Below are 72,089 nucleotides of genomic sequence, written 5' to 3'. Positions count from 1 at the left end.
AGCCTGCGGAGGCTGCTTCTTGGACCCTGCTAATATCAGAGCAAACACGAAACACCAAGAAGCCGAATTCCAGCTCCCGGAGCTGAGCCCGCGGGGACTGCTTCTTGGAGCTTACACTTATAGGAGCTTACACCGAGCACAGAGCGGCCGAGTTCCGGCTCCCGGAACCGTCCCGGAACCGCCCTGGCTCAGGGCTGCGGAGCCCGCGGAGGCTGCTTCTTGGACCCTGCTACTATCAGAGCATACACCAAACACTAAGCGGCCGAATTCCGGCTCCCGGAACTGAGCCCGCGGGGGCTGCTTCTTGGAGCCTACACTTATAGGAGCTTACACCGAGCACGGAGCGGCCGAGTTCCGGCTCCCGGAACTTCCCTGGACCGGGGCTAGGAGCCCGCGGAAACTGTGTCTCGGTCCGGATCCTGCTGAGGGCTGGTCAGGTCTCACCCATTGCTTGGGTTGCCTGGCAAGGGGAACGAAATGCTGCCATTCGCATAGGATACCAACATGGCAGAGATCTGATGTCAGCAGAAAGCGGTGGAGGAGAGATCTTCATCAATACCAGCGGTGACATAAGCAGTTGGTCTCCTGGTAAGGGGGGTGAGGCTCAGTCACCCGAGTCTCCTCAATTTGTCCTCGAGCCAGAGGGAAGGAGCCGGGCCGCCGCCAGCCCCCGGAGCAGGCCCAGCGGCTCGCCAGCGTGGTGACCGCGTGACCCCAATTGGAGAGGGGGCGGAGCGGAGCCGCCACCCACACCAGCCAGGTGGGCAGACCCACGACCCAGTAGTACATGGGCGTGGTAGGAGGGGCAGGGCAGAGCCGCCCTTCGCGCTTGCAAGGTAAACAGACCTGTGACAGCCTGGCGGGTCAGGCCCAGTGGCCTGCCAGTGTGGTACACACGTCACCCCAACTCGAGTAGGGGCAGAGCAGATCCTTATCCCACGCCCGGATCAGGCCCTGCCGGTGTGGTGGTCACGTGACCCCAATTGGAGTGGGGGTGGAGCGGAACCGCCACCCGTGCCCGCAGGGTGAGCAGACCAGTGATCAACCTGCAGATCAGGCCCAGGGGTCCGCAGGCGTGGTAGGAGGGGCAGGGCAGATCCGCCGCCCGCGCCTTCAAGGTAGGCAGACCTACAACAGACCGGCGGATCAGGCCCAGGAGCCTGCCGGCGGGGTACAAACACCACCCTAATTGGAGTAGTGACAGAGCAGAGTCGCCTCCCTTGCCAGGAACAGACCCAGCATCCTGCAGGCGGGGTAGTCACGACACCCCAATTGGAGTAGGGGCAAAGCAGAGCCTCCACTCGTGCCCGAAAGGTGGGCAGATCTGCGACCGACCAGCAGGACAGGCCCAGTGGCCTGCTGGTACGACAGACACGTCACCCCAATTGGAGTAGGGGCAGAACAGAGCCGCCACCAGCTCCCAGAACAGGCCCAGTGACCTGCCGGCGTGGTAGCCACGACACCCCAATTGGAATAAGGAGAGAGCAGAGCCGCCGCCCGCACCTGCAGGAAAGATACGCAAGCAGTATGAAAAGACAAGGAAAGAAAGGACCACAAGCAATGCAGGTCAACGCAACTTTAGAAGAGGTAACAGCTGCAGCAGATGGAATGTCAGATAAAGAATTCAGGATATACATGCTTCAGATGATCTGGAGTATCAAGGAAGACATTAAACAGCAAAATCAGACAATGAAAGATCACTTCGACAACGAATTACGCAAACAAATCCAGGAAGCAAAGGATCAACTATACAGGGAGATAGAGGTTATAAAAAACAAGCAATCAGAAATCCTAGAAATGCAGGAAGCAATAAACCAACTTAAAAACTCAATGGAGAATACTACCAACAGAGTAGAACACTTAGAAGATAGAACATCAGACAATGAAGACAAAGTATTTCAACTGGAAAAGAACATAGACAGCTCAGCAAGACTGTTAAGAAACCATGAGCAGAACATCCAAGAAATATGGGATAACATTAAGAGACCAAACTTAAGAGTCATTGGGATACAGGAAGGTACAGAGCTCCAAACCAAAGGAATGAGCAGTCTATTCAATGAAATAATACAAGAAAACTTCCCAGACTTGAAGAATGAGACAGAATCCCAAATCCTAGAAGCCTACAGGACGCCGAATGTGCAAAATCATAAGAGATCCACACCTAGACACATTATAATGAAGATGCCCAACATACAGAATAAGGAGAGAATTTTAAAAGCTACAAGAGAAAGGAAGCAGATTACATTTAGGGGCAAGCCAATCAGGATAACAGCTGATCTTTCAACACAGACTCTGAAAGCTAGAAGATCCTGGAATAACATATTTCAAACACTGAAAGATAATGGGTTCCAACCAAGAATTGTGTATCCAGCGAAATTAAGCTTCAGGATGGAGAATGAAATTAAAACCTTCCACGATAAACAAAAGTTTAAAGAATTCGCAGCTAGAAAACCATCTCTTCAAAACATCCTAGCCAAAGTATTACAGGAAGAGGAAATGGAAAATAACAATGAAAACCAACAGTGGGAGGTAGGACAGTAAAGGGGGGGGGGAAACAATCAAAGAGGAAAACAAACAATGTTTAGTAACAGAAATAAACAAATATGGCTGGAAGAACAACCCATATCTCAATAATAACCCTAAATGTTAATGGCTTAAACTCACCAATTAAGAGACACAGGCTAGTAGAATGGATCACAAAACAAGACCCAACAATATGCTGCCTACAGGAGACGCATTTGATAGGAAAAGACATACATAGGCTGAAGGTGAAAGGTTGGGAAAAATCATATCACTCATATGGACTTCGGAAACAAGCAGGCGTGTCCATACTCATATCAAATAAAATAGATTTCAAGCCAAAGTTAATCAAAAGAGATAAAGAGGGACACTACATACTGCTTAAGGGAACCATACACCAACAAGACATAACAATCATAAATATTTATGCCCCAAACAATGGTGCAGCTATGTTCGTCAAACAAACTCTTCTCAAGTTCAAGAGTCTAATAGACCACCACACCATAATCATGGGAGACTTCAACACACCTCTCTCGCCACTGGACAGATCTTCCAAACAAAAGTTGAATAAGGAAACTATAGAACTCAATAACACTATTAATAACCTAGACCTAATTGACATATATAGAGTATACCACCCAACATCAAGCAGTTACACTTTTTTCTCAGCAGCACATGGATCCTTCTCAAAAATAGATCATATATTATGTCACAGGGCAACTCTTAGACAATATAAAGGAGTAGAGATATTACCATGCATCTTATCTGATCATAATGGAATGAAACTGAAAATCAACGATAAAAGAAGGAAGGAAAAAGCATACATCAATTGGAGAATGAACAATAGGTTACTGAATGATCAATGGGTTATAGAAGACATCAAGGAGGAAATTAAAAAATTCTTAGAGATAAATGAAAACACAGACACAACATATCGGAATCTATGGGACACATTGAAAGCAGTTCTAAGAGGAAAATTCATTGCTTGGAGTTCATTCCTTAAAAAAAGAAAAAACCAACAAATAAATGATCTCATACTTCATCTCAAAATCCTTGAAAAAGAAGAGCAAAACAACAGCAAAAGAAGTAGAAGGCAAGAAATAATTAAAATCAGAGCTGAAATTAATGAAATCGAAACAAAAGAAACAATTGAAAAAATTGACAAAACTAAAAGTTGGTTCTTTGAAAAAATAAACAAAATCGACAGACCCTTAGCGATGCTAGTGAAGAGAAGAAGAGAGAGAACTCAAATTACTAGCATACGGGATGAAAAAGGCAATATCACAACAGACACTTCAGAAATACAGAAGATAATCAAAAACTATTTTGAATCCTTATACTCCAATAAATTAGAAGATAGTGAAGGCATAGATAAATTTCTTAAGTCATATGATCTGCCCAGATTGAGTCAGGAGGATATAGAAAACCTAAACAGACCAATATCAATTGAGGAGATAGAAGAAACCATCAAAAGACTACCAACTAAGAAAAGCCCAGGTCCCGATGGGTATACAGCAGAATTTTACAAAACCTTTAAAGAAGAACTAATACCAATACTTTTCAAGCTACTTCAGGAAATAGAAAAGGAGGGAGAACTTCCAAATTCATTCTATGAGGCCAACATCACCCTGATACCTAAACCAGACAAAGACACTTCAAAGAAAGAAAACTACAGACCAATATCTCTAATGAACCTAGATGCAAAAATCCTCAATAAAATTCTGGCGAATCGGATACAAAAACATATCAAAAAAATTGTACACCATGATCAAGTAGGATTCATCCCTGGGATGCAAGGCTGGTTCAATATACGGAAATCAATAAATGTTATTCACCACATCAATAGACTTAAAAATAAGAACCATATGATCATCTCGATAGATGCGGAAAAAGCATTTGACAAAGTACAGCATCCCTTTATGTTCAAAACTCTAGAAAAACTAGGGATAACAGGAACATACCTCAATATTGTAAAAGCAATCTATGCTAAGCCTCAGGCTAGCATTATTCTGAATGGAGAAAAACTGAAGGCATTCCCTCTAAAATCTGGAACAAGACAGGGATGCCCTCTCTCTCCACTTCTCTTCAACATAGTTCTCGAAACACTGGCCAGAGCAATTAGACAGACGAAAGAAATTAAAGGCATAAAAATAGGAAAAGAAGAAATTAAATTATCACTATTTGCAGATGATATGATTCTATATCTAGCAGACCCAAAAGGCTCTACAAAGAAACTATTAGAGCTAATAAATGAATTCAGCAAAGTGGCAGGATTTAAAATCAACACGCATAAATCAAAGGCATTCCTGTATATCAGCGACAAATCCTCTGAAATGGAAATGAGGACAACCACTCCATTCAAAATATCTTCAAAAAAAATAAAATACTTGGGAATCAACCTAACAAAAGAGGTGAAAGACTTATACAATGAAAACTACAGAACCCTAAAGAGAGAAATAGAAGAAGATCTTAGAAGATGGAAAAATATACCCTGTTCATGGATAGGCAGAACTAACATCATCAAAATGGCGATATTACCAAAAGTTCTCTATAGGTTTAATGCAATGCCAATCAAAATCCCAATGGCATTTCTTGTAGAAATAGAGAAAGCAATCATGAAATTCATATGGAAAAATAAACGACCCAGAATAGCAAAAACAATGCTAAGCAAGAAGTGTGAATCAGGCGGTATAGCGATACCAGACTTCAAACTATACTACAGAGCAATAGTAACAAAAACAGCATGGTACTGGTACCAAAACAGGCGTGTGGACCAATGGTACAGAATAGAGGACACAGAAACCAATCCACAAAACTACAACTATCTTATATTTGATAAAGGGGCTAAAAGCATGCAATGGAGGAAGGATAGCATCTTCAACAAATGGTGCTGGGAAAACTGGAAATCCATATGCAACAAAATGAAACTGAATCCCTTTCTCTCGCCATGCACAAAAGTGAATTCAAAATGGATCAAGGAACTTGATATCAAATCAGAGACGCGCCGTCTGATAGAAGAAAAAGTTGGCTACGATCTACAGTCGGTGGGGTCGGGCTCCAAATTCCTCAATAGGACACCCATAGCACAAAAGTTAATAACTAGAATCAACAAATGGGACTTACTCAAACTAAGAAGTTTTTTCTCAGCAAAAGAAACAATAAGAGAGGTAAATAGGGAGCCTACATCCTGGGAACAAATCTTTACTCCTCACACTTCAGATAGAGCCCTAATATCCAGAGTATACAAAGAACTCAAAAAATTAGACAATAAGAGAACAAACAACCCAATCAACAAATGGGCCAAGGACCTGAACAGACACTTCACAGAGGAGGACATACAGTCAATCAACAAGTACATGAAAAAATGCTCAACATCTCTAGCTGTCAGAGAAATGCAAATCAAAACCACCCTAAGATACCATCTCACTCCAGTAAGATTGGCAGCCATTAGGAAGTCAAACAACAACAAGTGCTGGCGAGGATGTGGGGAAAAGGGTACACTTGTACATTGCTGGTGGGACTGCAGATTGGTGCAGCCAATTTGGAAAGCAGTATGGAGATTTCTTGGAAAGCTGGGAATGGAGCCACCATTTGACCCAGCTATTCCCCTTCTTGGTCTATTCCCTAAAGACCTAAAAAGAGCATGCTACAGGGACACTGCTACATCGATGTTCATAGCAGCACAGTTCACAATAGCAAGACTGTGGAACCAACCTAGATGCCCTTCAATAGACGAATGGATAAAAAAAATGTGGCATTTATACACAATGGAGTATTACTCTGCATTAAAAAATGACAAAATCATAGAATTTACAGGGAAATGGATGGCATTAGAGCAGATTATGCTAAGTGAAGCTAGCCAATCCCTAAAAAACAAATGCCAAATGTCTTCTTTGATATAAGGAAAGTAACTAAGAACAGAGTAGGGACGAAGAACAGGAGAAGAAGATTAACATTTAACAGGGATGAGAGGTGGGAGGGAAAGGGAGAGAGAAGGTAAATTGCACGGTAATGGAAGGAGACCCTCAGGGTTATACAGTGGAGGGGGTAGAGAGAGAGGAGGGGAGGGGAGGGGAGAGGTGGGGAGGGGGGAGGGTGGATGATGGGAAAGGCAGCGGAGCACAACAGACACTAGTATGGCAATTTGTAAATCAATGGATGTGTAACTGATGTGAATCTGCAATCTGTGTATGGGGTGAAGGTGGGAGTTCATAACCCACTAGAATCAAAGTGTGGAATATGATATATCAAGAAATTTGTAATGTTTTGAACAACCCACAATAAAAAATTAAAAAAAAAAAAAAAAAAGACTATTCCCAGTCCTTCCAGTTTAAAAGAACATCCTTCCAGAAATCCTTTCATGCCACTAGAGGTAGTGCAGGGATAGATTTAATTACTAGTGAAGATGCCCAACTACAGATTCCTGAGAGGTGCGTAAAATTGCCACTCAAATTCAGGGACTTTAACCCCCAAAACGTGTAGATTAATTTTACCTTATCCTTATAGTGATAAAGAAGGAAAAATTTTTATTTTGGGGGTAAATGCTTCTGAATATGCCATTAAAGTATATGATCCCTCCACTGCAGCCAGGGTTGAGGACACTCCGCCCTCCAGGGACCAGACCACTCTACCACGGGTGCCTGAAGAGATCTGCATGCTGCTACATCCCTGGTCTGGGGGACTCCTCTGTCCAGGGGCGGGAACCCTCCACCCTAGTTGCTGGGGGATCTAAATAAGCTGCTGGAGCTAGACTCCCTGGGAATCCTTCACCAGGGGCGCGAACCCTCCACCCTGGGGGCCAGAAGGAGCTCCTCACCACGCTGCCTCAGCCAGGATCTAGGATGCATTCCCCTGTCCAGGAGGGCGACCTCTCCAGCCTGGGTGCCAGGGCGAGCTCCGCACGCCACGCCACTGCAGGTAGGGTTGAGGGCACTTTCCCCTCCAGGGGCAGTCACCCCCACCGTGGGTGTAGGGGTGAGCTCGCATCTAGCTGCAGCGTGTGTCCAGTGGACTCCAGCCTGCAGGAGGGAGGCCCCTCAACCCAGGTTGCCTGGGTTCCCTCCTGAAGCCTCTGCAGCCAAGGTCGAGGGGACTCCCCACTCCAGAGGGGAGAACCCTCCACCCTGGCTGGTGGGGGAGCCCTGCACGCCACTGCAGCCAGGGTCCAGGGCACTCCCCGCCCCAGGGTGGAAACCACTTCACCCTGACTTCCAAGGGGAGCTCTGCACGCCTTTGTACACAGGCTTGAGCAGATTCTTCCCTCCATGGGCGAAACATCTTAATGCTGGGCTCTGGGGGAGCTCAGCAGCCTTTGACACACAGGCTGTGGAACAGCAGGATGTGGGCGGCTCTGCATACTGCTGCAGCCAGACTCCAGGGGACGCCCTTCTCCAGGTCCAGGACTCCTGTACCCTGGGTTCCAGGTGGAGCACAGCAAGATACTCAAGGCAGGGTCCAGGGCACTCCCTTATCCAGAGGCCAGATCCCTTTCACCTGGGTCCCAGTGGGAGGTCCACAAGCTGCAGAAGGCAGGGTCCAGGGAACTCCTCCTCCAGGGGCGAGCCCCCTCCACCCACGGTGTAGAAAGGAGCTCCACCATCTGCAGCAGCCAGGGTCAAGGGGACTTTCATCTCCAGGTGAGATAACCCTCCAAGCTGGGTGCCAGGGAGAGCTCCGCATACCGTGGCACTCACGCTCCAGGTGACTCTGTCCTCCAGAGGCGAGACCCCTCCAACCTGGGTGCCTGAGGGAGCTATTAGGCCAACCCAGCCAGGGTGGAGTGCACTCCCCACTCCAGGAGAGAGAAAGCTTCACCCTGGGCACCAGGGGAACTCTGCATGCTGCAGCCAGGCCCATGACACTTCCCCCTCCAGTGGGGAGACCACTCCACCCTGAATTCCCTGGGAGGGCTGCAGGCTGCTGCACCCAGGGTCGAGGGCACTCTCCTCTCCAGTGGCGATTCCCCTCTACCGGGGTGCCAGGGGGGCGCTCAGCATGCTGCCACAGCCGGGATTGAAGGGACTTCCCCTTCCAGGGTAGGTAAGGGTTCACTCTAGTTGCCCAGGTGCCCTCTGCATGCTTCAGCAGCCAGACTCAAGGAGACTCCCTTCTCCCGGGCCGCGCCGGGATCCCTCCACACTGGGTGCTGGGGGAGCTCAGCAGGCTGTGGCACACAGGCTTGTGAGACTCTTCCCTCAAGGGGCGAGATCCCTTCACCCTGGGTTTCAGGGGCAGGGCAAAACTCCCTGTGCTGCAGCCAGGGTTTAGGCCAGTCCCCGCTCCAGTGTGGACAACCATCCACCCAGGGTGCCTGGAGGAGATCTGCAAGCTGCTGCAGCCAGGGTCTGTGGGACTCCTCCGTCCTAGGGTGGGAGCCCTCCACCTTAGGTTCAGGGGGGCTCTATGTATGCTGCTGCAGCTAGACTCCATGGGAATCCTTCTCCAAGGGAGGGACCCCTCCACCTTGGGGGCCAGAAGGAGCTCCGCACCATGCTCCTGCAACCAGGATCTAGAGCATTCCCCTGTCCAGAGAGGAGACCTCTCCAGCCTTGGGTGCCAGGGGGAGCTCCGCATGCCACTGCAGGCAGGGTTGAGGGCACTTTCTTCTCCAGGGGGAGACACCACCACCCTGGGTGTCTGTCGCCGGGAGCTCCGCATCCAGCTGCAGCCAGGGTCCAGTGGACTCCACCCTCCACGAGGGAGACCCCTCCACCCCGGGTGCCTGGGGTCGCTCCAGAAACCACTGCAGCCAGGTTCCAGGGGACTCCGCACTCCAGGGGCGAGAACACTTCGCCCTGGATGGTGGGGCAGCCATGCTCATGCACGCCACTGCAGCCAGGGTCCAGGGCACTCCCTGCCCCAGGGGCGAGACCCCTTCACCCCGAGTGCCAGGGGGAGCTCTGCAAGCTGCCTTTGTACACAGGCTCAGCAGATTTTTCCCTGCGTGGGCCAAACATCTTGACCCGCGGTGCAGTGGGTCCTCAGAAGGCTGTGGCACACAGGCTGTGGAACAGCAGGCTGTGGGGACCTCTGCATGCTGCTGCAGCCAGACTCCAGAGGACGCCCTTTTCCAGGGCCTGGACGACTCCACCATGGCTTCCAGGTGGAACTTGGTAAGATGCTGAATCCAGGGTCCAGGGCACTCCTTTCTCCAGGGACCAGATTCCTCAACCTGGATCCCAGTGGGAGGTACACAGGCTGCAGAAGCCAGGGTCCAGGGAACTCTTCCTCCAGGGGCGGGGCCCCCTCCACCCTGGGTGTAGGAAGGAGCTCCACATGCTCCAGCTGCCAAGGTCAAGGGGACTCCCCCCCTTCAGGTGAGATAATCCTCCAAGCTGGGTGCCTGGGAGAGCTCTGCATGGTGCTGCACCCAGGCTCCAGGGGACTCCCTCTTCCAGGGAAGGGAACCCTCCTCCCTGGGTGCCTGAGGTAGCTTCTTATGCAGCCCCACAAAGGGTGGAGTGTACTCCCCACTCCAGGTGTGAGACCCCTTCACCTTGGCAGCCAGCGTGGCTCTGCATACTGCAGCCAGGGTCCATGACACTTCTCCCTCCAGTGGTGAGACCTCTCCACCCTGAATTCCTGGTGAGGGCTGCAGGCTGCTGCACCCTGTTTCTAGGGCACTCTCCCCTCTAGGGGCAATACCCCTCCACCTGGGGTGCCAGAGGGAGCTCAGCATGCTGCCACAGCCAGGATTGAAGGGACTTCCCCTTCCAGGGTAGAGGCCCCTTCACCCTAGGTGCCCTTGGGAAGTCTACATGCTGCAGCAGCTAGACTCCATGAGACTAGCTTCTCCAGGTGCGAGATCTATCCACCCTGGGTGATGGGGGAGGTCAGCAGGCTGTGGCACACAGGCTTGTGGAGACCTCTCCCTCAAGGGCAAGACCCCTTCACCCTGGGTCTCTGGGGAAGCGTGAAACTCCCTCCACTGCAGACAGGATTGAGGGCACTCCTCCCTCAAGGGGTGAGGCCCCCACCCTGGGTGCTGGGAGGAGATCTGCATGCTGCTGAAGCCAGGGTCTTGGGGACTCCTCCCTCCAGGGGCGGGACCCCTCCACCCTAGGTGCAGGGGAGGATCTATGTATACTGCTACAGCTAGACTCCATGGGAATCCTTCTCTAGGGGCGCGACCTCTCCACCCTGGGTGCCAGAAGGAGCTCTGCACCAAGCTGCTGAAGCCAGGATCTAGCGCATTCCCCTGTCCATTGGGGAGATCCCTCCAGCCTTGGGTGTCAGGGGGAACTCCGCACTCCACTGCAGGCAGGGTTGAGGGCACTTTCCATTCTAGGGGGAGACACCCTCACCGTGGGTGCGGTGGGGGGGGGGGGAATCTCCGCATCCAGCTGCAGCCAGGGTCCAGTGAACTCCATCCTCCAGGCGGGAGACCCCTTGACCCAGGGTGCCTGGGGCCGCTCTGCATGCTGAAAGCCGCTGTAGCCAGGATGGAGGGGACTCCTCACTCAAGGGGCGAGAACTCTCCACCCTTGGAGGTGGGGGAGCCCTGCACGCCACTGCAGCCAGAATCCAGGTTACTCCCCCCCCCCGGGGGAAAGACCCCTTAACCCTGAGTGCCAGGTGGAGCTCTGCACGCCTTTGCATACAGGCTTGAGCAGATTCTTCCCTCCATGGGCGAAACATATTGACCCTGGGTGCTGGGGGAGCTCAGCAGTCTGTGGCACACAGGCTGTGGAACAGCAGGCTGTGGGGAACTCTGCATGGTGCTACAGCCAGACTCCAAGTGATGCCCTTCTCCAGGGCCGGGACTCCTCCACCCTGGGTTCCAGGTGGAGCTCAGCAGGCTGCTGCAGCCAAGGTCTAGGGTACTCCCTTCACCAGGGGCAAGACCCCTCCATCCTGGGTGCCAGATGGGAGCTCCTCAGTCCTTGGCACCCAGGCTATCCCTCCAGGGGCGAGACTGGTCCACATTGGGAGCCAGAAGAGCTCTGCATGCTGCAGCCAGTTGTCTTGACACTCCCCTCTCCAGGGGCAACACCCCTCCATCCTGGGAGCCTGCAGAGCTCCACCTGCTTCTGCAGCCAGGGTTGAGGGCACATTCCCCTCCAGGCGGGAGACCCCTCCAACCTGGGTGCCTGGGGATCTCCGCAAGCCACTGTATGCAGGGTCTAGAGGACTCGCCTCTCCAGAGGCGATACCGCTCCACCCTGGGTTATGGGGGAGCTCTGCATGGTGCTGCAGCCAGGGTCCAGTGGACTCCCCCTCCAGGGGTTAGACCCCTCTAACTTGGGAGTCAGGGGAGCTCACCATGTTGCAGCCAAGATGGAGGGCACTCCCCTGTCCAGGGGCAAGACCCCTCCTCCCTAGTTGCAGGGGGGAGCTCTGCATGCTGCTGCAGCCAGACTCCAGGGGACTCCCTTCTCCAGGGGCGTGACACCTCCACCCTGGGTGCAGGAAGGAGCTCTCCAGTGGGGAGACCCCTCTAACCTGGGTGGTGGGGGTACTCTGAATCACACTCAGGGTGGAGGGGACACCCCCCTCCATGCGGGACCCCCTCTAACCTGGATGCCTGGGATAGCTCTACATAGCACCCAGGCTGGAGGGGACGCCCCCCTCCAGTGTAGAGCCCCCTCTAACCTGGGTGGCGGCGGTGGGGAGAGCTCTGCACTGCACCGAGGGTGAAGGGGACTCCCTCCTCCAGCGAGGAGCCCCCTCTAATCTGGGCAGCGTGGGGGGGGGGGAGCTCCCCACACCATCGCGTCCAGCCTAGAGGGGACTTCCCCCTCCAGGGGAGAAACCCTTCTAACCTGGGTTGCGGGGGGAGCTCCCCACACCATCACACCCAGGGTGGATGGGACTCCCCACTCCTGGGGGGAGACTCCTCTCACTTGGGTGGTGGGGGGAGCTCCCCACTGTACTCAGGATAGAGGGGACACCCCCCTGGGGGGAGACCCCTCTCACCTGGGTGGGGTGGAGCTCCCTTCCACTGCACCCAGGTTATAGGGGACTCCCCTGGCCAGAGATGAGAACCCTCCTACCTGGGTGTGGCGGGGGGGGGGGGGAGCTCCCTCTCACCGCATCCAGGGTAGAGGGAACTACCCCTCCTGGGGGAAGATCTCTCCCATCTGAATGTGGGGTAGGAGCTCCCCCCCCCACTGATCCAAGGTAGAAGGGACTCCCTCCCAGGGGGGAGACCCCTCCCACCTGGGTTTTCGTGGGGACTCCATACAACATCAAAACCAAGGTTCAGGGTACTCATACCTCCAGAGGGGAGACCTCTCTAAACTGGGTGTCGGGCGGAGCTCTGTACATCATCTCACCCAGGGTAGAGGGGACCCCCCCAGGGAGGAGACCCCTCTAACAGGTTTTGTGAGGAACTCTGTACACCATACCACCTAGGGTAGAGGGGACTCCCCTCGCCAGGAGGGAGACCCCTTAACCTGGGTGTTGGTGGGACCTCCCCACCACACCCAGTGTAGAAGGAACTGCCCCTTCAGGGGTGACCTTCTCAATCTAGTGTCAGGGTGGAGTCCCAACTGGCACCCAGGGTAGAGGGGACTCCCCCCTCCATGGGGGAGAACCCTCTACCATGGGTGTTGTGGGGGAGCTCCCCACCTCACCAAAGGTAGATGGTATTCCCCCTTCCAGGGGGGAGACCCCTCTACCCTGTGTCTGGGGGAGCTTTCCACTGCACCCGGTGTAGGGGGGGGACTGCTCCCTCCAGGGGGGAGACCCCCTCTAACCAGGGTGTGGGGGGGAGCTCCCCACCTCACCTGGAGTAGAAGGGGACTCCCCCCTCCAGGAGGGAGACCCCTGTAATCTGGGTGTCGGGGGAGCTCTGTACACTATCACACCCAGAGTAGAGAGGACTCCACCCACAGGGGGGATACCCCTCTAACTGGGGTGTTGGGGGAGCTCTGCACACCATCACACACAAGGTAGAGGTGACTCCCCCCCCAAGGGTGAGACCCCTCTAACTGGGGTGTTGGGGGGTGCTCTGTACACCATCGCATCCAGGGTAGTGGGCACTCCCCGCCGTGGAGACCCCTCTCACCGGGGTGTTGGGGGGAGTTCTGTTCACCATCTATCCAGAGTAGGGGTAACTCCCCCCACAGGGGGGAGACCCTTCTAACCTGGGTATATGGGGAGCTCCATAGTCCATTGCACCCAGGGTACAGGGCGCTCCCTTCTCCGGGGGGGGGGGGGACTCCTCTAACCTGGGTGTGGGAAAGGTGGGAGCTCTGTACATCATGGCACCCAGGTTAGAGGGGACTCCCCCCTCCATGGGGGATACCCCTCTTATCAGGGTGTCTCGGGGAGCTCTGCACATCATCGCTCCCAGGGTAGAGGGGACTCCACCTTCAGGGGGGATACCCCCCTAACCAGGATGTTGGGGGGAGCTCTGTACACCATTGCACCCAGGGTAGAGGGCACTCCCCACACACACCAGGGAGAGACCTGTCTAACTGGGGTGTTGGGGGAGCTCTGTACACCATTGCACCCAGTGTACAGCACGCTCCACCTTCCAGAGGGGGACCCCTCTAACCTGGGTGTCAGGGGAGCTCCCCACACCATTGCACCCAGGGTACAGGGCGTTCTAACCTGGGTGTTGAAGGGAGCTCCATACGCCATCTTACCTAGGGTACAGGGTGCTCCCTCCTCCAGAAGGGAGACCCCTCTTCCCTGGGTGTATTGGAGGGCTCCTCACTGTACCCAGGGATAGGGCTGCCTGCTGGGCTAGGGCATAAGTTGCTTCTCCCTGTCTGACCTGATCGCCTGGTGATGGACAAGGGTGGAAGGTGGAAGGCTCAGGCAGAATAAGCATCCTGAGACCTAAGAGCCAAATTCAAAGAGTGATTCAGACAAAACTACTTTTCCTTTTTCTTTTCTTTTATTTTCTTTTGTACAAATAGAGTAAACAGAAAGTGGGTGTATGATTAAAATAGAGACAGCACAGAATGTGTCTGTACTGGGATTGGGGTGAGGGTTAAGTGCCCAGATGCTAGGATAGGAACATCTTGGTTCATATACAGCAGATAGTGAACAATTAAGAAATTATTCATTTGAGCTTACTGTGGTGGTGAGGGCCAGTAATCCCAGCTACTGAGGAGGTCAAGGCACAAGAAACTCAAATTTAAGGCCATCTAGGTCAAGTTATGAGATCCTGTCTGAAAATTCAAAATAAAATAAAGTGGGTCTGTTCCTCAGTAAAAGAGTATTTTCCTAGGTCTGGCCCTGGGTTTAATCCCTAGAAATGCCAAATAAATAAAAATAATTCATCCAGCTGCAGTCAAGGGTTTCTTGACCTATCTCCAGAATAGGATGTACAGACACTTGCCAGAAATGGGTGGTTGTCTGCCCTCATACCCACCTGTCCATACTTACTAGGAGACTGTTGGTCTTTAACTCTGAAAACTCATTAAAAGTTGCCCTGGTTTCTAATTCCAGTCAGATATTTTTCCTGTGCCCAGCAATCTGGGAGGCTTTTTCCTCTCTGATTCTTGAAAATCTAAGTGATAGTCAGATCAACTCTCAGTTTTAATTACTCCCCATGGCTACTCCCATTAGAATCCTTTTTTATTTTTATAGATGCAACTAATTAAAAAACAAAAACAAAACAAACAAAAACAAGAACAGATAAACTCAGTGGAATACCTGTTGCAATCGCAAACACAATCCATTCTTGGTAAGATAAAATACATAATAGATCATTCTTATCAAGATGAGAAACATGCTTTGCATCACATTTCATAACTATTTCCTTATCTAGTTCTCATCCGTTTTTAGTCCCCATTTTAAACAAGCATCCCGAAACTAACTGAGGTCATCACTTTTGATGGCAGAGCTGCCTGTCCACAGAGCCTGAACCATCAGCCCAAGTTTCCCTGGCTACCTTTCCTGGTAACTGTCTGAACTCAGGGACTGCATGATTTCAGACCCACAGTGAAAATTGCAGCTAAAAGTGAACAAGTCCTCCGGGTACCTCATTGTTTAGCCTCTTTCTTCCATATAAAAGGAGAACAATACCTATCTTAGAGGTGTTCTGTGAGGGAGAGATGAAACTGAATAAGTAAATATCTCTTATTAATAACATCAGATGAAGTAAAATATTGGAAATGATAACCAAATGAAAGGCATGATGATGCTGTGCAGGAACTAGAAAAAGCAGCACAAGAAAGGATAATCATTCTCAATCTGCAACAAATATCATTCATGATTTTCAGTTCCTTTCCTCGCAATTTCCTGATTTTTACTAATTTTGTATCTTATATGGCCTCACATTAAATAAAGTGTACACTTGGGGCTGGGGTTGTTTCTCAGCAGTAGAGCGCTTGCCTAGCATATGCGAGGCCCTGGCTTCGATCCTCAGCACTACATATAAATAAATAAATAAGTAAATAAATAGTATTATGTCTAACTACACCTAAAAAATAAATAATAAAAAGAAAAATAAATAAAGTGTACACTAAAGATAGAAAAGAATTTGGTCACTGAAAAGCTATTTCCTCACTGTCTGAAAATTCAAAATAAAATGAAGTGGGATGTGGCTGGGGTGGTGATTCAGTGGAAGAGTGCTTGCCTGTCTATCATGCATGAAGCACTAGGTTTGATCCTCAGCACCACATAATAATAATTAAATAAAATAAAGGTATCATGTCCATCTACAACTAAAAAATATATTAAAAAAATGAAGTGGAGCTGCAGCTCAGTAAGAGAACAGATCAGACAGGATCTCATTTCCTCCCTTGTACATTAACAAATGTGTGTTCTGAGTGACTCAGTTCTCCAGGAAAGGATCTAGATGACCTGACAGAATGCGCTCTGCAGAGCTTAGAAGGCAGCTGTGCCATAGTGACTTCCCAAAGGCAGTGGTCCCAACAGACCCATCCTGAGACAGCCTGAGAGGGTGGTCCATGTCTCTATAGTAATCACAATAATTCTAAAAGTATTTTTTCTAAATACACAAGTTATTGAAGGAATGGGTACCCATGTGCAGAAAAATCTGTAAATATACACATGTATTAATATAAACCTAAAAATCATAAACATGTCTTTGAGAAGGATGGGCTTTAAACCAGTCAGAAATCTGCCTCTCCAGCTCATACTTATACTTTATAGGGAGGTTCTCTAAAATACTAAAAATAGAATACCTGGATGAACCAGTACTCATCTTACTACTAGGCATATATACAAAGAAAATGAAATCAGAATATTAAAGAGACCTCTACTTCCTATGCATATTGTAGCATTATTTACAGTAGCCAAGATATGGAACCAACCAGTGCCCATCAACTGATGCATGGATAAAGACAACTATATATTATAGTTGACAAGTTCCATCTGTTAGGAACCAACCTAACAGAGTTTCTGAGGACATTTAAGATCCAAACCATAACAGTAGGTAAAAGGAATTCAGGCTTTGACTCTTGGTCATGCTCCTTATTGCCCACATCATCTGGCAGGTGGCTTAAACATTATGATCTTCAGTTTTCTCACTGTAAGATGGGACAATTAGCTACACCATAGGATTTGTTGGTGCATAAACAAAAAGAACTAAAATTCATATAGTGCAAGGCACCACCAAACACTAATTAATGTCCACTAATGGTGCTTCTTCTTCCATAACTGGGCTGCTACAACACATCTACTACAAATTTCAGCACTTTATCAAGTATGGTCTTATTTTGCTGGAATCTAATGATCATAGGTGTAATATGGTGTAATTCCTATAAATAGCTGAAAAAAGCTTCAAGGAGATGAAATATATTTTACATTTCTTTTGACCACAATGCTGAAAACTTAGCAGATTTTTAATATTTACCTGATTCTATAAAAATATTCAAGCATCATGTATTGAATTATTTTTGGTGTTCAACAACTCTAGCAATTAGAGAAGTGCAAATTAAAACAACACTCCAGTCGAACAACTAACTCCAATCAAAATGACAGTTATCAAGAATATAAGTAAGAACCAATGTTGGCAAGAATGTGGGGAAAAGTGTACACTCAAACATCATTGGTAGGATTGCAAATTGGTGCAATTACTCTGGAAAGCAGTATGAAGATTCCGCAAAAAACTAGGGAAGGTAAGGGGGATAGGAAAAGGAAAAACAATGAAATGAATCTGACATAATTTTTCTAGGTACATATATGAATATACCACAGTGAATCTCACCAGCATGTACGTCCACAAAAATATGGTCATAATTAGAATAAGATATATTCCATGATTGCATAATTGCATCAAAGTGGATTCTATAGTCATGTATAACAAATATAAAACCAATAAAAGTTATTTTGGAATTAAATGCTAATTATTAAATCTTTCTTTAATATAGTCCTCTTCCCCTTTCAAATACATGGATAATTTTCAAAGCATATGAGCAGGTAACAGTCATCTCAACTTATGTGTTTAGCAGGTTCATCACAAGCAAATAATTAATCAATACATATATACAATATACTCAATACGTAAAATGTATCAGGAGAGGTAAGAACAATTTTCTTTTCCTCTAGTTAGCTTTCCTCACCTATCATCCTATGACCCAATGAAGTTAGGACCAGAACAATCTTCTTCAGCAGTTAATTGGCCTCTCAAACTATATAGTACTTGAGTTCAAGGTTTTGAATTCTAACTCATTCACATTCATTGACCTTGTACTGACCAGGAAGATGAACAAGGGGTCACCTCTTCCTTCAAGAGAGAAATTCATAGTGTCCTCAAGTGATACTGAAAGCTTGGTCCTGATTCAGTAATGAGAAAAGGTTTAGAGAAAAAGGAAAAACAAATTTTATTGCTCTGCTGGCAAAGGAGTCATGTCACACAGGCTGCCATTCCAGATGCTAAGGGGAACAGAGGGCTTTATAAGGGGGAATATAGGACTGTTTTACAGATATTATCAGTAGATGTAATTAATGTTCAGCTTTATCCTTCAGAGAACTGTTTTCCCAGTTTTGGGTCTGGATTTTTCTTTGTTGTTCAGGTGGGCAGTAAAAGGATGGGAAGCTTAGGATGGGAAGAATGTAAATCTTGTTTTGCATGCAGTTTGGGAAGGAAAGAGAGAGAAGAAGAAAGAAAAAAGGAGCCTGTTAGCAAATAAGCTGTCTGTATCCCAGCAGGAAGGTTTACATTCAGAACATAAAGTGAAGTCCTGAGATGTGAACGGGACCCCTGTTAAACACAGGGAGTGTGCTGCCTGTCCTACATGCAGGAACAGCATTCAAAAGTAGGATGCCTTCTGCAGAGTGCTGTGTTTCCAGAGTCAATTGTTGAGGTACAGCTGACAGGAAAGGGTAAGGAGTAAAGACTCCCAAACCCAACTGAGTGATTAAGTTGAATGCTTCTAATTATTGTGAACTAGAATGCGCTTTGGAGGGCTGGGGATATAGCTCACTTGGTAGAGTGCTTGCCTTGCATGCACAAGGCCCTTGGTTTAATCCCCAGCACCACAAGCAAGCAAGCAAACAAACAAACAAACAAACAAAAAAAAAAAAGAATGCACTTTGGATTTAAAATTTTTGGACTTCTAAATATGCCATAGCTATACATAAATACAAAAAAACTTTAGCCACTGATTTTTAAAAAATATATATTTTCCAATTGTGCTTAAGACCCAATATTGACTTTTGGTTTTGAAATTCTCAGGATCTGTGTTGGCTTCCCTGGCTTTACTCAAAGTGAAGCAACAGCTTCTTGGGGTATGCATCACCAGCTGCTGCCCAGTCAGAAACAATACCAACTTTTAATCAGCAAACAAGAACTCTGTCATCTCCTTTGCCAGGCCCTGTGCTGTCCCAGATGTCTTTAATTGAAAGTTCTGTCATAGAGAAGAGATGTCTCTGGAGATGGATCTGAGGGGTTCCCAGAGGAGAGATAGACCTCAGCTCAGGGCCAGCGGAGTTCTTGGCATATGTGTCACAAAAGAATTTCAGCATGATCCACACAAAGGCACAGACAGAGGTTTACTTAGGAAGGTGGACACCCATGTGAATCGGAATATGGGCTAGTTCAAGAGTGATAAGCCCCAACTTGGGCTAGGGATCAAATATTTATAGAAGTGCTATATCGAGGGTCAGACTGGTGGAGGATCCAGGGTGGAGCTCTCCAATTTGCCAGTTTTCCCTGTACTGGGGTATTTCCTTCATTTTACAAGGGCATGGGCCAAGGGAATGTTGCTCAAGATCTACACCTGTGTTTTGTGCATCTCAATGACTTATGGGCATTTCCTATAAGATTCAATATTTTTTTCTCTTTATCCTAAATCCCTAGCTCAGCTTTATATTTTTTCAAGTGGTTACTCCATGAATCCATGTAGGCGACAGCTCAGGTCCCCTAGATTTGGAGTCAGATGATTTGCATCAGTGTTTGATGCATGCTGAATTATGGCCTCTGTAGTTCGTGACTGTGGGCCTTGGTGTCTTGGGATCTTGGCTATTAACGTTCCTGAGCTTGAATTCTATTTTTTTTTAGAAAATGAGCATAATTTATGGCTTTTATGAAGCCCAAGTAAAGAAATGTAAGTGAAGACATGTGCACTGTAAAATGTAATGGAAATGTGACTGTTAAATCAGTTTTACAAGCTGTGCTGTTCCTCCCTGTTGCAATCATGTATCCACTTTTTTTTTTTTTTTCATTTTTCCTCCGTAAAAACAGGGAGTTTTTGCGTTGTCCCTGTGTGCTCTGCGACATCCTTCTCCAAGACCCAGCCTCTCAGGCAACGTGGCAGGCGATACAACCCCTTCTGATTCCCCTACCTCGCTTATCAAAGGAAGCCAACCCTCTAGGGAGTGGCCTCCATCCATCCCTCCGTGCCCTGGCCCCGCAGACTTACTCTCAGTTCGCAGCCTTGAGCCAGAGCCAGGAGCTTGGCCAGGCGCCCGTGGCGAGTGCCCGGCCCCAGGGCCGCAACATGGTGGGGTTCTCCCGGGAAGGGCTCTGCCACGGCTGCAGGCAGTGTCCTGGGTGCGCACAGACCGGTCCCCAGAGCGCAGGAGGGAAAGGAGAAGGTCGGCATGATGTCGGAGACTTTTGTCAATAAAACCGAAAGCGAATCAAGTGAGCGCTGATGCACAGGAGGCTGTACTGGGGCCTCCGCTGGAGGCAGAAAGAAGAAACAGCTCTGACCCAGAGTGCTGGGCAGACTGGCACTTGGAACCAGAAAGAGGCCAGTTTTTATCACCTGTAGGGGTTGCAGGAATGGGCTCTGTGGAGTCTAGGAATTTACACTGGCTTCAGGCACATTTTCAAAGGATGTTTCCTTGTGCTGGGCAAACAGGGCCTGAGTGAAGAGCATTTGCGGTTTTATAGACCCAGGTCCAGTATAACCAATCTTGCTTGTGGTTAAAATGAGCTGCTGCAGCTACTAACTAGCATGCGTGAAGCACTGTGTTCAGTTCTCAGCACCACATACAGATAAATAAAGTAAAGGTCCATCAACAACTTAACAACAACAACAAAAAAAAAAAACACACACACACACACACACAGAGAGAGAACATAGATGGGGTAGAGGAAAGCACAAATCATACTGATCAAGTTAAAGGATCTGGGAGTTTGCCTTTAGACTTTTGCAGAAAGTTCCCACAGTTTCATTCTTCATTCTTTTATGTAATTTATCCTGAGATTTATTATGGAGAAGGCATGAAAGCATCTGGCCTTAATGCTTTTTTGTTCTTTTCCTTTTTTTTTTTTTTTTTTTTTTGATGATGGTGGTGGTGTTGCAGTACTAGGGATTGAACCAAGGACCTCCTACATGCTAGGCAAGTGCTCTATCACTGAACTACACTCCCAGCCCTGCCTCTGGGTTTTGATGTCCACAGATGGTTTGAAAAAGTTAGGGGGTAGCCAAGAACCTATGTGATATTTTTAGTAGATGACAGGCTCAGTGAAGATTCTTGGAGTACATCTCCTTTATCTATCTATCTATCTATCTATTTGGAGGGGTGCTGAATATCTCATTGTCCTCTTCAGATCTTCCATTCACATACTCTTAAGGGGTGCTGTTTTTCATGGGGGTCCCTGATGGTGTTAGGGACATTCAGGAAGGAGGTAGCCTGGAAAAGAGTCAGGGGTGTTTGGGAAAAGCTCTTCAGGAATGACAGCACAGATAATTGACATCATGGTCAGAAGAAAGCTGTTTGTTTGAGCTGTGTGGAAGGTCCAGGTGACTCCTTTCAACATATTGGTTAAGGAGTGTATTGTTAATGATCTGTCTTTGAGTGCATGTGTCTTGAGACCACAGCCCTTGGTCACCTAAATTGCAATTAAGGCCAGTGAGTAAATTTGTGTGGCAGAAAAGGTGGGTGTGTATTATACATACATTTTTGTTAGAAAAGAGCACACTACTAAATTCAATGACTTGATTTTGTATTTCTAAAGTCCTAGGCCAGAGGCCATATTCTGGGGGTCCCAACAAAGCATAGTTTTGCCCCACCAACCAAGTGCAAAGAGTAAAGGTATAAAGCAGGAAAGGTAGAGTTATACTTGGAAGACACAGGGGACTAATATTTCCAACCCTTTCATTGGGGGTAATGCATGAGCTTGTGTATTATGTAGACATAGGGAAGCATAATCAAACTGTCTTGGTCAAACCATGGTCAGATCAATCATTAAGTCAGGATTGGTCAGAATGGCCTTGTCTGAGATATGAAAGTTGCTGTTGCCCAGGGGTAATTTCCACTTATCACGAGAATTTTATTGATCAGATTTGCTGTTACTGGAATCCAAGGTGACTGACTCAGAGCAAAGAACACTGATGCAAAACGGAGGCAGAGAAGCAAACTTTTTATCCTGCTTTTAGTTGCCCCATTGATTACTTGCAGGCACAAGTGAAGAGTCTAAGTTCTTATTACATTTGTAGCCACTGGCAGTTTCATTTGAAAGTGAGTATGAAATACAAACTGACAATTTAGAATATTTTTAGAAAACAATTTGGTGGTGCAATGATTCCAGTTCTTGTAGTGTGTTATGGGCAGGTTCCTTAAGGTAAACCTGGTGATTATCTCCAATGTGTGAAGATAAACAATTGATACGGTATGGATAAAAACTTACTGTGCATGGAGTTACTAAAAGGAGAAGTTTGTTAACAATTATATTTTAAAGTTATTGACTTTTAAAATAAGAAATATATTCTATTTCTTATTCCCAGGACATAGCATTTGTCTACAAGCCTGGGTGTTTTGTTAAAGAGATATTGTGCTCCCTTTTGTAAATTTTCTGTTGGTAATTGAATTTTCATAATTAACTGTGTATTACAATGTATATTAAAAATAACATTGAGAAAGTTCAAATACAGAAAATATAAGACCAAAAAATTACATTATAAGTCTTATCAGTTCACACCTCTCTCACCACTGGATAGATTTTCCAAACAAAAGTAGAATAAAGAAACTATAGAACTCAATAATACAATCAATAACTTAGACTTAACCGACATATATAGAATATTTCAACCTGCATCAAGCGGATACACTTTCTTCTCAGCAGCACATGAATTCTTTTCTAAAATAGACCATATAATATGCAACAAAGCAACTCTTAGCAAATACATGCATTTTATCAGATTATAACGGAATAAAATTGGAAATCAATGACAAAATAAAAAATAAAAATTACTCCAACACCTGGAGACTGAACAACATACTACTAAATAAATAATAGGTTGCAGAAGACATTAAGGAGGAGATTAAAAATTTTTTTCAAGGTAAATGAGAACACGTCTATATATAGACATATCAAAATCTCTGGGACACTATGAAAGCAGTACTTAGAGGAAAGTTCATTGCATGGAGTTCATTCCTTAAAAGAAGAAAAAGTCAACAAATAAATGACCTCACATTACATCTCAAAGCCCTAGAAAAAGAAGAACAAATTAATAGCAAAAGCAGTAAAAGGCAAGAAATAATTAAAATTAGAGATGAACTTGAAACAAAAGCAACAATTGAAAAAAATTGACAAAACAAAAAGTTGGTTTTTTGAAAAAATAAATAAATTTGACAAGCTACACTAATGAAGAGAAGGAAAGAGAGAATTCGAATTACCAGCATACATGATGAAAAAGGTAATATCATAGCAGACATTACAGAAACACAGAGGATAATTAGAAATTATTTTGAAAACTTATACTCCAATAAAATAGAAGACATTGAAGGCATCAACAAATTTCTTAAGTCATACTATTTGCCCAGGTTGAACCAGTAAGATATACACAATTTAAACAGACCAATATCAGGTGATGAAATAGAAGACATCATCAGAAGCCTATCAACCAAGAAAAGCTCAGGACCAGTAGATACACAGTTGTACAAGACCTTTAAAGAAGTAAGATTTCAGGAGAGCAAAACTGATAGCAGAGTCTGGTGTTGGCCTCACATGAACTCCCAAGGGAAGGACGTGGCCTCTGTGTATGGGAACATGTAACATATAATTATATAATACAGTCAAACAATGATAATAAAATATAATTATACTATTTATTAATTTTTGTTAACATAAGTGTTAGCAAAAATAATGAACATGGACGGGCACATTATGAAAATCCAAATAACCAGGATGGAAGCAGACCTCAAAGGGATCAGCAAGCCTTCCTTTTTTCCACAGCAGAGTCAATCATTCAGGCACTGGAAGGGCTCATTTTCTGGGTATGACAATGACCCTTAATTACAGAAGGACTCTAAGTTTTATAGCTTACAATGAGGGCAAATTAATCATTGGAGACTGAGGCAAGATGTGTTGGTTTGGATAGTCAGGAAAGAAGTCCTAAAAAGCCCAGAACTCATTGTCTCTGGGAGAAGCTTAGAACTCGGTATTCGCTGCTTCCTGGCTTTTTGTCCTTATAAATTGTAATGCTCCTGGAGGATGGGGGAGGCAGATTAACTGTCTTCCCAGTTTGAAACTGCATCTCTCTAGGGAAGATAGGTAGAACCTGAGCAAGGAAATAAGTACCTGCTCAGCAACATGAGTCACAAACTTAATCCAGTCACAGGGAGGGAAGCTCTTTACACATGCTTCTGACATCATTACTACACTCATATGTTTTAGCCACTGTCCTGTAGGGATGGGTGAACTTATTTGGGAACTTTAGTCTACTTGTTGCCTTGTATTAGTGGAAAATCTTTCCATTTAAGACCTATGTAAAGTCAAGTATTGTGTTGTTACATGATTCTCCTAATACGTCTTGGGACAAGGTGAGAAATGTCCTCAGTGGCTGAACATTACAGAGTGGTGACAGTAGAAGTGACTGCTGGTGTTGGAATTTGCATATTTTGGTTTCTGAAGACCTGGGGAGATGGCTTGCAGGTTTTTAAAGTAAAGGTGTAAAGTTCATACGTTACAGTTTCCTTCTCTTTCACTGTTTATGGAGAATAGAATTTTGGCTAATCATTACCATTTGTTGTATTCTAATATAAAATCCAGCTGTAATATCTTAGACATTAATCCTTAAATGATTTCTTTCTTTCCTAGTCTCCAAGATGAATAGGGTGTTGTAAATATGAAGTTTTGGTTGTAAAAACAATTATTCATCGACGACTTTTGTTTTTGTCAGTTTTACCTGCATGTGGTTTTCTTTGTGTTTTTTTTTTTGTTTGTTTTTTGTTTTTTGTTTTTTTTTTTTCTGCTTCATGGCTCTGCAGGTTGTTCAATCTGTGGCTTAATTCCTTCATCAGTTTTAGAAAATATTTCACTGGTATATATCTTTAAATATTGATTCTAATCCATTTTTCCTCCTCTCCCAGATTTCCACTTCCATCTATCTATGCCAAAGCTTTTTCAGCATGTTCCATTTTTTGTTTGTTTGTATATTGTTTTGATACCAGGGCAGGGCCGCTTAACCACTGAGCCACATCCCAGCCCTTTATTATTTTTTGTTTTGAAACAAGGTCTTGCTTAGTTGTTTAGGTCCTCACTAAATTGCTGAGGTTAACCTTGAACTTGCAATCCTCCTGCTTCAGCCTCCTGAGCCGCTGGGATTACAGGTGTGGATCATCATGCCTGGCTTCATGTTCCATTTTTCTTTTGCTCTTCTATGTAATACTCTTTTCAATCAGAAGCTCCCCCTATTTCAAATAGTGACTGTTTTTATCATTTCTAATTTTCCTCCTGGATGTTTTCTTGAATTGTCTTTCCTAACCTAATGTGTTTAGCTGTTAAACTCACACTTGCCACCCCCATGCCGGAGGTAAAACCCATGGTTTTGAGCATGAGTTTTACAACCGGGCTACACCTCCAGCCTCCTTATTTGTCTTAAAAGAAATTTGGTCTTGCTATTTTTCCCAGGCTGGCCTCAAACTCATTACCATTGTGCTTCAGCATTTTTTGTATCTGGGACTATAGATGTACACTACCATATCCAGCTCTAATTCTTAAATTTGATTTTTAAAGATGTTATTCTTCAGAAATTGTCTATTTTTAAATTATTTTATTTAAAATATTCATCAGCTGTTTTAGAGTCAAGGTTTGATAACTTGACTGGATTACCTATGGGTCTACTTCTATGTTCTCATTTTTGGAATTTTAGGTCTTGTTTTCTGGCATGCCTGATAATTTTTTTTATTGATAATATGGTTGATGATATCACCTTTGAGGGAATATTTAACATTCTTTTTGCAAAGTCTGGACAGATCATCTTCTTAGAGCAGAGGCTGGTCTGTTTTGGTTTCCCTATATTCCCAGGACATCTGGGATCTCAAAACCTAGTAGTTTTCAGGGCTCCTTATCTTTGCTGGCTCATAACTTTTACTTTTGTCTCCCTATCTGAAAGTGTGATGAAATATGTGAACTAATAGTGGTTTCAGGAAGTCCCCTCTAGCATTTTCCTCCTACATGATAGTCCTATGTTGCCCCATACATGTACAGTTTGTGTGTTCAAATACCTGGTGAGGAAAGAGTGGGTGTTGGGTTTGCTCCAGTGCTTTTCCCTCCTTTCCAGGATTTTGGTTCCTCAAGTTCTGGCTGAAGTGCAAGTATTCAAAGTTGTCTTTCCTCCCATTATAGGTTCTAAGGTTGTTCTCTTATCATGGTCATGTGGGATATTCATTGGAAAGGAAACTACTCACTGAAGTGAAATTTAAAACAGACTTCTGCCAAAACTCATATTCTTAACCAGTAAGTAGCTATACCATTTAAAGAATTTAATAACAATGAAAAAAATTCCACCTTGTATTTTGTATTATTTTATTCATCTTCAAATTTTGTTGCTCAGGTTAATTCAGCCCAACCCAAGAAGAGTTTTTTTCTGATCAGAAGATGCTTTGATTTAAATGTAATTTGTTAATTTGAATAATAAAAAATAGCAACTGTTTGCCTTAAAAAAATAAAATAAAACAGACTTCTGTTATCTAACTAGGTTCAGTGATACATGTCTATAATTTCATCTCCTTGGGGTACAGTGCCATTATATGATCAAAGTTGGCTTCAACAATTTAGCAAGATTTGCCTCAAAATAAAAAAAGAGAGAAATTTAAATGTGCTGGGCAGGTAGCCAAGTTGTAAAGCACCTCTGAGTTCAATCCTCAAAAACAAAACAAAACAATACAACTTACTTTTGCTTTTCCCTCTACAGAAAGGTAGAAACTCAGATGTCTTCCAGTCATTACCAGGATTTTATCCCAGAGTCACAAAGACCTAATATTTCCCTAAGATGGCATCCATTGACCCGAAGTCATTTACCCAAGGGACTGTGTTGAGTATTCATAACATCTGCTATCCAGTAAAAGAGAAGAGTGGCTTTCTACTCTGCCGGAGAACATTTGAGAGAGAAGTATTAACAAATATCAAGTATGTGCATGAACTTTTCAAAATCCTGCTTTATTGAATGAACTTTACAGATTTTACCTATCACCAATGAGCTGCTGTGAACATTTGTGTTCAATTCCTTGTAAAGATGTATTAACCTATTCTTTCATTTCTTTCTGCTAAACTTAGACTAAAATGATTGGATCACTTAAGTTTATGTATATCTTTGGAAGTGACTGGCAAATTGTACTATGGGATTGATCAATTGTTGTATCAATTAGTTTCTGAAGTACAAAATAAATGAGGAGAAAGAATTCCTGTAGAAGCTACTTACTACCATTATCATTTAGAGAACTTTGTAACTTAGCAAAACAACTTACTTCAACAATATAAGACAACAATCATAATTAATACCATTATACTTTATAACAAATCAAGATTTGAATAAATATTAACTTCTTGTAGGGCCTAATTTTAAGCAATTAAAAATGTAATAAAATCTGCAGAAAAGGTAAGACATTATTTTGATAAAATATAAAATCTTTGTTTTTTAAGTCAGTTCTTTTGTGAACTTTGCTAAGAGTGGTTAAATCATTACCAGACTGCTGGATTCATAGTTATTGACTGAAGTGTTGAACAAGGAAAAGTATAGGTTCCCTCATGAATTTCCAAACCTACAAAACAACGAATATTTTAGACAAACCATGAATGTCATATATAGATATAAAGCAGTACACAATTATTAAAAGATAACAGAACATTTCTGAGATGTGAAAAGCCTAAGATTTTTAGCTCTGCATTTAAGTTTCCTTATAAAAAACAAAATTATTTTAAAAGATACATTCTTAATAATTCAAAAAACTCGCATTTATTATATTCATTTTAATAGCTATGTTTAGATTACTCATGGATTTCAAGCATAGTTAATATTTTAATTTTTTTGCCAATCTCATAAGAGATTGTTGTATATAGAAAACAATGAGCATGCTCCTCAGATATTAAGACAAATATCCTAATTGGTTAGCAGGCCATAAACACAAGTTATTAGATTTTAAAGATATTCTTATGAACAAGTTCAAATTATTTATTACAGATTTACTAAATTCATATGAAAGGCATTTGGTCCAATTATAAGTCAATTTAGTATTATGCAAACAGACTGTGTATAAGCATATTAACATATAGGAGCATACAAGAAAATTTAAAACTTAGAGTTAACATTTTTTAGTTTGAAAATCTATATTTTAGACCTGATATTGAAAGAAGTCTGCTAAGTCTTAAATTTGTATTTCCAAATTTGAGGCCAAGTAGAGAATTTATATCTAAAGACTAAGGCTAGCAAAACTTGAATTGTGAATTTCCTTTTAAGAGACAAGAAAAACAAAAATACAAACAAAAACACTTTAGCTAGAAAATATATATATATATATATTATATATATATATATATATTATATATATTATGCATATAATTTAAGCACAAAGAATCAAAAAGAAAGTAAATTCAATGGGGGAGGGGGAACATGAGCTCAAATTGATTATGGATAAATTTAGTCCATCTTTTCAAAAGAGACTTATCTGATGACTGAAGCATGGACTATCCTTGGCAAATGTTTTAGATGATCAAACTATGCTGCTTTCAGGAATTCCTTCCCCTTTTTCAGCAGTGGGCCAGAGATTTTATCTTATGTGTTACCAAAAAAGCCCTACACATCAAGGGGTGAATTAAGTTACTTCAAGGTATGTATTGAACAAACCCTTATAATTTACCTTCTGAACAATCTTCCCAAAGTTCTTGCAACCCAGGAACAGGGTATGTTCTTCTGAAATGGAATTACCTACACGAGTGAATAAATCTGGTACAGAAGCCAGATAAGTACATGGTCTATTGAAGCCAATTGTGAAGTTTAAACACATGAAACAGTTGTACTAAACCAGCATGCACTTCCAGTTATATAGGCTCTGAGGAGGTGAGTCACTGGGAGCATTACTTTAATATATATTTTGTCCCTGGAGAGTGGAGTCTCTCTTTTTGCTTCCTGGTGCCATATTCCCAACTGCTTTCCTGTGCTACACACTTCCACCATGATGTTCTGCCTCAACTCAGGCCTCAAGGAATAGATGTCTCAGTCCTCTGAAATTGGGAGCCCCTAAATAAACTTTTCCTTTTCTAATCTAATTGCTCTTGTCAGGTCTTTTTGGTCATAGCAGCAAAAAACTGTGGCTCACATGTCTTGCGTTTTTTTGTTTAAGAGGAAAAATAATTACTCCTATACAAAGCAAATAACTTCCTGAATCTGGGAAGTGATTATAAAAGAATCTTTGGACCTACTGGGGCTGAAGACCTATATAAAATCAGATGTTTGTCTAGTTTTTGGGGTTTTTTTTGGTGTTTTGTATGTTATTAGGATCTTTTGTGTTGGGAGCAGCCAACTTCCTTCAGAGGATCAAGAAATGGTGAGATAGGATAAAATGTTCTGAGTGTGGGTGTGAAAGAAATGGTTAGTCTGTGGATTACAACTTTATCCACAGACTGGGTGTGTGGCACATGTCTGTAATCCCAGTGACTCAGGAAGCTGAGGAAGAAGGATCACATGTTCAAGGCCAGCCTGGGCAACTTAGTGAGATCCCGTCTCAAAATAAAATAAAAAGGTTGAGGATGTAGCTGAGTGGGAAAGCACCATGGGTTCAATCCCCAGTACTAAAAAACAAAACAAACAGCAAGCAAGCAAGCAAACAAAATCACACATACACACAGGACTCTCTCCTGTGTAATCACTAAGTAGTTGTCTTGCTGCAGCTGTGGGGAAAAGTAGCCTCAGAATGAAGGCAGAAGTCCTGAGGGCTGCCCATCACTGTGCTCCTCATATAGGTTTCTGACCATCACATCATATCTCTTCAGTCTTATCTAACCTGGTACTTTCTAATTCCATCCCATTCCAGGTGATGTTAAAATTGATCACCTGGTCATGTTTCTGTCTGCCAAACTTCACCATAATGTCACCATTTTCCTCTTTGTGCTTTATTATTATTATGATAGGAGATTCTCTGACATTATTTCAGAATCCTTCCTCATTAAGTTGTAACTCACCAGCTTCAGATGCTATTTATGATTCTTGCCTGAATCAGCAACTACTATCATAGTGGCTAACTGGTGATTTTCTATTTACATCATCTTATAGTTTGCATTTTAGTAAGAGAAGATAGCTTCATCGATGGTCTTGTCATTCATTTACTGTATTAGCTCATGGATTCTTATTTCATTCAATAATATTCCATAGTAATGCATGATTATTGTTATTTATCTTGATAGTCCTGTTGTCTCTTATTTGCTTAGTGGGAGACCTTTCAAAGTAGTTCCCTTTGTCTCTTATTTTGACTTATCCCCTCATTCTCTAAGGACTTCCTTCCACCGCCAGAAGTTCCAAAGTTTATTGGGCACAGTGACACAGTAATTACATCTGCTAAGGAGGCTTATACAGGACTCTCTCCTGTGTAATCACTAAGTAGTTGGCAACTTAGTTTGGCAACGTAGGGATACCCTGTCTCCAAATTTTTTTTAAAGGGTTGAGGATGTAGCTCCATGAAAGAATGATTGTCTTACAAGGCCTTGGGTTCCATCCCTAGTTTCTCTCCTCCCCCAACCCTCACACACAGAAGAAAAAAATTTCCGGCTGACTGTGCTCTTTTCCTGCCAGATCTGAAATAAGTTGACATTCATTCTGATGGAGGATGGTATTTACAAGCCAACATCTGGGAGTTTGGGATGCTAATTGCTATTGGTGCAACATTGATTCTATAACTTGTCAATGCACATACCTAAGGAATATATGTATGCATGTTCATATATATGTGGGAATACTCATTCTTCTATATCTTTGTTGAAAAATTGTCTCGAAGGTGCACATGGATCTGGAAGGAGGAATAAGAGGAATGGTGGGTGGCAGGCAGTTACTCCCACAGCATGCTGAGCTTTCCATCTATACTTTTCTGTAGCTACTTGGATTGATTAAAATCTATGATTTCTCAGTGGAGCACAGTAACACACTCCTGTAATTCCAGCAGCTCAGGAAGCTGAGGCAGAAGGATCTCAATTTCAAAACCAGCCTCAGCAGCTTAGCAAGGCCCTAAACAACTTAGTGGACATTGTTTCAAAATTTAAAAAATAAAAAAGGCTGGGATGTGGTTCAGTGGTTAAGTGCCCTGGGTTAAATCCCTGATACCAAACAAATAAACAACAACAAAAAACAAACAAACAAACAAAAACAACCTTTCTAATTAGTACACAAGTTTCAATGTTAAACCTTGCATTCTTTCCACATTTCTATGTTTGTAAAATCTTGTCAAAAAGTGACAAACTTGGTCTAGTTATTCTTAATATACTTGTGGATTTGCTCAGTCAGTTTTCTTATTCCCTAATATGAGCATCCTCCCAACCTCCGCCTCCTCTCTTGCTCCCAACCCCATCCTAGCCTGTGTTTGAGGGTGCTGGTTGTTGCTGCCCTCTACTCAGAACTTCCAAGTTCTTTCTACTAAGAAAGGAAGGGGAAGGCAAGTGTAATAGAAATAACCAAAACATTATTTAAACATAAAATCACAAGTAAGAATATAACTAAGTTTTCTCTCCAGTCAGAATATACATATATTCAGTAAGGTATATCCCACTTCTTTGTTAATTGAATTATTATTATTATTATTATTATTATTGATACTGGGGGTCAAACCCAATGCCTTGAAGATGCCAAGTGCTCTGCAACTAGGCTACATCCCTAGTCCATGTGTGTGTGTGTGTGTGTGTGTGTGTATTTTGTTTTGTTTTGTTTCTGGAACTTTCTTCCTATGTTGCCCAGGCTAGCCTCAAAATTTCGATCCTGCTGTCTCAGCCTTCAAGAAACTGGGATTATAGATTTGGGCCACCACACATGGCTTAAATTTATTTTATTTTTATTATTTTAATATTTTTTTAAAATTAGAGCTTTATAGTTGTACATAGTAGTTGGATTTTCCTTTCCCTCTCCTTGAATTTTGCCGCAGACCGGCTGCAGCAAAATAACCGGGGGGTGACGAACAACTTGTATAAGTTGATACAGCAGGAGTGGGAGCCGTTTATTGCAGGACAGAAGCAGTATTTATACATTCCACACCGCTTATCTAATTAGCATAAACTAGATACATCAGTCAACCAATCAGGAATCTCTACACTTAATGGCTCGGTTTTGTTACTTCTCAAACCACTCCCTCTGACATTTTGCCAGGCACCATCCAGACTTGTTTACGAACTTTAACATTCCCCTGGCAAAATGCCAGGTGTTATTTTGACTTGTTTACAGACTCTAACAGAATTTATTTTTAAACTATCATATAAAAATGGAAAAAAATGTATATCTCAATTGGTTTGTTTCCTACTCCTTGAGTTTCATTTTTATCAAATAATTATTCTTGTTTAAAGTAATCCCTACATACAAAATGTAATGATTCATTTATTCAACAAATTGTGAATGCCTACTAGGTGCCTAGCATTGTACAAAATGGCTAGTTACACAGATTCATTCTCAGTTCTCTGCAATTTTATAGTTTAATGAATTTATAAAAGTAGAGCATTTTCCCTATATCTTTCTGGTTGTGATAGAAGTATTAAAAGATGTAAAGTCAGTGCCCAACCCTAAATTGAAGATTCTGGGCTCATGGAATTTGAGAAAATGAGTGTGTTGTGTGTGCATGTGTGTAAGGAGGCATGCCTGCTCCAGGAATGGCATTGACATGACTTTTCCTTAAACAAGACCAAAAATTCACCTATACACATGTAAGAGATGAGATGGAAATCCTCTGGGTAAGTTTCATTTCACACTTTAAGTATTCAGTGTGTTGCATACTGTGGGGAAGAGAAGAAGGGGAAGTGGTGCCAGTATGTCACACTTTTTGTTGGCAGTGTTCTACACTATAACAAGGAAAACTAGTGGACACAAATGCAGTAAAGCAATAAATAGGAGTGGGGAATTGTTTGTTTTTTAAATTTAGTACTGAGGGTCAAACCCAGTGCCTTGTAGATGCTAGGCCATTGCTCTACCACCAAGCTACATCCCCACCATATTAATTTTTGTCATTGTTTGGGACAGGGTCTTTCTAAGTTTCGCAGCTGCCCTCAAACTTTGGATCTGCTTACTTCAGTCTCCCTAGTACCTGGGTGCGGCCTGCGCAATGGTTTCATTAATGAGGTTCTTGGCATAAAAGTTAGCTAGAAGAGATCCAAATAAAACACACAGACTCAGTTACCTTATTTCTATTGCCAGGTCCCAGACGGCTCCCCTCTCTGGCTCCAACCTCTAACCACCCAGCAGGGCAGCAAGGATTACTCAGGGCTAGCAGGAGAGAGAGAGTGAACACGCCTGGGAGTAGCCTTTTATTGGGGAACAAGAAATTCAGGGGATAATTCCATCCAATGAAGGTTGAGTGGGGACTGCACTCCAAGGTCAGGGTCAGTGATTGGGCCCCTGGGGTCAGTGGTCAGTCACACCCCCACACGGACGGGTTCTCTCATCAGGAAAGGGCCGGGAAAGTTCCGACACAGCCAGAACGCCTCAGACCCTTAATGGGAGCCACCCAGTCACGTGTCAGGATGGCTTCCCACACCTGGGATTACAAGACAGCACCACTGCACCTAGTTGAAATGGCTTTTTGAGTGATGATAGGTGGGCTAAGAGTGGGGAGACCAGGAAATTGTTGAAAATAGATTAGAACAGAGGAGCAAACTCTTCCCTTGAAGGGTCCGATGGTAAATATTGTCAACACTTTGTGCCATATATCTCTGTTGGAACTAAAGTCTGTAGAATGAAAGCAGTTATAGGCACTATGTAGCCCAATGATCATGACTCTGTCCCAGTCACACAGTTTATGAAGACAGATCTGGTGGCCACTGTGGTGTGCTGACCCCTGGACTACAATGCAAACTCCAGGAGGGCTAGGACTTCATTTTTCCATTTGTTTATCTGTTTCTTTGTTTCTTTGTTTCTATCCAATATCCTAGAATAGCGTCTTATATGTACAAAGTAAATTCTTAATAATTGTGTTGAATGGATGGATGTTGAGTTAGCCACTGGCCCACATTGGAACTCTTGCACTTGTGATTATACATTACTTATGTCTTCTGTAATGCTAAAGTTTACTGTCAAAGGAAGCCAAACTTGGGGACCTGTAACATTCTTTGTTTTAACACATTCATGATCCAATTGTGGTTGAACAATTCAGAATTGATGGTCCTTATTTGAGTTGGTATTGAAAAACATGGAAAAGTTCTCTGGTAGTGAAGCCTTAGTAAATGATAAGCTTTTTCATGGTCATTTCAGAAGAAGATAGTAGGTATACATTAATAAAGAAGATACATCGAGCGCTATATAGAAATGCACCTTGAAAGTTTGTCTAGTCATTAATATGTTTTACTTTGGGAGGGGAAATTTCACAAAAACAACAAGGGATTTTTGTATTACAGCTTGCTCCAGCTTTATGGAATTCTCATTTCTTTCCTTTGATGATTCAGGGAGAGGTTCCTCATTTAAATGAGCAAAAGGAAAAGTGTCTTTCATTTCTGTCCCCAGAAACCCCACTATAATTGTGACAGATCAGGTGTCACAGGCAGTGAATGCCAAGTTCCTTGTGAATGTGGGCACTGTGGGGCAGTTGTGCTGAGACGTTCATCCCTCATGACAGCTGTGACAGAGGATGGACCTCTGTGGATTCATTATCTGAGAAATAATAGCTGTTTCTTTGACCTTGAACTTGGAATAGATACTGTTTGCTCTGTGAAATACATGTTGACCTGCTTCCAAATTCTTAAGAGGAGCTGGGCATACACCCCAGGGTTCTGAACAGGCTAAGTGAGGCCTCTGTTTTACCTGTCCAGGTACCTGTGGTGGCCCTGCTGTAATTTCTTTTCCTCCTTCCTACTTTATCTGAATATTCAGCACTCTCACACACCCACTTAACTCTTTAACTCTTTTGGAAAATATTAGTGTCTATTCTGATGGCTCCCTGTTTTAAACTGACCATTTTCCAGTCCTCTTACTGGGCACTAAGAAGGAAGGAAATGATCTATCTTGAAGGTGTGCATATTTTCTTTCTTTCTTTCTTTCCTTCCTTCCTTCCTTCCTTCTTCTGTTTTTTTTTTCTTTTCTAATTGGTAAGACTTGTCTTCAGGTTAAGAAATGATAATGCTTTCTTTATTTATGGAGTGCTTCATTGTAGCCTTTCATTTCTACTTAAAGAATGTTGACGTTTGCTCTGAGGAGATTTTAGCAGAGAGAACACTTCAACTGATACTGTACATATTAGTGACTAATTGTGTAGAACTCGACTAGGTACCAAGTGAGATGACTTCAAGATATTGATAATTATTTTATTCAGCTTTATCACTGCTGTGACTAAAAGATCTGATCAGAACAATTGTAGAGAAGGAAAAGTTTATTTGAGGGCTCACGGTTTCAGAGGACTTAGTTCATAGAGGGCTGGCTCCATTCCTCAGGCTAAACATCATGCCAGGAGAGTGTGGAGGAGGGAAGAAGCTCACACCAGGCTCAGAAAGGAGAAGAAGAATCCACTCTCCAGATACCAAATATATACCCCATAGCCATGCCCCCAGTGAATCACCTTCTGCAGCCACACCCCACCTGTCTCCAGTTATCACTTAGTTAATCCCACCAGGGATTAATTCACTGATTATGCTAAGGCTATAACCCAATTATTTCCCCACCAAACCTCCTTACATTGTCTCACATATGAGCTTTTTGGGAATAATCACGTCTAAATGATAAAAATAATCAAACCTTTCTCAGAAACTGTTATGAACTTTCCACTGTGTTAAGAGAAAAAAGTGAAAAGGAGAAGTTTAATGAGAAATTTTTAATTATATCAAGGAACTTTTGTTATTGTTGCTGGTAATGGAACCCAGGGCCTCCAGCATGGTAAGTGCTGATTTTTCCACTAAGCTCTACCACAGGTTCTAGCAACTTTGAATCTTGGATGTGTCATTTTTCAAAAACAGTAAGCAGTTTAAAGAATAAATGAAGAGAATTTAGAGGAACATGAGCCTTCTTTCTTATAAATTCTGACTAATGATCACTTTTATATTAGGCTTGTATTAATCAACAGTTCATTTTTTATCTTTAAAAGTTGGTGTTTGTTTTCTGTCTGCAATTTCATCAGCCTTCCTTGAATGTATTCAGTGCAGACCCCATATTAATAGAATTTTATTTCAAATGGAACAATAAGTCATTATCCTTCTGTTTTTGCAGCAGGACCATGAAACCTGGCCTTAATGCTATCATGGAATACACAGGTGGAGGCAAATCTTTGTGAGTATGATGGAAAGTATAAGTCAGTCTTTGTTGTTTCAGTGTGCTTTTCTTTAAAAAAAAATCACTTTGGTGGAAGCAGGTGTTGATTGATTGAAACTTTGCTGTGTGTGTCCAATCTGTACCTAGGTGCTGGGGATAACATGCAGTTGGGCTAGCTTGTGGCTTTATTCTAAGGACCAAGAAGTCTTATTAGATCAGCCTTGCTAAGTATGATAGTGTGATTGACATGCATCTGTTACTATATGATGAGCTAATGAGGAGGAAGATGAGGGGAATGATATTAAAAATGGGGATGGATTAGAAGGAATAATTGAAGACATGAGTTTAGAGAAAGGAATGTGGGTTGGATCCATCAAGGTCAGACAGCCAGGAAGTTCATTTGGAAGGTCTTTGATGGATAAGCTGATGTTACCTTGCTTGTACATTTTGGAGCTTTCTTTTAGCATAAAATGTAAAAGAAGGCGAAAATTTAAATATACATAAATGTATATACATATGTATATTTAATGTGTGTGTGTATATATATATATATATATATATACATATGTATACATATTCAGAGAGAGATATTGAGATTTCTACTCAGTCATATAGAATAATGGAATTATGTCATTTGCAAGTAAATGGATGGGCCTGGAGAACATCATGCTAAGTGAACTAAACAAAACTCCAAATAGCAAGGGTTGAATATATCCTCTCATATGCAGAAGCTAGAGAGGAAAAAAAGAAATTTTTAAAAGGATGTCACAAAAATAAAAGGGAGATCAGTAGAGATGGGGGTACAGAGGTATAGAGGAAGGAAAAGAATGGGGAAGAACTGGGAATGGAGCTGACCAAATGATGTTATGAGTATGTATGAACTATGATGCACCAACTAAAAATAAATAAATAGGGGCTTGGGATATAGTTCAGTTGGTGGAGTGCTTGCCTAGTATGCACAAGGCCCTGGGTTCAATCCCTAGCACCATAAATAAATAAATAGGAAAATGAATACAGTAGAGGAAGGAGATCAGGGTAGGAGGGAGAAGGGAAGTACTCAGGATTGAAATGAAACAAACATACAGTTATGTCAAAATGAATCCCACTATTATATATACCTATAATGCACTAAAATTTTTTTAATATGATTTATGTATATGTACACATATAATTTGTACAATTTTAGTTAAACCATAGACTTTTTTAACTAGTTCACTTTCTACCTGGAGCAATATTTGGATTCAGAATAGCTGAGAGATATGGCCTATGTTAGGGGGAAAACAAAACATATATTTATTTTTATAGATTGCTGGATATCTTAGCTGCAAGGAAAGATCCAAATGGATTATCTGGAGATGTTTTAATCAATGGAGCCCCTCGACCTGCCAATTTCAAATGTAATTCAGGTTTCATGGTTCAAGTAAGTATTGGCGAGTCTGCCTTCTAGATTTTCCCTGTTTCAATAGGGGAAGTGCTTTACCTTATGGTTTTATGTGCTACCAGTTGGATTTACATGTTCAAGGAACTGAATTTATTTACATTGGCTTTTCACATTATCTGCTTAGATTGAAGGTGGAATAAAATGAAAAAGTGGAGAGGACTTGTAGGCAGTGGTGTCAATTCTACTTTTGGTATCATTTCTATAAGGGTCTGCTGAGGCCCTATTTGCTCTTCTTTCATTTCTTTCCTTCCCCTTAAAGATGCCTTTGTCAAATCTTCATATAAAACAGTCTGGATGTGTCTAGAAATCATCATAATTACCTGTGCTCTGCCTGGGTTGCAGATGGGGGATAAAATGCCTCCCTCCAGCTCTGCAGCTGTCTGTGGATCACTGAAGTTTATAGAGTTGAAAGTTCAACATTAGCTGGAACTTTACCTTGCTTATATTGTTTTTATGGATTAAGATAACTACACTAAAGAGATGCTTTTAGAAAAGACTCAGTGTGTCCCATTGAAATCCCATCTTCCCTTCAGGATGATCTCGTCCTGGGCACCCTGACGGTGAGAGAAAACTTAGCGTTCTCAGCGGCTCTTCGGCTTCCAACAACTATGACAAAACATGAAAAAGATGAACGGATTAAAGTGGTCATTGAGGAGTTAGGTCTGGATGAAGTGGCTGATTCCAAGGTAATGTGAAAAAACCCGACAGAATCAGACAGGAACAAGGACCTCCCTGTGTGGACCATGTGACCTTAATCAGAAGTTTCCTAGAGCATGTGAGGACAAAAGGGTCTGCTTTCTGTAATGATGAGAAAAGTGACTGGTTACATACTATGAAGGTGGAAATGAAGCTGGAAAAGCAATCTTAACCATGGTGTGATCCTGGTGTGAATAGAGTGTGATCCCCGTGGAGAGTGCTCCTCAGGCCTTTTCCATGCTCCTCCACCCTCATTATTCAAGTTACAGCTCTTTTGATGTCTTTGCACTGACTTTTCTTCTTTTTCTTCCTCCTTTTGGCTGCTCTTCTCCTTCTCTTCCTCTGGATGATTTTGTTCAGTTGATTTTTTTATATTTCTGGAATTCATAAATGACTAGAATCCAAGGATTCTTGCTGTTTCATACTGGTATAAAATTTGTCTTAAAATCTATATTTATTTTCATTAAGATTTACATTGAGGGGCTGGGGCTATAGCTCAGTTGGTAGAGTGCTTGCCTTGCATGCACAAGGCCCTGGGTTCAATCCCCAGCCCCACAAAAAAAAAAAAAAAAGATTTACATTGAATTTTTGCAGTGACCAGGGTATTTTTTCATGGCATTTTTTGGCACTTTTGCTGCTCATCCCCTCCCTCATTCTCTCCCTTCTTCCCTTTTCTCTGCCAATATTTATTTCCAGACTCTCATAGGCCAGGCTCTTTCAGGTTTGAGGAATGCAGTTGTCAGCAAGAGTAACAAAGTGTAAAGAAATGAACTCCTCCTTTTGCAGGTTGTGCAGGATAAGGGAAGAAAAATGAGATGAAAGAATCAGTCTTATAGTTGACCACTCCATATAGAAGTTTTGCTGATTAGACATTTGTAGGTTGGGGTGATAATGAGCCATGTAAAAGTGATGACTCTGGATTAAGCCCCTGTGACCTGCCTCCTAGAGGCAATAAAGAATGGGGGTACCACTGGCTGCTGCTTCCTGTTGTATTTGCTGATATTTTTTAAAATGTGAATTGTATTTTGTTTAGAATCCGGTGATGCCACTATTTTCCATTTTTTTTTTTTTTGAGTGATTGAGTTGTCATTACTTTGGCTGTTTATTTTTTTACTTGATTATTTTTTTCTTTTTGGGTGGGTACTTTCTTTTTTACCCTCTTTTAAGCATTCATGGCCCTAAGGTGCATCCTTGGGTTTCTAGGAAAAATATACAGAGGCACTATTGGCTTATAATTTATGCAATCTGATTGAAATAGTTTTTAACTTATTAACATTATATTTCATTTTAAACATTAAAGAACTGTAAACAAGATAGTCTGATAACTCTAATGATGTAATTTTTGGATAATTACTATAATAATATAATCAAAAATACTGTTCACCTAGATTTCTCAGTTGTTAATATCTTCTTCCATAATTAGTACAGCTACTTTTTACTGAAATATTTTATATAACATCATGTGATATTTTATCCTTGAGTACTTACAAGGCATCTAGAAAAAAAATAAGGATATTTGCCTACCTTACCACAATATAATTAATAACTAACAAAGTGAACAATATTTCATATCATCAGCTATGTCAAGCCCTTATTCATTCACATTTCCCAAATCCTCTCCAAAGGCATTTTAGAGTTTAGTTATCAATAGACTCAAGCAAGATATGTGAGTAGCATTTGAATACTATCTCTTTGAAGACTCTTCAATATAATTTCCTACTTTTTGCCTCCCCAAACCTGCCTAGTCCCTTCACTAGACACATGAGCATTTACTGCTTGCAAAGATTGAACCATTTATCCTGTGAAATATCCCATCTTCTGGATATGAATATCCCCTATCTTCTGGATATGTCTGAAAGAGTGAATTTGGAATTCTGCCATGAGTTAGGGTGTAGAAAGTACCATTGTCAAAGCATTATGGTGAATGGAAAGATACTGATATGGTATGTTACAAAGTGAACTTTCCTGTCTGAGTGAATCCTGTTCTTGTAAGTCTACCTGGGGACTTTGGGTGGAAACAGGAGTGTTGATAGAAGACTAATAATTTACTACAGATCCATTTCCTTTTCTCCTCCTATCTTTTCTCCTGTTTTAGACTATAATTTTACAGTTAGGGCCATGTCATTTTAGTATTCTAACTTACTATCTTAAAACTAAATATTTGACTTGGTGAGGAATATACAGAAATGTTAAAAGCATGGACTTTATATCGGGTCCAGCCAGTGGGCAGCTCTACCCTGAGCCTCAGTTTGCTTATCTGGTAAAAGAGAAAATTCCTCCTTCTCCCAGATTCATTTACTTCCTCTTTCATAAAGAGGATAGTGAGATAAAGTTCCCTAGCAAGACTAGCAGAGCTTAGATCACCAAAAATGATAATGATCATTGTCATTCTTGTTGATAATTCAATAATTTGTGTTTTAGGTTGGATCTGGAGAAGAAAGGAAAAAGACCAGTATAGCAATGGGGCTGATCACTGATCCTTCCATCTTGTTCCTAGATGAGCCCACAACTGGCTTAGACTCCAGCACAGCAAATGCTATCTTTTTGCTTCTAAAAAAGTAAGTGCTATGGGAATATTGGTCGTTCCTTAGTTAATTTATTTATTCTGTGTACCATGTATTCTTGGTGAAGGGGATTAAAAATGAACAATATAACTTTTTTCTTCTTTCTTGGAAACAATTAACAGGAAGTAGTTTAAAAAAAAAGTTAAAGCAATAATATATGGAAGGATGGCCATGGTGGTAGTGGGGAGCTGATTTAAATAGCAGGAGGGTCAGGGAAGACCATCATGTGACAGGTGAGCTGGGAGTAAGTGAATGAGACCAGCTGTATCAGCACAAGAGAGATCTAATTGGAAGGAGCAGCCCCAATGGCCCTGAGATGGAGTATGCCTGATGTGTATGGAGCATCATGGAAGCCAGAGGGACAGAACCCAGTGACTATGGGGAGTAAGGTTGGTTTCTGCACTGTCATAACAATACTACAGCCTGGGGGATGAGCAACAGAAATTACTTTTCTTATAGCTCTGGAGGCCAAAATGTCACAGGCCACTGTAAAAATTATGGCACTTCCTGTCACTAAGGGATATGAGAGCATTTTGAGAATGTCAGAGCAGAGAAATGGCTGTGCAATCAGTCCAGGGTGAGTAAAGGTCACCAGGGCAGAACTGCTCATGGTGAGGAGAAAAGGGCCTGGACCAGGACAGGGATTGGACCAGGTTGCTCATGGGGAGGTGGAAAGAAGACCTTGGGTTTTGGATTTGTTTTCAAGGCAGATCAACAGGATCAACTCAGGAATTAGATATGGGTTATAAGGATTGAGAGAATGACTCCTAAGATTTGGACTTGAACAAATGGAAAAAAAACGAAGCAAATGAAATTATATTTCCTTTTATCCAGAAAGCAGTTGTATTAAAAGACAATAAAATTATAGCATTTGCAGGTAAATGAATGGAGTACCATGCTAAGCGAAATAAGCCAATCCCCCAAACCCAAAGACCAAATGTTTTCTCTGATATGTAGATGCTGATCCATAATGGATGGGTGGGGGGGCACAGGGGAAGAATGGAGGAACTTTGGATTGGGCAAAGGGGAGTGAAGGGAGGATAGGGGGCATGTGGTAGGAAGGATGGTGGGATGAGAAGGTTATCATTACCCTAGGTACATGTATGATTACATGAATGGTGTGACCCTACATTGTGTACAACCAGAGAAATGAAAAGTTGGGTTCCATTTGTATAGAATGAATTCAAATGTGTTCTGCTGTCATGTAGAACTAATTAGAAAAAAATGAAAAAAAAGAAAGCAGCTGTGTAAAACATTTATAGAAAATATTCAAAAGTTGAGCTTTGTACATTTTCTATAAGATGAACAAAAAATAGTTGAAAACCAACAGAAAAACTCCAAGTACAATGCAAATAAGTCCCACTCCCTGCACCTAGACTCCCTGCATTTTACTTCATTTCTGTCAGATCAGGAGAGGCAGGCAGCGACCAAAGGAGGCAGATTTAAAAAGGCTGCTGAAGGAGGCTTTATTGAGATATTGCTCCGGGGTGGAACTCCATCAGACCCAAGGAGTGGACAGGAGAAGAGTCTGAGGAGAAACCCATGGGAGCTCGATGGACTGGGATTTTACGGGGCTCACAGCAGGAAGGGAAGGGCTTGGGACAGGAAAGGGAATTTTTAGGGTCCCTTGTCCTGCTGGAGTTGGTCAGGGGAGCTGGCTGAGCTCCAGGATTGGCCAGGGGGTCCTGCTGATTGACAGGCGTTAGTCAGGAGATCTCGGTGATTGACAGGCGTTTCTGCCGGCATCTGATTGATGTTCCTTTCCCGGGTGCGGGCTGCTTTGTTCTAAATCGCCACCACCGACCTAACAATTTCCTGCCCCTTTCGGTCTCTAATCTAATTACATAATTATTTTCTGACATCTATTTAATCCTTAAACACCCGTGTGAACTCCAAGAATCAGCACCTCCCAGTGAGGAACCCAACAATCACATTTTCATCACTGTCCAATCTGAGGACTCCTATCAAATGTCACCAGCTCTCCTGCTATCTCTCTGTTTTCATTCTGCCTCAGGATCCTTAGCAAAAACATGTACTTTCTAGCTGTTTTATATATATATATATTTATATATATATATATATATATATTTTTTTTTTTTTTCCTATTCTGGAAAAGTTCCTCAGTCATTCCCTGTCATGCCTGGACATTCTTAGTACATTTCATGGGGTGACCCTGGGCTGGGCCCATCCCTGTGTTTCATGAGCAATTCAGACCATGAAATGCTGCTGTGTATTTCTCTGCACTATACTTCTGGGACTGCATGCACCATAGGTGATACTGAGACCAATCATCTGATCCTATTTGTGTCTGCCAAGCTTCTTTGCTGGGAAATTACTATTTATGCCTTTAATAGTTGATTAGTATTTTGTTGGTTAAGAAGTTTGACTGGGCTGGGGATGTGGCTCAAGCAGTAGCGTGCTCGGCTGGCATGCGTGTGGTCCGGGTTCGATCCTCAGCACCACATGCAAACAAAGATGTTGTGTCCACCGAAAACTAAAAAATAAATATGAAAAAGATTCTCTCTCTCTCTCTTTCTCTCTCTCTCTTTAAAAAAAAGAAGTTTGACTATTATGCTTATATCCTCTTCCTCATCAAATATTCTCTCACCAGCATTAGCATACACCAATAATTCCTGCTCTTTTGATAGCTGCCTAACATACACTAGTTGGTATCTATGGAAGGAGAAGATTTCTCTCCTTCCCTATTCATTTTTCATTTTGTGCAATTGATTATAATCTGTTATTGACTGTTTTAATAATCAAATTAGCCCTGATTTGGTCAGTGGAAGCCATGTCAATGCGAGTTTTGTTTTCTTTTCATATTCCCCTAGTCAATCTTCTAACAATTCTTTACTCCATGGTTTCTATGATGTTCTAGGCCCTTCTACTACATGTCCTGTGTGAGCTATTTCTTTCAAGAACCCTGGTTCCTTGGGGTGTAGTTGATATTTAGAAATCAAGAGCTGGTTACACAGTGTTCTCACTGTTATTGGAGTAGCATTGCTTCTAGACCCTTAGTAGACAGACCTAGGAAACATAAACATATAAATGTTATGTGTATATATAAATAAAATTTAGAAATACATTTATATGTTTTATTTGGAAATATATTGATCACAAATACATTTTACTCATATGGTATATATGTATATACATATACAGTTTATTTTTCTGCTGGAGACCGATAGTTCTCAAACACTAATTATCTGTTCTCTCACTAAACTGCAGTCCCGGCCACAATATATACATATATATTTTTTTCAATAAAAAGGCACATGTAAATATTGGTGTTTATATGTTCAAAAGCTCATGAGTTCATAATAATATTTCTAATTCCAGTTTAACCTCTTTGTGATATTTTGAGTCTTTGCCATTTTCTTATCTGTAAGTGACTTCAGAGAGTAAGAGGTTTGGTTCCCATCTTGTCAATACACTCACTTACTTGCTCAGACAAATCATTTGTTTAATGCCATCCGGTCTAGTCACTCCAGCCACTCTCTTTGTGCACCACCTCTGCAAACTGCCCTGCTTTGTATTTTAAGTAATCAGACACACCACTTTCATGGCCTATCCTCTCTATCACTACCTTGCTTCCTCTGAAGCTCGTATCCAGGTAAGCAAATCTCTATTCTAGGAGAGAAGATGTAGGAAGATTGAAAGATGTTACAATTGTCCTTGCTTATGAATAAGGAACCCTTAGCTACTTCTTTAACACAGTGTATTGAAATTATTAATCATATGGTCTGATTCTCTTGGTGGCAGAATACCTTAGGGCATTCTGCCATATCCTGATAGCATACACTAGTTACTTAATCAAATATGTAAATTGAAGTGATTTTTGTCATAAAATATTTTTAATAACAAAATTGCCATTTCCCCCCACACACTATCAACTAGACTTACAGACAGGATCCTTGGGAATCAGATTGGCTGAAGTAGAAATTTCTAAACTAAGGGTCTCCCCACAAACAACTTGCCCTTATCACCCTAAAGTTCAGAGTTGACAGAATTATTCATATACTCTGACCTTTCCAACTGGCTTTTCATTTAGTCATATCCCTGTCCCCATTAATCATGAGCAGATAAGTTCAAATTACCAAGCGTTTTCTTTTTCTATTTTAAAAATTTTAAATTTTTTTATTTGTTCTGTTTAGATAAACATAATAGTAGAGTGTATTTTGACATATTATACATACATGGAGTTTAACTTAAAATCCCATCCCATTCTTGTGGTTGTACATGACGTGGAGTTATACTGGTTGTATATTTATATGTGAACACTCGAAAGTTATGTCTCATTCTACTGTCTTTTCTATTCTCATCCCCCTTTCTTTCCTTTTTTCCCTTTTGTCTAACTGGATGAAATTCTATTCTTCCCTCCCATCTCCCCTTATTGTGTGTTAGCATCCACAAATTAATTGGCACTTTTTTTTTCTTTTGGTGGTGCTGAGGATTGAACCCAGGGCCTTCTGCATGCAAGGCAATCACTCTGCCAACTGAGCTATATCCCCATCCACATATTAGATAGAATATTTGGTCTTTGTTTTTTGGGAATTGGCTTAGTGTGATAGTCTCAGTTCCATCCATTTACCGGCAAATGCTACATTTCATTCTTCTTTATGGGTGAGTGATATTTTATTTTGTATATATGCCACATGTTCTTTACCCATTCATCTGTTGAAGGGCACCTAAGTTGGTTACGTAGCTTACTATTGTAAATTGAGCTGCTATAAACATTGATGTGATTGTGTCACTGTAGTTGTCTGATTTTAATTCCTTTGGGTATAAAAGGCTCTTAACAAGGAAAATAGATGTAAAACCAAATAAAAGGTGACAAAAACAACATGTATGTACACATATACATATATTTTTAATAACAATATTGAATAGTGATTTTGGCCATTTCTTTTAACCATAAATAATAACTCCTGTGAAACGGTAGTTTAGTACTATTTCTCCCATGGAATTAGAACAGAGTTTAAATCTCAGCATTGTCCTTTAGTAACATTGTCTCCTTGGTCAGTTGCTTGATCTTATTTAAATGATATCTGTAAGTAGAAGGAGACAATAATATGGGAACTGTTATAACAACATTGTGAAAATTGAAAGAAGGTAGGATGTACTTATTAATTTCAACTATATTACTAGGACATAAAGATCAAACAATCCTAAAGAGCCAGAAGATTTAAATGATCAATGAGAAGTAGGCAAATGACCATTGTTTTAACATGTAATAAATACTTATAGACATACCTGGAATGCTTGTTAAAAATATGGATGCCCTGAATTCACCCTAAGAGATTCTAATTCAACCTCTGGGAAGACTGTCTGAGAATCTGCATTGTCAATCAACATTTTAATGAATTCTAGACTGTTGTGCATCATCGTTAAGAGGCTCTAGTGTTTTTTTGTTTTTTGTTTTTTTTGGTTTTTGTTTGTTTGTTTTTGTGGTGCTGGGAATTGAACCCAGGGCCTTGTGCATGTGAGGCAAGCACTCTGCCAACTGAGCTATATTCCCAGTCCCAGCCCTAATAATAACTCACACCTACTTTAATGAAAACATTTAGTTTAGGTTCCCCAAGTGTCATGTAGATAACATGAGATGAGAAGTTCATAATTGAAAAATCAAATTAAACTTTGGATAAATGCTCTCACCATACATTAAAGTATTTTATTAAGAAGTGCAACGTTCAGATATCTAATGACTCATTATTTTCCTTCTTTCAACTTAGCATTTCTGAGCAAGGACGAACAATCATCTTCTCCTTTCATCAGCCTCAGAATTCCATCTTCAAGCTGTTTGACAGCCTCACCTTATTGGCCTCAGGAAAGCTAATGTACCATGGTCCTGCCCAGAAGGCTTTGGAGTACTTTGAATCAGCAGGTGTGGTTGACCTTTTCAGGCACTAGATCCTTCCATCATAGACTCCTGGGGGAGGACAGTGGGATGGACAGGAGCGCTGCTTGGTCTCTGCATAGACTAACTGGGGTGCCATCACTCCAAAACATTTTTGGTCAGTTTAGTGTTAGGAGTTTTCTTCATTTTTCAGGGTTTGCTTGTTGTTTATGTCTCTTTCCTTCTTCTCCCCTCTTTGAATGTGTGTGTGTGTGTGTGTGTCTCATGGGCTTACTTCCTAGTTATGCTGACCTTTCCCTGAGAATTCAATAATTAACTGGCTGGACTCACAGCCAGCTATTCAGCTGAACATTTCTAGAAAGACCTAGTGTCATTCATTTTCTTCTAGACCATGTAACAGATAGTGATGTTATTCTACTTTTATGAGGGCTCATGGAGATGCTCATTGTTTTCTAGTAATATTAAATTGGCTTGAGTGGGTGTGAGTTATTATTAGCCACTGGAATGGCTGGTCTTAAGTTTGACCTGGGTAGGCAAACATTTCTGGGCTCCCAGGTTCTCTTTCAGATTGAATTGTGTGATCTTTTTAGTGGCTCATGCAATCTGTTTAATTTTAGAGACATTTAGAAATTATTATAGATATTTCTTCATGACCCCAAATACAGTTTTAAATATTCCCTAGCTATCTTAATATTTTAATTTACTCTCAGCCACTTAAAATTAAGCATGTATGGGTTTAGAGAGTTCAGAGGAGATGAACTTAAAGAGTCAGGTCTCAGGCCAAGTTCAGATGATGTGCCAGAAGAAGTTGAGGTGAGAGTTTAGGTGTGCTGTGCTGGTCATGTTCTCTCAAGAATTCAGTTCTGGGAATTTGTTGGCTATTTTGAATTATGGCAGCATGATATGATATTGATAAGTTGGAACTCTGAATTTAATAGGTGGAGAAGCAATCTTGTTGACATTCATAGTGCCATTCCAGCATTTGCTTTATGAACTCAGAAAACACAATGAACCCAGGCATTTTTTTTCTTGTATCTAGATTTAAGAAGTACTGATAAGCATCAGTTGATCTTGATAAAAAGGGATCAGTATATTATGTTCTAAAAAGTCCAAGATTGGTTAACACACACACACACAAACACAAAAACAATAGAATAAAACCACATACACACATATTTATATGTATTGTATATGTGTGTGTTTACAAACAAACACACATAGGGTTGGGAGACAAAGCATTGTTGAAATATTTTGTGAATGAATAAGGAAAGTATAAACCAGTGAGGTGAGAAGAAAGCAAGATTATGGCAGAGAAAATGTCAGATTCTGTCTTCATAGCCTCACTTTCGTCACTCTCTGGAAGTGAGTAGTTTTTACTTTTCAAGCCCATCAGGTTGAGTTCTTTGGTTGCTTTGTTTCATAGGTTACCATTGTGAGCTCCTCAATAACCCTTCAGACTTCTTCGTGGATGTCATCAATGGAGACTCCCCTGCTGCGGTGACAGCAATGCAAGAGGAAGGGGGTGAAGGTATGTGAATAGCTTAGATTCACAGGTCTTTGCCTGGTTGATTTGGCTGAAATTTAGCAATGTGGTGGCTCATTAAAACTTGGCTTTCTGAATTCCTACTCATATGGTGTTGTGATACCAGTTAACAGATAGACTTTCTTATCCATAAGAGCTATGGATGTTCTTTATTGAGTTTATGAATGACCACTTCTGTTCTATTCTCAGTTGTAAAGGAGTTTTCATTAAAAAATAAATATGATAATTTTTGTCATTTTTTTAGAAAAAGAAATTGGCACTTCATACTTTTGCACATAGTAGAAAACTAGGACAAAACTTTTTAATTAAGACTTATAATTCTGTATGGTAAGGAGTCTATTTTAATGTTTAAGGTCCACATATTTAGGAAAAGGTCTGTGAGTTTGCTCTAGCCATAAGATCCAGGCAGAAGTCATGTTAATTCTGTGTGTTTTTCTGATGTGTAGAGCAATGACAGTGCTAGTGATTTTTCTATGCTTAGCTTTAAAATTTAGGTGTTATCCATGAAAAGGATCACAGAAAAAATGCTTTAATTGTTTGTCACCTATTAATAATGTTTCTCTTCTTTTTGTGCTTTTATTCCAAAGCCAATGAGACTGAACAGCTATTAATGGGAAAATTGCCAGTGATCGAAAGATTAGCTCAGTTTTATAGCAAATCCCCCTTCTATAGAGAAACAGAAACTGAATTAGAGAGACTTTCAAGTGGCCAACATAGCAGCAGCAACTTGGCCTTCAAGGAGATCACCTATGTCACCACCTTCTGCCATCAGTTCAGATGGATTTTGTGGCGTTCATTCAGAAACTTGATGGGTCATCCCCAGCCCTGGATAGTTCAGGTAATCTTACAGATTCTTTTAAGTTTGCTTTAGAATATTCATGTGGATGCAATTTGGTTCTGGAAAGGTTTATTTTCAGTGATTCTTGGAATATATAACTCAGAATTGTTTGAAACAGACAAGTTGTAAGGGATCATCTTAATAAGAAATTTATATTTTTCAATAAATGGAAGCTAACAACATAATCCATATTTGGGTTTTTTAGTATCTGTCCACTTTCATTCATTGATTCATTCCACAACTTGAATACAAGATCTTGAGTTGTATTTTGGGAACTCTAATATTGTAGTAGACAAAGTGAGTAAAAATAACAACCTCTGCTCTCATGGAACTTATTTTCGTATGAAGGCAGAGTGATGATGAGTGAAGTAATACAATATACAGCATGTTAGATTGCAGGAGGGACTACGCAAAAAGTTCAGGCAAAATAGGAATAGAGAAGAGGAAGAGAAAGGGCAAGAGATAGGGAAAAGAGGGTTGATTTGCTTTTGAAATTAGGTGGTGAGGGAAAGCTAATGGCTTTGAATACATCTGCAAGTACCTTGGACTGTCCCCTCTCTGAGGAAAGAGCCTGTATGCAGAATGTGTTCCTTGTAATTGACCCTCCTCCTTAAGAGATTCTAATGTTTGGAAAGCACTAGATATCTTGAAAAGTTTTCAGTTTAAACACCGATAGTAACCACACTTAGCAATTAACAATTTTTTTATTAGTTGCTCAAAACATTACAATGATCTTGACATATCATATATCATATATTTGATTCAAATGGGGTATGAATTCTTATTTTTCCCACATGTACAAATTGCAGGATCACATTGATTATACAGCCACGTTTATACATACTGCCATACTAGTGTCTAGTGTCTGTTGTATTCTGCTGCCCTTCCTATCCCAGCAATTAATAATTAACACTGTCACATTAACTCTCTTTACTAAGATGTGATGATGACGTTCTTTTTCTCCTTTTGACTGGCCTTTGGTCATTGTTGATTATTACTCCTTAAAGTTTTTTTTTCTTCTTTTTTGCTATTCCTAACTTCTGTGTCACAATAAAAAGTTCACATCAGTCCATCATTTATAAGGAAATCAATTTAGCTAGTTATTTGGGGGTTGTTACTTTTATTATTATTGATTTTAAATTGAGAACTGAAAAATGGCCTGTTGTAGGTTCTACTGAACTGACTTCTTAACATGAGAACCACAGTTTTTATTTTTAAGTATTGTCACCTTCCAGGTGTATCTGAGAGCCTGTTCCTGTTTCAGTCATGCTGTCATGTTTGTTATACCACATGTTTCTGAACTTTTCATTTATCATTCTGTAGAACATGGCCACTTTTGTGTTCTATTAATCAAGGCTAACATTTTATTCTCTGAGAATAGATTTGATGTCTTGTAGAATCATGCCAGGTTCAGGCAAGATATTAACTTGGGTCACCATTGTTCAACAGTAGGGTGATATAAGGAGTTGATTCTTTAGTGTGTTTTCTGTGTTAGGTTTTTTTTTTTTTTTTTTTTTTTTGTACTGCCTCTAAACATGGTTTATGTCTCATCCAGGACCCATGTATGATAGTTATGGGCAGGGTATGAATAGACCATGGCTACTTGGTATACACCAGGATTGTGCCTATTTGGGGTCTTGGCTTCATTAAGGCGCAAACACCAGGCCCAGAGTCTCCAGGTCACCTGTTCAGCCTCATCAGCAAACTCAATCCCACAAAAGGAATTCCCACAATGTTCAGAGAAGTAGCCATCTCTAAAATAAGGGTAGAACCTTGAAGCTCCTGGAGTTTAGCAGAACAACTCATGTTAAAGTTTGTGAACTCTGAAGTGTTAGTGTAAGAGTAGGCAAACCCTTTTCCGTAAAGGGCCAAATGGTAAATGTCTTAGGCTTTGTAGGCCACATCTAGTCTTTGTCTCAGGTGGTCAACCCATTTTAGCATGAAAATAGCTGTAGCTCATGCATAAGCAAATGAACATGGCTGGGTTCTCATGAAACGATATTCATGACACTGAAGTTTGAATTTCATATAAATTACATAGTACAAGATAATCTTACCTTTTCCCCTCCAACTATTAAAAAAAGCGGTTAAAAAACATTATTAGCTCATCAACTTAAAAAAAAAACAACAATCGGTATTTGGCCTCATTTGGCCTGGCGGCCATAGTTTACTTGGCATAGGGTTTGAAATCTTGTCTGATTTTTATTTCTCTAAGTTTTGATCATAGAATTGTTAAAATACTTAAAACTTCCTACTGATAAATCTTGTATCTCTTGATGTATAGCTGTACTTTGGTTTGAACTAGATATATACATACATGACTCAGACTTTATTTCTAACCAGAGGCTGTATTTGGGAGATATTGAAAAGAATGGATGATCTGAATAAGATTTATTGTTCAATTATTTCCTGATCAAACCAATTTAGAAGACCTGTGGTTAATCTCTTAGAAAGTCATTGTTTTCTATGAGCATATTAAACATTTGACTATGGATTTATTTTGTTAGTAACTACACAGACTTCTCTAAGAACGTCTTGAGAAATACTCATTCAATACATTTGAACAAAAGCAGAATAAAATATTTGGATGATTTCTTTTTCTAATCCTTCTCTTCAAAACTGAGACTGGCGGCCACTTGCTCAAAGCTCAGTCATTTGATCCATTATGCAATTTCATTTTGCCTGGTGTCTTTTCTTTCTTCATATAAGAAAGAATAGCACAGATATACTTTGAAAACCATGACATGATCATAGGATTCACTGATTTGCCAGTATGGTAGAGAACCGACTGAAAATAAAGAACAGGTGTTGTGTTAGTATAAGATATCAAGTGTGAATGCTAAAGAAACAAAGAATGCAGAGCCTCTGGATAGCAAGACTGAATATAAGTTATCCTGAGTGAAGTATAGATTGTCATACACCTGTGCGTCCTACACATTGGCAGATCCATCTTTTTCTACTGACATGAAGTGAATGTACCCTGAGGGTAGTGAAGGCATGGAACAGAATGAATTTTACCCTAAATTTCTGTCCTCTACTGAAAGACATCTTACGAATAATACATTTAAATAATATTGTTTCCAGCCTGTGGTCTTTACAAACCAGTCTTTTCCGATTATGATTTAGTTTTTCTATTTTGGCTTGTTGCCTGTCTAAACTGTTCTTCACAAATCACTTCATGTGTGGATACAATTATAATATTGAGTATTTCTTTTAAACTTTGAAGATTTCAAGATAAATGGTAAGGTATTTTGTTTTCTCTAGACTTCCATTTCCTATACTTTTATGTTTAACTCATGAATCATTATATGTGGAATCCCTCAAATAAAACATGATAATTGACCCTTAATCTTTTGTTGATTGAAGCATCCCTCTGAGAATTTTATCCTTAAAAGAAAAGTGGTAGACTGGGGCCGTGGCTCAGTGGTAGCATACTTGCATGGCATGTGTGAGGCACTGGGTTTGATTCTCAGTACCACGTATAAATAAATAAAATAAAGGTCTATCAACAACCAGAAAATATATAAAAAATAATTTCAAAAACAAAAAGTGGTGCTGGCCCAGTAACTTGGGAGTTGTACACAGACTGAGTAGGTGAGGATGGTGAGGAACTGTTAGCTCAGGTGGGTACATTGACTGTAGGCTTCACTGGCTGAGGTTGAAGGAGAAGCAGACAAAGGAGACGGTAATGGATGCACTTGGGTGTCCTCAGAGAAAACTAGTTAAGTGCTTTGGTGACAGTTACAATGTAATTTCCCATGCAGGCCAGGACTCAAAAGAGGTTGAATAGGTGGGAGCCAACTTACAATGTGTCTTTTTAAAAAATTTTTTTTTTAAAATTTTTTTAAATTCTTTTTTTATTATTAGTTGTTCAAAACATTACAAAGCTCTTGACATATCATATTTCATACATTTGATTCAAGCAGATTATGAACTCCCATTTTTACCCTGTATACATACTGCAGATCAATTAGTCTTTATCATGAAAAATACTGTTGTCAAAATTTGTGTGTGTATGCTTTTAAAATGTTGTTTATTCATTTTGTGGTGCTGGGGTCAAACCCAGTGTCTTGCACATGCTAGGCTAGCATTCTCCTGCTAACCTACACACCCAGCCCTGAAATTTCATACACATTATTTATTTACTTATTTATATTTTTGCAGTGCTACAGCTTAAACCCAGGGCCTTGTGCATGTGAGATAAGCACTTTATCAACTGAGATATATCCCCAACCCATATTTATTTTTAATAAGAGTGTAAAGTCATCCTGTTTTCATTTGAACCTCTTGAAGGATGAAACTATGCATGTGCACTGGTGCAAAAGTTGAGAGTTCCATGCAAGTCTGAACTCTTCCCCACTTGGATGTTAGTTTGTTCCCCAAGTAATTTTCTGCATCACTCTGCCATACTGTGTATCATTTGCATGTCCAGTATCAGAGCTGGGGCTTGGACTGGCCATTCCTGGTGAACACTGGGAGGGATTTTAGCCTGTCCAGTAGTCTGCTCAATTTTCTTGTCAGTTCCCCAAACATTTTTAAGTTGGTTTGGAAAGTAATCTAATAACACACATGATTTTGTATTCTCCCAGGGTCTGACCAAGTCATTTAAAGTGTTTATCTTCAGAGAGGTATCTGGTTATATAGTCATATATAGTATCATAATAAATGATGTGAAAGCCAGATGTGGTAACACAAGCCTATTATCCCAATGGCTCTGGAGGCTGAGACAGGAAGATCACAAGTTCAAAGCCAGCCTGAGCAACAGTGAGGCATTAAGCAACTCAGTGAGTCCCTGTCTCTAAATAAAATACAAAATAGGCCTGGGGATTGGCTCAGTGGCCAAGTGACCTTGAGTTCAATCCCTGGTAAATAAATAAATAAAGTGGAAAAAATTACCTAAAATTACAACTCTATTTTCATTTTTTTGAAAAGATAACCATCATATTGATACTGGGGCTGATAGTAGGTGGCACTTTCCTTCAACTAAAAAAATGATTGTACTGAAATCCAGAATAGGTAAGTAAATCTAAATACTGTTACTTTGTTCACGCTTATAAAGACTCAGTAAGAATTTGAATTTATAATGAGTATGTGATAAATGTCACTGTTTTATTGGGGGTGGAATGAGCACATTGCAAACTGAAGGGAAGAGTTAATTTTCTTTTTCTCAAATGTATGTCTGAGTGGTAAATAATATACAACATAAATTTTGTCCTTTTAACCATTTTTAAGTGTACAGTTCAGTGGTATCAGTTGCATTCACATTGTGCAACTATCACCACCATCTGGCTCAAGAAGATGTTTTCATCTTCTCAAATGGAATCTTCATACCCATTAAAGAATAACCCTCCATATACATCAATCCCAACCCCTGGCCACCACCTTATAATTCTGCCTCTGAATCTGGCCACTCTAGATCCTCATACACATGGACTGATACAGTATTACTCCTTTAGTGCCTTATTTTCTTTAGCATTATGTCCTTAATAATCATACAAGCTGAAGCATATGTTGGAATTTCTGTCCATTTTAAGGCTAAATAATAGTATATTGAATATATACTACATTTTCTTTATCATTCCTCTGTTTCTGAAAATGTGGGTTGTTTCCACCTTTAAGTTGTTAATAATGTTGCTATGGGTATACAAATATTTGTCTGAATTCCTGATTGCAGCACTTCGATATAGGCACCTACCCTTGTTGGACCAAATGATAATTTTAATTTTTTGAGGAACTCCTATGCTATCTTTCACTGCAGCTACATCATTTTATATGTTTTTAAAAGTTTATTATTTATTCTAAATTTTTATATGTGATAGCAGAATGCACTTCAATTCATATTAAACATTATGGAGCACAATTTTCATTTCTCTGGTTGTACACAAAGCAAGAGTCACAACATTTATGTCTTAATAATTGTACCAATGGTAATGATCTCATTCCACCATCTTTCCTATTCCCCACCCCACTCCTCTCTCCCCTTTGCCCTATCCAAATTTCCTCCATTCATCTCATGCCCCCCCACCACCATTATGGATCAGCATCCACTTATCAGAGAAAACATTTGGCCTCCTGATTGGGGGGATTGGCTTATTTCACTTAACATAATATTCTACAACTCCATCCATTTACCTGCAAATGCCATGACTTTATTATCTTTTAATGCTGAATAATATTTAATTGTGTATATATACCACAGTTTCTTTATTCATTCATCTACTGAAGGGCATCTAGGTTGGTTCCACAATTTAGCTATTGTGAATTATGCTGCTATAAACATTGATGTGGCTGCATCACTGTAGTATGCTGTTTTTAATTTCTTTGGCTATAGACCCAGGAGTGGGATAGCTGGTTTAAATGGTGGTTCCATTCCAAGTTTTCCAGGGAATCTTCATATTGCTTTCCAGAGTGGTTGCACCAATTTGCAACCAGCAATGTGTAAGTGTGCCTTTTCCCCACATCCTCACCAACATTTATTGTTGCTTGTGTTCTTAATAACTGCCATTCTGACTGGAGTGAGATGAAATTTTAGAGTAGTTTTGATTTTCATTTCTCTAATTGCTAGAGATATTGAACATTTTTTCATGTATTTGTTGATCAATTGTATATCATCTTCTGAGAAGAACCAGTTCAGTTCCTAAGTCCATTTATTGATTGGGTTACTTGTTTTTTTTTTGATATTAAGTTTTTATATATTTTGCAGATTAGCACTCTATCTGAAATGTGTGCAGTCAAAATTGTGCCCTTTCTGTAGGCTCTCTCCTCACCTCACTGATTGTTTCTTTTGTCAAGAAGAAGCTTTTCAGTTTGAATACATCCCATTTATTGATTCTTTATTTTATTTCTTGAGCTATGGGAGTCTTGTTAAGGGAGTCGGGGTCTGATCTGACATGATGAAGATTTTGGTTCTACTTTTTTTTTTCTATTAGGTGCAGGGACTCTGATCTAATTCCTAGGTCTTTAATCTAGTTTGAGTTGAGAATTATGCCGGGTGAGAGATAGAGGCTTAATTTCATTTTGCTGCATATGGATTTTCAGTTTCCCAGCACCGTTTACTGAAGAGGCTATCTTTTCTCCAATGTATGTTTTTGGCACCTTTGTCTAATATGAGATAACTATATTTATGTGGGTTTGTCTCTGTGTCCTCTATGCTATATCAATCTACAAGTCTATTTTGGTGCCAATACCATGTTGTTTTTGTTATTATTTCTCTGCAGTAAAGTTTAAGTTCTGTTACAGTGAAGCCACATGCTTTACTCTTCTTGCTAAGAATTTCTTTGGCTATTCTGGGTTTCTTAATTTTCCAGATGAATTTCATGGTTGCTTTTTCTATTTCTATGAAGAATATCATTTGGATTTTTATTGGAATAGCATTAAATCTGTATAGTGCTTTTGCCATTTTGACAATATTAATTCTGCCTATCCAAGAACAAGGGAGAGCTTTCCATCTTCTAAGGTCTGCTTTACTTTCTTTCTTTAGCATTCTGCAGTTTTCACTGTAAACATCTTTAACCTCTTTTGTTAGATGGATTCCCAAATAAATTATTATTGTAAATGGGGTTGTTTTCCTAGTTTCACTTTCAGAGGATTCATCACTGATGGACAGAAATGCATTTGATTTATGGGTGTTGATTTTACATCCTACAATTTTGCTAAATTCATTTATTAGTTCTAGAAGTTTTTTGGTGGAATTTTTTGGATCCACTAAGTATAGAATCATGTTGTCAACATATAGTGATAGTTTTAGTTCTTCTTTTCTCATTCACATTCCTTTGGATCCACTAAGTATAGAATCATGTTGTCAACATATAGTGATAGTTTTAGTTCTTCTTTTCTCATTCACATTCCTTTAATTTGTTTCATCTCTCTAATTGCCCTGGCTAGAGTTTCAAGGACTATGTTAAATAGAAGTGGTGAAAGAGGGCATCCCTGTCTTATTCCAGTTTTTTAGAAGAAATGCATTGTATTTTTCTTCATTTAGAATGAAGTTGGCATTGGGCATAGCATAAATATCTTTTACAATATTGAGATATGTTCCTATTATCCCTAGTTCTTCTAGTGTTTTGAACACAAAGGGGTGCTGCATTTTGTTGAATGCTTTTTCTGGATCTATTGAGATGATCATGTGATTCCTATCTTTAAGTCCATTGATGTGGTGAATTGCATTTATTGATTTACAAATGTCGAACCAACGTTGTATCCCTGGGTTGAACCACTCTTGGTTGTGGTGCACTATCTTTCAAATATGTTTTTGTATTCAATTTGCCAGAATTTTATTGAGAATTTTTGCATCTATGTTCATTAGAGCTACTGGTCTGAAGTTTTCTTTCCTTGATGTATCTTTGTCTGGTTTTGGTGTTAGGGGATATTGGCCCCATAGAATGAGTTTGGAAGGGCTTCCTCTTTTTCTATTTTGTGGAATAATTTGAGGAGTATTGGTAGTAATTCTTCCTTGAAAATTCTGTAGAACTCAGCTAGGAATCCTTCTGGTCCTGAGCTTTTCTTTGTTGACAGGTTTTTGATAACGTCTTCTATTTCATTGCTTGTAATTCATCTGATTAACTCGTGTATATCGTCCTGACTCAGTTTGGGTAAATAATATGACTCTAGAAATTTGTTGATGTCTTCAATATTTTCTATTTTATTGGAGTACAAATTTTTAAAATAACTTCTAATTTTCTTCTGTATTTCTGTAGTGTTTGTTGTGATATTTCCTTTATCATCACAAATTTTAGTAATTTGAATTTTCTCCTTCTTTTCATTAGCATGGCTAAGGGTTTATCAATTTTATTTATTTTTTCAAAGAACCAGCTTTTTTTCATCAATTTTTTCAATTGATACTTTTGTTTCGATTTCATTATTTCAAATCTGATTTTAATTATTTTTCTGGCTTCTAATACTTTTGGTATTGGTATGTTCTTCTTTTTATAGAGCTTTGTGATGTAATGTTAGGTCATTTATTTGTTGACTTTTTCTTCTTTTAATGAATGAACTCCCTGCAATGAACTTTCCTCTTAGTACTGCCTTCATAGTGTCTCAGAGATTTTGATATGTTGTATCTGTGTTTTCATTACCTCTAAGAATTTTCTAATCTCCTCTTTAATGTCTTCTGCTATCCATTCATCATTCAAAAGCATATTATTTAGTCTCCAAGTGTTGGAGTAGCTTCTATTTTTTATTTTATCATTGATTTCTAATTTTATTCCATTATGATCTGATAGAATACAGATTAATATCTCTCCTTTTTTAATTTGCTAAGAGATGCTTTGTGGCATAATATATAGTCTATTTTAGAGAAGGATCCATGTGCTGCTGAGAAGAAAGTGTATTCACTAGTTGATGGACGAAATAATCTATATATGCCTGTTAAGTCTAAGTTATTGATTGTATTATTGAGTTCTGTAGTTTCTTTGTTTATCTTTTGTTTGGAAGATCTATCCAGTGGTGAAAGAGGTGTGTTAAAGTCACCCAGTATTATTGTGATGTGGTCTATTTGACACTCAAAGTTGAGAAGAGTTCATTTGATGAACATAGATGCTCCATTGTTTGGTGCATATACATTTATAATTGTTATGTCTTTTTGTTGTATGGTTCCCTTAAGCAATATGTAACATCCTTCTTTATCCCTTTTGATTAACTTTGGCTTGAAGTCTACTTTATTTGGTATGAGGATAGAAACCCTCTCTTATTTCCGCAGTACATGTGAATGGTATATTTTTTCCCAACCTTTCACCTTCAGTCTGTGGATGTCTTTTCCTATGAGATGAATTCTTGAAGGCCACATATTATTGGGTCCTTTTTTTTTTTTAATCCAATCTGCCAGTCTGTGTCTTTTGATTAATGTGTTTAGGCCATTAACATTCAGGGTTATTATTGAGACATGATTTGTATTCCTGGTCATTTTTGTTTATTTTTGGTATTTAACTTGACTTGATTTCACCTTTGATTGGTTTTTCTTTTAGTGTAATACCTACCTTTGCTGATTTTTATTGTTGTTTTCATTTCCTCCTCATGAGATATTTTGCCAAGGATGGTCTATAGTGCAGATTTTCTAATTGTAAATTCTTTTATCTTTTATTTATTATGGAAGGTTTTTATATCATCATCAAATCTATGGCTTAATTTTTCTGGATATAAGATTCTTGGTTGGCATCCATTTTCTTTCAGAGCTTGGTATATGTTATTCCAGGGTCGTCTAACTATGAAAGTCTGGGTTGAAGAATCTGAAGAGACCCTAATTCCCCTATATATAATGTGATTCCTTTCTCTTGTGGCTTTTAGATTTCTCTCCTAATTTTGTATGCTAGGCATTTTCATATAATATGCCTTGGTGTAGATTTGTTGTGATGTTTTATAGTTTGTGTCCTGTAAGCCTCTTATATTTGATTTTCCAATTCACTCTTCAGGTTTGGAAATTATTCTGCTATTATTTCATTGAATATATTCTTCATTCGTTTGGTTTGTAACTCTATGCCTTCCTCTATCTAACTAATTCTTAATTCTTAAATTTGGTCTTTTCATGTTATCCCATAATTCTTAGATGTGGAGCTCATGGATTCTTACCATCTTCACTGTGTGGTCAACTTTATTTTCAAGATTGTATATTTTGTCTTCATTGTCTGAGGTTCTGTCTGCCAAGTGTTCTAGTCTGTTGGTAATGCTTTCTATTGAGTTTTTAATTTGGTTTATTATTGCCTTCATTTCAAGGATTTCTGTTTGTTTATTGATTTTCAGAATCTTTATCTCCTTATTGAAGTAATCTTTTGCTTTCAGTATTTGCTTATGTAGCTCTTTATTGAAATGATCTTTTGCTGCCTGTATTTGCTCTCTTATATCATAATTTAATTCACAGAGTATTTTAATTATTTACATCCTGAACTCCTTCTGTTATTTCTTCTGCTATTCTGGCCATGGATTCTAATAATGTAGTATCTTGGTCTGTTGGGACACTTTCTCCCCTTGTTTTTTTTTTTATATTATTCATGTGTCTTCCCTTCTAGCACTGAGAGTTCAAGGTGTTATAGTTTTACTCTATAGGCTTATAGTGTTCCTGCAAGGTGCCAATACCTCTCCTTGATATTGCTTCTAGGCCTCAGCCAATGTCTCCAGGTGGGAGTTGCCCCAACTAAGGATGGCGAATAATTGTCCCAAGATGGAAGCAGATGCTTTCAGAGATGGGGTGTCAGGTCGGGATGGGCGGTGGTGTTGTGAAGCGAGTTCAGATATGGAGCTCTGTGGCATGCAGTGTTGTGGCGGGTAGCTATCTCTAGATCCTGTCTGATGTCCTCAGATGATAGCATTTGCAGTGTCCCAAGATGAAGGCAACCAGGAAAGCCCCGTGATGGTAGATAGGGGTCCACACAGGTGGCCAGGTGTCCTGCACAGGAGTAGCACCTGGGAGACCTGTGTGGGCGCTGATGCCTGTTGTCCTGCCTGGGCCATCAGATGGGAGTCTTGCATGGGCCATCAGCCAGGATTCCTGCATGGGAGAAGCTGTCGAGAGTCCTCTAATAACTTGCAGAGAAATATTATTCCCACTGCTTAAATCCCAAGTCATGGAGTAACAAGGAATGCAGCCTCCCTCTAGCCTGCCATTTTGGATCCTCCCATCTACATTTTTACCAACAGTACATAGGGTTCCAATATCTCCACCTCCCCACCAGAACATGTAATTTTTTTTTCTTTCTTTAAATAATATATTTCTACTGGATCTTTGGAGAAATGTCTATTTAATTTTTTTGCTAATTAAATTGGATTATTTGGAGAGTTTATTGTTGCTATAGTTGAGTTGTAGTTTTTTTTTATATTCCTGGATTATGAATCCCTAATCAGATACATGATTTGCAAATATTTTCTTTCATTCTATAGGCTGTCTTCACTCTATTGTTAGTGCCTTTGATGTATAAAATGTTTTTAATTTTGATGTAATCCAGATAGCCTATCTTTTTTGTTTGTTTGTGAGCCAGTTTCATTGATATGTTTTAATTAGTTTGACTTGAGAATTGTACTCATTTCTGCCCAGCTGTGCTAGGGAAAAGGGGTAGAATGTTTAGAGAGCAAAGAAGTTATAGAGTTTATTGAGAAATACTTGTGGGCAAGGTCCAGTGGCAGTGGGCTGGTGTTCCTCTGCTGCACTTAGTGCTGCTGGGACTTCACCAGAAAGTAATATCTTTTATCTGTCTCCACACTGTTCAGTGGTGGCTGCCTGATGAGCAATTCACTCTCCCCTGTGCTCTGGTCTGCAACAGTTACTGCAGGGAGGCAAGTTCGATAGGTGAGGTTATAGAAGCAACTACAGTACCAGCATTAACTTACTTTTCTCCTTGTGTTACTATTGTTACTTGGGGTTATTTTGTGTACTCAGCTCAGGTTTTCAACATGGGAATTAACCTCTTAGCTGCTTATTCCTACCACCCATGTCTATCTACCATCTATCACTTGCAAGACCAGCATCCCAAGGAATAGCTGTCCAGGAACAAGTGTAAGAAAGTAACTTTCAACAGGTAACACTAACTTGCCCTAGTTCCTAGCATAAGTGAGAGAGAGCCAGAGCACCTCAAGATTTTATATATATCTATATCTATCTATCTATCTATATCTATCTATATCTATCTATATCTATATCTATATATCTATATCTATATATCTATATCTATATCTATATATATCTATATCTATATATATATATATATATAGATAGATAGATAGATAGATAGATAGATATATCTATATATATAGATATATATATATGGAAATTTTGGCCCAGGCAGTTCTCATTGTTCCCCAACTTGTCTAGGATTTTAGAACAAAAAGGAGCATTAAGGATATAGCATTTTACTGCCCTCTTTTTTCTTTAAGGATAATATAAGAGTGTAGGATAGGTGGGTAGGATTTGGGATTTCCTTTTACTTGAATAGCACTTAGGTTACTGCAATGATTGTTACCTATGAAGTGTTTTATAATGTGCCCTTAAAAATCTCTTTTCTTGTTGAGACTTTTTAATGGCTGTCTCCAAACATAATTGCTCAGCAAAATGTCACATACCTCAAAAACTGTACTACAATATATAGTCACAAAGTCACCACTATGGAGACACAGAAGTGGGCAGAGACTCCTGGGTCTCTATTTTAACATTTTTTAAATAGACATCCCTGTCTATTATAACCTTTATTTTTTAAAAAATCAATTTAATGTTATATCATTACAGATATAAAAAGTTCTGTGAGTACAAAACTTTCCTAAGTGTATTGAATTAACAGTAGGGCTTTTGTTCCTCTTCTGCAGAGCCTGGTCACTCTATGTGCTAACTGTCTTCCAATGTGTCACGAGTGTCTCAGCCAGGGAGATCTTCCTGATGGAGAGGAATCTTTTTATGTGAGTAGGTTTCCACTCTGGGAAGTAGCATCAGACCCTCTGGTCAAACTGATAACATTCAGAATTGAGCCAAGAATTTACTCTGGGAGATTACTAGTATTGTTTTATTTCTTAGTTCATTTAATTGACAAATGCAAATTGTATATACATGTAAAGTGCAACTTGAGCTTTTGAAGTCTGTATAGGGATTGCTAATATTAATGGAGAAGAAGCACTCAGGGATGGACTGGAAAATCAAGAGGAAGTTGGGCATGTTACTGAGGGAAAACAGAGTTTCAGTGTTAGATGTGGTCAGTGAATTCCAGTGTTACAGGGAAAATGAGTAATAAAGGGGCTGAAATTACCTTTTTTTGTTTTTAGCAAATAACAGGTCATGGTAGCAGTCATGGGAAAAGTTTAAGAAGCTTGGTAGAGATTTAATGCAAATCAGAGGTGGGAAGTAAAAGTGACAAAGAGTTTAAGGAAGTGCTGTCCTTGGTGGATGAAGGAGTAGAAGTGGCCAGAGGGCAGCCTTCCAGTAAAAAGCTGGCTGTTTTTGTGTCTTCTGTTTTCAAAGATGGAAGAGATTTTCCCATACTTACATGCCAAGGGCAGGAATCATCAGAGGGAAGGAATAAAGACACTGGTGGAAGAGTTTGAAATTACAGGAGAACTTAGGAAGAAGATGAGGATTTGGAAGCTGACAGGCTTGCAGGTTGAGGTGTGATCATTGAAGGAAGAAGATTTTTTTTTTCTTTTGTCCCATGAGAATAGCAGAAGTAAAAAGGAGTTTAGGGATGTGCACTTACATTGAGGCTTTGGAAAATATTAGTGTCAAATTCTTCACACTCAGAATTGAGGAGAAGAAAAGTCTGTGCTACCATTGGGATTAGCCCCTTGAGTGCTGCTCTTCAAGCAGAGCCGTCCTCAGAGTAGAAGCAGGTCTTCTGAGGAGAGTGAGAAGATGAAGACTATGTCTCTGGAGGGGTGATGTAGGCCAGAATGGGTGGCAGCAGGAGGGGTGCTGTCATGAGAGGGTCACAGCAAGAGCCTTGTGGGGCTAATGCCCCAGAGAGACTGCACCTGAGGTAGAGAAGGGTGTAGGGGTTCAGTCTGGAGCCTGTGGGCATCTGCAATGTCAGACCTGGTGGCAGCAGGAGTCTGCACAGCAGCATCTCATCTGGGCTGTGCCTCTTGGACTAATCTGGGATGTGTGGTGTGTGTTTTTGTTCTGCAGACACGAGTACCTCAATGGATACTATAGGGTGTCATCTTATTTCCTTGGAAAACTGTTATTTGATTTACTATTTGGGAGGTTTTTTTCCAAGTTTTATATTTACTCTTGTGCTATACTTGATGTTAGGTAAGTAACAAGACAAAATGGATGTTTCTTTAGTCCTAAAATATGAGGTGATGCTAATTTCTAAATTCTCTGTAAACAAGTTCATGTTTCTCCAAATTACAAACCAAGCCAAAAGCTATGGAAACATTTTATCATCTCTAATATAGCTGCTAAATGTGGGCATTGTTCAGACTTTTTTAAAAAAAACAAACTTGTGTGTGGTGGTCGGAGGTGGGCAGAGGTATACTGAGGATTGAACCTAAGGTATAAGCTCACTAGGAAAGTTCTGAACCATTCCATTTTATTTTTACTTTAATATGAGGCATTTTAATCTTGATAAGTTGTCCAGGCTAGCCTTGAACTTGTGAGCCTGTTGCCTCAGTCTTCCAAGTAGCCGCGTTTTCAGTCATGCATACCTGTAAGCAGTCCAACAAACTTTAAAACTCTTTTTTAAAACTACTTTTTTTTTTGAGAAATGCTGTGTGTCATACACAAATATCAAGGGAATTTATAAAACGATTTGAAGCTATGCTAGAGGAACTGATATTTATTGCCTATATATCTACATTTCTTCTCTGTATCTCTACGTATATCTCTATATGGAGATAAAATATACATAGATAGGTAATATCTCGAGTATCTATAGAGATACATTGTGAGCCATAAATAATCAACACACACATACATTCTTTCCCTGTCTCCTTCTATGGTGAAAGAAAGATGGTGATTTTTAAAATAGATTGATTTAACAAAACTACTTGTTTGATGGATATAGAATGATGCATTTGTGCATTATGCTCAGATTTCCTCCCAGTTTCATTGCATGAGTATTTCCATATCACACACACACACACACACACACACACATAAACACACCAGAAGTATCTATTATTGACAACACACCAGAGTAAGAACCACTGATAGAGCTTAAATCTCCCATTTTACAAAAAAAGAGTGATCATAGGACTAGGGTTGTGACTCAGCAGTAGAGCGCTTGCCTAGCACTTGTGAGGTCCTGGGCTTGATCCTCAGCACCACATAAAAATAAATAAAATAAAGGTATTGTGTCTAATTACGACTAAAAAATAAATATCTTTTTTTTTAAAAAAAGTTGTCATAATGAATTTGTCATGAAATCTAGACCCTCAGACTCTTGTTTGATGTTCTTGAAGCTGTTTCAAAATCTGCACACTATATGACCCAAGAGCATTAGCGCATTATTGTTTATAAAGTAGTTACTTAATCTAACCCATTCTCCATCACAGAGCCATGTGATCGTTTGTCTAGGGAAGTCTTCCATTATGGAGAAACTCTCCATTTCCCAAGGCACTAAATCCACTTGTGGAATCCCAACCCCACTTTCTTCACTAATGCAGTTGCAGCAAACAGTGAACAATGTGGAGATGTCTGGGTACATGAATATGCTCTTGAGTTTCCTTAGACAATAGAATTTTAGCCATTTGTGTTGCCTGTATCTCTCCACCTCAGCAACTCAGATATTGATCATAATTACATGTAAAGAAGAGTAGGTGTTACATGGAAAGGTCCTTCATCAGTAAATGTATGAAAGAATACTGTGATAACTTTGTGCAGTTATAGCGAGGGAAAAATGAAAGCATGAATCATGATAGTTGGGTCATGTGTATCTTTTTTTTTCATTTTGATATTAGTTGATTGGGAAATTACACTGTTCTTTGCATGTTGAACAGTCTGAAATATAAGGTGACCTAGACAGCTGCACTGACCCCTTCTTTTCTTTCTGAGGGCTGAAACGGGGGATAACAGCTTTCCTCATTACAATGATTACGACTTTGATGGTGGCTTATTCCACCACTGCCATGATCCTGGCTATAGGAATACATGAGAATGCAGCATCTGGAAAAACACTTCTGGTGATCGTCTATTTTGTGTTTATGCTGGTGAGTGGGAACTGTGCTTCTGTGAGAGGGAATTTTCATCTTTGTTTCTTCATGCACATTCACCTTGATAAATTGGAACTTCATAATCCAGAGAAACTATCATTGTCCCATTTCCTCATAAAAACGACAGGTTACTTGCCTGCCTTTGACACTGATATTAGAGATTTGCCAGCTGTTACCCACAGCAGAGATGGTTTGGTTGGACTCACTACTCTCCAAGGTCAGAGTGAATACTGTGATATTCACTGCTTCATGAGTGTGCAGCATAGGGAGTCTGAGTTTTGAAAATAGTGGAAAATTTCCAAACCTATATATTATGTTTTATTTCCCCCTAGTTTCATTGCATGAATATTTCCATCTCTCTCTCACACATGCACACATAAAAACATGAGAAATATTTATTTTTGACAACACACCAGAGTAGGAACCACTGATAGAGCTTAAATCTATAGGTCACTTCCTGATGATCACTTATGTCAATATTTCTCTGCTCTTATTTTGTTTCCAATGGATACTTAGTTCTAATCTTACATGCCCCTAAAGTTTGCACTCACAATGATGAATCAACAGATGAATGGAACTACTTACCACTATGACGTGAACTAAACAGGAGTGCCTAACCATTAATACATCCTTTCTGCTACAGTAGGAGCAGATGCCTTTCAATGATGCATACTTGCCAGAGTTTAATTTTCCATTTCTAAATTTGGCAACTATCAATGCATATCATTGAGAAAGTAATGTCTTATTTATATTTCCTATACATTGAGAAACTAATGTCTTATTTATATTTCCTATACTGTCCTTCAGTAAATGAAGTGTTCGTCAATAAATTAATGTGTTTTGTTTGCTTTATTTGGTGCTCGGACTGATTGACATATAAGCATTTCTGTGTGGAAGTTTAGAAGCCAATGTCAAGAGCTTTGTAATGTTTTGAACAACTAATAAAAAAAAAAAGAAAAGAAAAAGTTTAGAAGCCGATCACAAAACCACATTTTACTTAGGGATGCAGTGTTATATACTAAACACATGGAGTCTTCAAGAGTAAATATGTGTAGGCCCAGTACAGCACCGGTCATTGTTTTGCATGTCCCAAGGCACCTTGCACCAGTTGAGTCAAGTGTTATGTAGACCTCAGAGGTGTCTCTTTTTTCATCTTAAGCATTCCCTCTTGTTGTCTTTATTGTGATACTGCTTTCTGTTAGCTTTAGGTGAATGTATTGACCATATTTTCTGTTATACTTCACTATATTTTCTTCTTTATTAATTTTATGCTTTGGGTTACCTTAAGCCTACATTATGAATCCCAAATTACTCCAAAAGTCACAGAAACTCTGCATAGATCCTTATAAATAACAAATCATATCATGTGGAAATAGAGAGGGGTGTGTAATGCTCAGGATTGTCTGGCATATGTTCCTAGATGGTCAGGTTTATTAGGGGAACAGATAGTGGTGGTGCAATTTGAATAGTCAATGTAGTCAGACTTTCGTGTCTATGGGTTCAGCATCCAAAGATTCAGCTTACCACAGATTGAAACTATAACAGAACAAAAATTGTGGCTGGACTGAATATGTATAGTTATTCTTTTCTTATCTAAGCCATCCTGTATAACACACATAGCATTTACATTGTGTTAGGTATCATAAGACATGGAAATGATTTAAAATAGATAGGATATGTATATTTACAGCATAAAGAATGTACATGGGTTACATAAAAAAACTATGCCATTTTAAAAGTAAGGGACTTAAGCATCTGCAAATTTGGGGAGCGATGGATAGGTGAGTTCTGGAAATAATTCTTCAGATAACCAAGAGACAGTTGTATTCCTTAATCTTCCATTGTGTGCAGTTACAGAGAAAGCTGATGACATAATCCTGATAATTAAGAATTTTCCAACTATGTGGAACATACTATACAGATTATAGGTATATTTCCCAAAATCTTTGAAATAATTGAAATGTATAATATAGTTTATATTATCCTTCTTTTAATATCATAAACTGCCTCAGTTATGCACAAGTAATAGACATGCAAAGAACAAAGATTAGTGTTTAGAGTAAGTGGAAAAAATTTCAAGAAAGAGTAGATCCTAGCAGAAATGTTAAGAAGGTTGTGGAGTTCTTGTAGAGGGCCTTGCCCAGAGTTCCTCATGAAAACACTGAACTGGTTCTGATATTTGGTTTTGCTTTTCATAGGTTTTCTTGGGTATGTCATTGAATTTTGAAACCATGACACCTCAGCTCTCCTGGCTTCAGTACTTCAGTATTCCTCATTATGGCTATATGGTAAGTTGTCTTCATCTGCCATTGTAACTGGATTCCCAAGCTGGGAACAAACAAAATCAAGCCCAACCCTCTAATTTCCCGTCCATGAACTGTGAGTCTCTCCCATCTAGGAACTGTCTTTCAGGAGAAATGCATGAGTATTTCCTGTTAGCCTTGGTAAGCACAAGGTCAGGAATTCATCTGGGGTTTTCCTCAGTCATCTGAGGAAGTCATCTCATTGTTTGAAGGAGATGAAGAGTTGGAAGAAATCTCTCAGTAAAGGGGAAAGATTCACTAATGAATGAAAATCATATTCAGTTCAATAAGGCAATAAATGAAGGATGGGAGACTAGAATACATAGCATATACTAAAAAGGAAATTAGAAGAGAAACAAAGACATTGTAATACTCAGAGCCATACTGGGTTTAGCAAGTTAATTGGCTCCAAAGAAAACTGTGTCTTAACACAGTACAATCAAATTTTAACTACCAGATTTATAATTGATTTTGGCTGAAGCAAACAAGAAAATATTATTACCTTAAATCAACAATATCCATTAAGCACCAATGCATTATTTGGAATACACTGTTTGTGGGGTTAAAATATTGGGAAAGAAGAAAATAAATATGGGGCAATAACAACCAGAAGTCTCTCTTCTTGGCCAATTTAAAACATCATAACACTAGGCCTTTTGAAGATTAATCTGGAGGATGTGACTGAGATACTTCTTTGGCACTTTTGTTTTTCTCTTTTGCGGTACTAGGGAGTGAACCCAGTCCCTTGTGCATGCTCAGCATGTGCTCTAACACTTTGGTATATCTCCAGCCCTTTTTCTTTTATCATGACACAGGATCTGGCTAAGTTGAGTTGCCCAAGCTGACCTTGAACTTGCAATTCTCCTACCTCAGCCTTTGAAATTTGAAAGTGTTTACCTTGTTCTGTTCCCCCTTGTATTACAGGCTTTGCAGCATAATGAATTTTTGGAACAAAAGTTCTGTTCAGGACCCAATACAACAATGAGCAACTGCCGCCCCAGCTTTTTGATGTAAGTTTGTGTCCTAAAGGATTTGCTTACTTTCTACTGTGGTGTGATATTGAAAGTCTCCTGGTCTTAGAAAAAATCTGAGTCCTTCCAGGGCCAACAAGAGTTTCTGAATCTATGTTTTTTCACTCTTAAAGTCAGCCATTGTGCACTAGTAATGCATGGGAACAGGCTGTGCATGTATTTGACTGCATTCAAAATTGTATTTAATGTGGAGAATTATCTGTTTTCAGCTTTTGAAAGATTGATATTTTAGTTGTGGTTTTGAATTAACAAGAGAAAAGAGAATGCCAGTATGTTAAACTCATAGATTTTCCAAATAGTATTAAAATAATTCTTAGTAGTAACAAATCTCTATTATTAATTACTGACAGGAAAAATTCTGTGAAAGTTTTCTTTCTTTCCCCCTTAATTCTGGTTTGATCTGGGTGTGAAATCTTTGTAACACAAAGTCAGTGTCACATTGCTGGTCAGGATGAAGTGTATGGGAAAAGAAGGACCAGATAAGTAGCCACCATGGGCTTCACACTTATATAAGGCTCATCCTCACAAGGCAAAGGAGGAAGCTTCTCTTCCAGGAAAGAGAGGCCATGGATTTTTTTTTTTTAATTTCTAAATTTGAAGAGATGCACAAGAATGGCAGCAGGCAATAATTGTGGCTCCATGGGGTTTCTTTTTAATAATAGCCACTTTTTAACCTGTGGCAAAATACTGCATCCATCTCTGCTCCAGCTGCTACTTAAGATTTGGCTGATTACCGGTCCTGTTGTATCTTTCTGTAGCTCAGTATCTGCAATGCTCATAACAGTCTTGGTGCAAGAGCCTGTAGAGTATAACTCTAACTGGAAGCCCTTGCTCCTCCGTGGTCCTTGTTTTATAATTCTTAGCCTGTTTTCTTTGAATGGCTGTCTTGTGGATGAGTAGAACTATGGGAATCTTTGATCATCTTAGCAAGGTACACAGAGGTCATCAGTTAAAGATGAGGGTTCTCTATCAGGAGTAAGTGAAAAGTTACCTGAACAATATTTCCTTTGAAGAGAGTAGCATTACACATTTGGAAATGAGTATATCTGTGGAAGCTGGAAACTTGGTTCATAGTGTGACTGCAAATTTGGCCAAGGTTGTGAATCCTAATTCTCCTCTTTAAAATATGTATAATATCAATACCCCTTTAGATTGTTTTAGGGTTTAACTAAGCATTTGGGTGCAAATTGCTTGGCATATTATCTAGCAAAATTGTTAATATCCAACCATTTAATGATTGTTAATTATAAGATATGAAGGGATAACATCCTGCTTAACTGTAGGCTTCTTGGAAAAAGAAACAGTAAATATATTGAGTAAAATTTGACAGATACTAGGAATGAAATTATAACTTTATTTGTGTTGAATTTCAGATGTACTGGTGAAGAATTCTTGATAATCCAGGGCCTTGATCTCTCGCCTTGGAGCATATGGAAGAACATTCTGAGTTTAGCTTGTATGATGATTATCTTCCTCACAATTGTCTATCTAAAACTGTTATTTCTTAAAAAACATTCTTAAATTCCTCTGTAATTTTGTATGAATTACCCTTGATGAACCCAGCCTAATTCCATTTTATGTTAGGGAGCCATCTCATCACAAAGTCATGAAAAGTTAATTTCTTTTTTCCTATAAATTACTGCAATTTCTAAACTTGTTTGGAATTCCTGCCCATGCCTTGAACTCACGCAGGCCTGGCTCCCCCTGACCAGATAACAACCCTCTCTGAAATCTCAGCAATGCCTCATAAATTCTGATATTGGGATCTAAATTTATTCCCTACCTTGAAATGTTAAGCCATGTAGATCATTAACTTACTAACTGCCTTTGTATTATGCTTGTCAAAATCCTGTTATCTGTAAGTTATCAATAGACCCCCCTTTGCAACTTTTTGTGCTATAAAACCTTGTTCCTGGAGAGCTGGGTTGCTGATCTCTAGCCTGTGTTAGGAGAGATAGCTGCTGATCAGCTTTCTTTACGTACACAAATACAAGCTTGCTTTAATTTGATTTAAAATTGGAGTTGATGGTCTTTTCTTTGCATTGGGATTCAACACCCTCACATTAAAAAGATCACCTTGATTTATGTTAAGTATCCAAAAAGATTTTATATTATTTTCTGTCCAGTTATCATCAACAATTATTTTCATTAGAAAAATTTCACAAAAATCACAACAAACCATATTTTATGTGACAGAAACCAAGCAAAATACTGATGATATTATGCATTGTATAACAGTTTGTATCATCAGACAAGAATGCAGAAGAAATCCAGTCTAATTTATTGACCTGAGAAACGAGAATTGAATTCTAGAAACTCTTGACAAGTTGCCAATATCTTTGATATCGGCTTACTCACCTTTTAAATAAATAAGGAGTTTAGTATTACTCCAGTTTTAAAAGTCCATGAATCTGTGATTTTCTTAATTGATAATGTATATGTTAACATCTGGAGAGATTCTCATGATGGCATAGAGAATGACTGAATTTCCAGTTGCTTCTTGGCTTGGATACAAGCAGCATCACTGCCTCTCTGCAAGGTAGGTGAAAAGAGGAAATTCACTGAAATTCAGTATTGAAATTAGTGTCATGACTGGTTACTGAGAGTGATGACACCTGTTGCATAGGTAATGACTTATAGATTGAAGAGCTAGCAGTGGAATTTGT

General features: G+C 40.1%; 1 pseudogene; it reads left to right on the top strand.

Annotated features, from left to right (window-relative positions):
* Positions 1 to 20,315: 20,315 nt before the first annotated feature.
* Positions 20,316 to 71,715, top strand: LOC124102573 (broad substrate specificity ATP-binding cassette transporter ABCG2-like; annotated as a pseudogene).
* The last annotated feature ends 374 nt before the right edge of the window (positions 71,716 to 72,089 follow it).

This window comes from Marmota monax, unplaced genomic scaffold (genome assembly GCF_021218885.2).
Source record: "Marmota monax isolate L192 unplaced genomic scaffold, Marmota_monax_Labrador192_F-V1.1 WCK01_AAM20220418_F8-fsc00002, whole genome shotgun sequence".
Taxonomy (NCBI): domain Eukaryota; kingdom Metazoa; phylum Chordata; class Mammalia; order Rodentia; family Sciuridae; genus Marmota; species Marmota monax.
Note: the sequence above shows the minus strand (reverse complement) of the source record. Positions and strands in the feature narration are given on the sequence as shown.